Source organism: Aulonocara stuartgranti (assembly GCF_965226115.1).
Source record: "Aulonocara stuartgranti genome assembly, chromosome: 15".
Taxonomy (NCBI): Eukaryota; Metazoa; Chordata; class Actinopteri; order Cichliformes; family Cichlidae; genus Aulonocara; species Aulonocara stuartgranti.
In genome coordinates, this window is record NC_138951.1 from 34734327 (window position 1) to 34804187 (window position 69861).

At 41.8% G+C, this 69861-nt stretch overlaps 5 protein-coding genes and 1 long non-coding RNA gene across 11 annotated transcripts in view; 1 reads left to right on the forward strand and 5 right to left on the reverse strand.

Moving 5' to 3' along the window:
* LOC309689752 (interferon-induced protein 44-like) overlaps positions 1-2850 on the reverse strand; it is a 6225-nt gene extending 3375 nt beyond the window's left edge. Inside the window, exons 1-2 of the mRNA XM_082506388.1 lie at positions 2056-2850; positions 1-360 (exon numbers count right to left, since the gene is read on the reverse strand). The exon at positions 1-360 is cut by the window's left edge and continues 145 nt beyond it. Of these exons, the coding sequence (XP_082362514.1) occupies positions 1-327 (327 nt within the window). The 5' untranslated portion in view covers positions 328-360; positions 2056-2850. The remainder of the gene's footprint in view (positions 361-2055) is intronic.
* Positions 2851-5722: 2872 nt separating this feature from the next.
* LOC309689749 (interferon-induced protein 44-like) lies at positions 5723-10272 on the reverse strand. 2 transcript variants are annotated; one of them, XM_082506385.1, is made up of 8 exons: positions 10165-10272; positions 9081-9567; positions 8311-8359; positions 8025-8220; positions 7789-7941; positions 7518-7689; positions 6705-6805; positions 5723-6596 (listed from the first exon to the last, which is right to left on the reverse strand). In XM_082506385.1, exons 2-8 carry the CDS (start codon positions 9550-9552, stop codon positions 6402-6404), a joined length of 1338 nt encoding a protein of 445 aa, XP_082362511.1. In that variant the 5' UTR covers positions 9553-9567; positions 10165-10272; the 3' UTR covers positions 5723-6401. The 2 variants fall into 2 exon arrangements, with proteins under 2 accessions (XP_082362511.1, XP_082362510.1); XM_082506384.1 differs by having other exon boundaries at positions 5724-6596; positions 9081-9572.
* A 15687-nt stretch (positions 10273-25959) lies between these two features.
* LOC309689751 (interferon-induced protein 44-like) lies at positions 25960-31492 on the reverse strand. The gene is made up of 8 exons (XM_082506387.1): positions 31387-31492; positions 29188-29692; positions 28975-29023; positions 28508-28703; positions 28272-28424; positions 28000-28171; positions 26661-26761; positions 25960-26544 (listed from the first exon to the last, which is right to left on the reverse strand). The coding sequence occupies exons 2-8, from the start codon at positions 29657-29659 to the stop codon at positions 26362-26364; spliced, it is 1326 nt and encodes a 441-aa protein (XP_082362513.1). The 5' UTR covers positions 29660-29692; positions 31387-31492; the 3' UTR covers positions 25960-26361.
* Positions 31493-31616: 124 nt separating this feature from the next.
* On the forward strand, positions 31617-34726 carry LOC309689759. Its single transcript, XR_014271516.1, has 3 exons — positions 31617-31765; positions 33904-34047; positions 34517-34726. It is a non-coding gene; the product is annotated as an uncharacterized lncRNA (long non-coding RNA).
* A 1395-nt stretch (positions 34727-36121) lies between these two features.
* On the reverse strand, positions 36122-43730 carry LOC309689754 (interferon-induced protein 44-like). Of its 2 annotated transcripts, none has more exons than XM_082506394.1 (7): positions 43630-43730; positions 39050-39098; positions 38542-38737; positions 38306-38458; positions 38035-38206; positions 37224-37324; positions 36122-37115 (listed from the first exon to the last, which is right to left on the reverse strand). In XM_082506394.1, the coding sequence occupies exons 1-7, from the start codon at positions 43658-43660 to the stop codon at positions 36921-36923; spliced, it is 897 nt and encodes a 298-aa protein (XP_082362520.1). In that variant the 5' UTR covers positions 43661-43730; the 3' UTR covers positions 36122-36920. The 2 variants fall into 2 exon arrangements, with proteins under 2 accessions (XP_082362520.1, XP_082362519.1); XM_082506393.1 differs by lacking the exon at positions 43630-43730 and adding an exon at positions 39257-39474.
* Positions 43731-51434: 7704 nt separating this feature from the next.
* ifi44g (interferon induced protein 44g) lies at positions 51435-57339 on the reverse strand. 4 transcript variants are annotated; one of them, XM_082506391.1, is made up of 10 exons: positions 57321-57339; positions 56830-56925; positions 55755-55951; positions 54813-54875; positions 54524-54575; positions 54207-54402; positions 53867-54019; positions 52954-53128; positions 52255-52355; positions 51435-51952 (listed from the first exon to the last, which is right to left on the reverse strand). In XM_082506391.1, exons 2-10 carry the CDS (start codon positions 56856-56858, stop codon positions 51752-51754), a joined length of 1167 nt encoding a protein of 388 aa, XP_082362517.1. In that variant the 5' UTR covers positions 56859-56925; positions 57321-57339; the 3' UTR covers positions 51435-51751. The 4 variants fall into 4 exon arrangements, with proteins under 4 accessions (XP_082362517.1, XP_082362516.1, XP_082362515.1 ...); XM_082506390.1 differs by lacking the exons at positions 56830-56925; positions 57321-57339 and adding an exon at positions 56602-56821 and having other exon boundaries at positions 53867-54013; XM_082506389.1 differs by lacking the exons at positions 56830-56925; positions 57321-57339 and adding an exon at positions 56602-56819.
* Between the last annotated feature and the right edge of the window lie 12522 nt (positions 57340-69861).

Below are 69861 nucleotides of genomic sequence, written 5' to 3' on the forward strand. Positions count from 1 at the left end.
CCCAGAGTTAGCCATCATTCTCACTGCATATGTAGGATTAGTAACTGGATATTTGATGAGGTTTTCACCATTAAATGTAAAAAGAAAAGCCTGATCATCATTCACGTACTGTCCAGACTGACTAAAAGGTTGTTTGGTGTAGCCTCCAAACACAAAACCAGAGTTGTTGTAGCCCACAGACACAGTGGGAGAGCGATTGTCACATCTTTGGTGAAATGCTGCACCGGTGAAGCCGTGGATGCTGGCCTTGTACAGCAGCTTTAGTTTGAATCTTCTCAGCTGAGCGCAGATTGTTCTCTGCTGGCTTTGTGTTAGTCTGGGGTTCATAGTTCAAATCTTGTTATCTTTAATCCAAGAAGCCTATTTGAAACACACAAACAAATAATAAAAAACCATCATAAAGTGGTGAGCTAACATTTTTGGGGGTTTTGTAACTGTTCCTTTCAACGGCTCTGGTAGCAACTACAGCCATGGTGGAGAGTATGATTGACTGAAAATCTTTCTCTCATTTGATTTACTTTTACCGGAGCAAATTGAGATGTTTCATAGGTGTGATGCATCTGAGAAATATACTTTTTAAAAAATGACCAGTGGTGGAATTCCTATCCTATTCATAGTCTTTTTTTCTTTAGGTCACGAGCAGTTGTCTAAGCATTTCACTGCATATCGTACTGTGTATGACTGTGTATGTGACAAATAAAATTTGAATTTGATTTGAATTTGAATTCAACTCAGTTGTCTCAAATATTCCATTTCAGTACATTATTTTTTTCTATAAGACTTTATACCTCTATGATTGTCTCAGAGACAAATATTAATATATTTAACCTGTCTGGGCAACATCATGTAGTGATAGCTAAAAATAAACCAGAAAGATGTGATCATTTTGTATGTTTCACTTCAAATTAAGGCTAAAGTGAATCAATTATTGGGTGAGAAAAATAATTTTTCCAAAAATGGAAAACAATCAGAAGATTAAACAGGCTGATGTTACTGAGTGAACAATGGGCTGTGAGTTCAGTTAAATATCATAAATAATAAACAATAAACAAATTGTCATGATCACTGATAAATGGCCACGAGTAACATTCACAGAGAGTTGGGGAATGACCTCACGGCTCATTGTTAGTCAGTGGTGCCAGTGTCAATAGATGAAGTAGGCAAACTTGGACAGTCGCTTTGCAACAAAGTGGGTTTGGGATGAATTTCTTCCTCTTTGATTGGGTATTTGGAGTTTAAATTAAGCAGTTGAGAGAACCATGGGGAGGGCCCTGCATTATTTTAAGAAAATTCCGACACAGCTGTCACTGGGCCCCGCAGCCGAAAACACCGTTATTAAAAACGGTTGGAAAAGTGGCGAATTTTGGCCTGGATGGTTTGCTGTGCCGCTTTCGAAGAATGCAGCCAATGAATTGGGGAACAGCCAAAAAAAAAACTGTCAAAAGGATTAGACACACCCAGCTTATAAACTGTGCCAAACGTTCCACTAATATCATGAGTTTAACACAGATGTACTCGTTGCACTTTCTTAAGGTATCGCTTTGTACTTTTGGGGCTGGGGCGATCGTGGCTCAAGAGTTGGGCGTTCGCATTGTAATCGTGAAGGTTGCCGGTTCGAGCCCCGGCTTGGACAGTCTCGGTCGTTGTGTGCTTGGGCAAGACACTTCACTCGTTGCCTACTGGTGGTGGTCAGAGGGCCCGGTGGCGCCAGTGTCCGGCAGCCTCGCCTCTGTCAGTGCGCCCCAGGGTGGCTGTGGCTACAATGTAGCTTGCCATCACCAGTGTGTGAATGGATGGGTGGATGACTGGATATGTAAAGCGCTTTGGGGTCCTTAGGCACTAGTAAAGCGCTATATAAATACAGACCATTTTTGTTATATTTTTAAAAAGTGTATCCACAAGCTCAAATGAAAAGTCGGAGTAATAACCTACTGGGCATTGTGTTAAAGTCAGTTTAACACAATGCTTCCACACAACAACAAAAACCAGCGCATACATTATTTTTTTTTACAAAGTTCTGAAAATCATGCAGCTCTTTAATATTTTCAGTCTTACCTGCTGTGGTTAGAAACTGAGCGGGGATCGTGGTTGCGCAGATTACACGTGTGACAGCCGTCTGCGCGCTGTGCAAGTGAAACTGGATGTCCTGAACCCCTTACGTGCAGTGTTGCTAAAGCCTGTGCTTTGTGGCGCCTCTCCTTTCAGTTTAAAATATCTAAAAGTAACAATGGCAGAAACTACAACTTCAACTTCTCTGTGGGGTTAATGATTTATTTTCCTACATTCGGTCCTAGTCTGATCTAGAAAACTATGAGTATTAATTTCAGGAAAAACAACAACAAAATGTTACCACCAATACGTCAGCAGTACTCCGACGTAATGACAGGTTTAACCTGTTAAGCCTGTTCGCAATAGGCCTACCTATCTCCTCCCTCACTTACAAGTCAGCCTTTCCCTTAATATTATTCAGATAATAATGGAGATGGAAGAGAGAACACAAGATGATGCCACGTGTAACCTCAGCTCTCTATAAAGACAACCTGTGCATCTCAATGATGGCAGGTTTGAAACACATATGTGTGATTGTCTTAATCTACTGTAATTTTACCTAATTAACAAAACGGTGAGTGTAGTAAGTTTTAATGAATAACAATTTGACTGATAAAGATCATTCTTATAATAAAAAAAATAAATTTATTAAGAGTTTTAGCTTTATTAATTAAAGTTTTTGAGAAATAAAAGAGAGCATGCTGTTGTACAAGACTGATTACATTTCCTGTTTAAATTGCATTGAAACGCAAATATTGACTTGAGTCTTATTTTTAAAAACCAAAAAAAGATCATTTTGTAGGCACAAAATCCTCAAGGATGTTGTTACAATTGAGAAACGCATATAATAACAGACACAGTCAAATCCAGTCTTATACCACAGCTCTCTTGATACTACGCCTCATGCATTCTCGTGAACATACACAAGTAAATTCTTAAGATACATTACCTGCTTCAAACAACAGCAAAATTAAGAACATTTTTTCTGCACACTGAACTTTTAAAACAGAAACACTTCCGTATGGTCTGACTTTGAGCAGCAAAACATTTTGGTTTCACCAGCCTTAGTTGTTGTTGTTGTTGTTGTTTTTAATTGACTTATTGCATTATTCTTTCTCTTTTATATTTTATTGCATCATTGTTGTGCATTTCACTTATTTTAGTTGCATTTTACATTGTTTAGCAAATGTGCTACATAAATAAACTTGACCCTGTCTTCCCAGCCCAGGAAGGACACGCCCCTTTTGATGGTGATATTCAATAAATCCTTTGAACACAAGATGGAAATCAAATATCTCTATGCAGTTCATATTTTGTGGTTCTGCAGGAGCTGAGGAATCAGAGGAATCCTGACGAGAGATCCAGCCTGCATCTGTGGCAACAAGCGAAGTAGCTATTGGTTCATCTGTCTTGGTCGCTCAGCTCCACCCTGTGTGCAAACACTGTTATTGCAATGATAATCATTATATTGGTATGACGTTAGAGATACTAAAACTGCTGCAAGTTTCACAAACAGGACACAATTTATGCATGCTAAATATATAGCTACAACAGCAGCGTTTACCAATCAATGTTTTAAACTAATTAATGCTAAAAATGAAAGTCCATTAACCTTTTCCAGTGCACAATTTCTCCAGCCCTCTGAAAAAGGAATGGAACATACCGTCTCAGATGAGAACAGTACAAAACTTACTATAGGATCTTATAGTTGTAAAATAATAATTAATTAATAATAATGACATTAAAGTGTCAGTTTGTTTAGATAATCTTGTACATTTTTTTAAGAAAAGAAAAACAATTTAGAAAATGAATTCCATTGCTCGAGATGTTGAGCTAAGCAGGACACCGATGGGCAAAATCGACAACTTTCATGAGAATATTTAAAAATGAGATTTCCATAGCAGGTTAACAACAACTCACTGCGGTGCTTTGGCCAACAGGGCGCTGGTGGAAGCTGAGTTACTGTTGGCTGAAGACAGAGGAGGACAAGGAGAACGTGTGTGTGTGTGTGTGTGTGTGTGTGTGTGTGTGTGTGTGTGTGTGTGTGTGTGTCTGCAGGGGTTATCAAGCCATATGCCAAGAGTGAATGAGACATCGACTTACTGATCCACATCACGAGGATATGAGGATATAAGCAACAACATTGGAATGACTGGAGAGAAACGTAGTCGGATGGTAACAAAGAGAAGGTGGTCAGAAATGGGAACCATAAAGAGGCCGCTAGGAAAGTCGCAATCACCCAGTACCTGCAGAGGATCAGGCAAGTCCTCAGGAGTCAGCTGAATGGAAAGAACGCAATCCAGGATATCAAACACCTACACCCTGCTTGTGATCAGGTACCCTGCTGGATTAATAAGTTGGCCAAAGTAGGAGATAGAAGCCACTGACATCAAGACCAGGATGCTCCTGGAGCTGGAGGGTTTCACCCCAAGTCCAGCACCCTAAGACTGTACGCTAAGTGGAAGGACGGAAGGAAACCGGGGACTAGTGAGTGTCAGAACCATCATCAGAGGATAAAACAAAGAAAATCTGTGAGTACATAAGGAAGATGGCCACAACCAACCCCCTGCTTACTGAATACCTCAGGCAGCAGAAACCCAAGAAAGAAGAGGACCAAGAGGAGGAACCATCATGGAAGGAGAGGCCCCTGCACGGTATGTACCACCGGCAGATAGAGGAGGTGGCTGACATCCAGAAATCCTACCAGTGGCTGGACAAAGCTGGACTGCACAGAGGCACTAATCATGGCAGCACAGAAACAAGCTTAGCACAGTATACAGAAACATCTGTTCTGAGTATGGCCTGGAAGTCCTGAGGTCAAAATGGGAGACGCCCCTAGTTTCATTTAGCCTGAACCATACGTCATAGTTTTAACCATAAACCTGGAAATCATTACCCATCATCGTGGCCCATCTGAGTAAATCATTTACTGATAAGCTACAGCGTAGGTGCTGATAAGAAAACCATCCTTTGGACTGTGACCAATCCTATGTGTGCTTTCTGTGTGTGTTGCTATCGACTAACTGAACTGTCTGATACTGTCAGCTTTGCCCTAAGAGCCTACACTCTGCTCCCTTCTTGTGGTCTTCCTTCGGGCTCTTGATGATCTCTGCTCATGTTACTGAAGGTTTTCATCTTCCTATTTTCCTGTTTGTTTTTTCCTTGTTTTAAGTAGCAACTCCTAAAAATGTGCCAGAGCAGATTTTAAATCAACTCCACGGGCATTTCAGATTTTAACACAGGTGTTGATTGTTAAACTCTGGAAATAATAATAATACATTTTATTTGAGGGCGCCTTTCTAAAACCCAAGGTCACGTTACAAAGAGAAAAAGCTATAAATACATACCTTTTATTGATGCCACAAATGTTTGTGTTTGAGTGTTGTTGTGTGTTGTTGTGTTTGCACCATTTTGAGTACAATAAAGTTACATTTTGTTTATTTTGTATGCAGAAATTCAATTCCAAAAGCCAGATGCAACTTGCCCCAAAAATAATACTGCTATACTGAGTGTTTCTCTTGTGTGCATGTGTGCACCTTGCAGGCAAAAAATTACACAGGGTGCTGAAATATTTCATGTTAAACCAAAACATCATGTAGGAGTCGGGGTTGTTAAGGCAAGGCAAGTTTATTTATATAGCACAATTCAACAACAAGGTGATTCAGAGTGCTTTACAGAGACATTAAAAAATAAAAACAATAAAAAGCATGATTTAAAATTGATAAAAAAAAACAGTAGATAAAATCAGTAGTTAAAATGTAAGTTTTGAAATTTAAGTTTAAAGTGTGGATTTGGTGTTTTATTCAAATGCAGCTGAGAACAGGTGAGTCTTCAACCTGGATTTAAATAAACTGAGTGTTTCAGCTGATCTGAGGCTTTCTGGGAGTTTGTTCCGGATATATGAAGCATAAAAGCTGAATGCAGCTTCCCCGTGTCTGGTTCTGACACAGTAAACAGTAATTTAGTTTATTAAATCTATTAACTTGTGATGAAATATTCAGCTACATGGAAAAAAGGAGGTAATAAAAATGTTCAAAATAATTTATTATCTTGAGACTGATGACCTTTAATGTCATTATTTTCTGTTGCTGAGCTCAAATTAAGAACCAGTTCACCAAAATTTTGAAGGGAGAAACTGGATGTTCACAAAGTACAGATACTATATCTCCCAATACCCACAATATAAGAAGGCTTCTAATTTGTAGTTTAGCTTCTAATTTCTGCCTTTCAAGTAACCCAGTTAACACAGGGAACTAGTACTCAGTAGGATCACCTGCAGGTACATGATTGAATCATTTTAAAGGAAATGTCATCAGCTGCTCAGACTATTACATCATCTCCTCAGTCTTCTCCTAGTCTTTGGTTTGCATGTTGCTCATTCGGTCACTGAGCTCATCAAAGTAATTATCAACAAAGCGAAGCATCTGGATGACGGCGCTGAGCAACAGGATGTCACAATTCATGTCCAACTCCAGCTCCTCGCTGTAGTTCTTCAACGGAACAACACAGGACAACGGCACACCGAGCCGAGAGCCGACCTCCTGCATCTGTATGACAGAACACAGGGGAAAAAGTATTACTACCCTCATATAAAATGTTTATTAATAAAAAATAAATTTAAAAAAAGCAGTTTAAAAAAAGTAAAAAATGCTTACCACATCTTTAATGTAGCCACTCTTATAAATGTTTCTCACATCCTCTTTCACCAGTGGACAGGCTTCATCTACTTTAGTGAGGAGGACCAGCTGAGGAATACCTGGAAACAAAATGAGCAGGAAGATCACTTTGACATAATGATTTCTATTGGATTGTTATTGGAATATCCAAATTCTTTGAGTTGTTTAAGATATGAAATGAAGTTGAAAATTGCTGTCATGATTCCGGCTCACTTGTGCAGAGTTCTGTCGTGCTGTGAATTTTCCAAGTTTAGTTAATCATGTTTGTAGTTACACGTTCTCTGTTTAAATTCGTTTCCTTTCGTGTCCAGTCTGTCTTAGTCTCATCTGTGCATCCTCCCTAGAGTCCCCTGTATGTAGTCAGTCTTGTCTCCCTGTCTGTGTGTGAAATCTGCATCTTTGTATTCTGTACTTTCCATCTTATTGTGTCAGTCACTCTTCTTCTCTTACATTTAGTTACTTCCTGTCTCCTGACATACCCTTCCTCCTGTGTTATTTTCCTTTTTGATTACTTTGTACTTTTGCAATCAGTCTCAATAAAGGCTTGTTTTCCATTAAGCTCATTTCTGCCTGTCTACAGTCCATGCATGGCTGTTAAACTGGTCCACCTATAGCTTTTTTTTTTTTTTGTTAAAAAGGGAAAACATTTCCAATTTCAACACATAATATACTAATTTGCACAGATAAAAACTGATTTTCAGTGATTTTTACATTATTGCATTTTTGTCTTCATTTGTTTTACACATAAACTGTCTAATCCCCCAAAGATATGACAAAACCTCAGGCACTGACCGATTAGGTTGACCTTTCTGCGGATAGCATCCAGCTTCTCCTCCAGCCCTGTGGGCATGACGGAGACCTTGGAAGCATCAATAACATAGGCCACACAGTGGATCTTGTCCTTGAGTCCAGGAGATGTGCGATAGCTGTGGGCCTCAGGATGCAGAGGAGCTGAAGGGTTGAACTAAATGACACATTTGAGGAGAAACAGAGACACAGTTTGAGTCGACTGCTGACAAATAACTGTTTCATACATTCAGTGTCCCGTGATGTACTGTAGCACCTGATAACGGTCTGGCAGGTGACCTTTGAGGATGCTGCTCAGATCGTCTATGTCAAGCCCCGCCCCTTTGGTCTCCTCCAGTCCCATGGTATCACACAAGATTATTGGCAGAGGTTTCCCTTCACGTCCAGCTTTCACAGAGTAGGAGCGAAACTGTTTACAGTACAATGAGAATGAGTGACAGACCACTGAAATCAGTCACAATAAGTGGAAATCATCAGACGGCAGACACAGACCTGTGTGGTGAGGCTGGTGGAGGAGGAGCCAGAGATGGCCTGGCTGGTGACGTGGCCTCTGAATACAGAGTTGACAGAGTTAAAGAAGCTGGACTTTCCAGCTCCGACTGGTCCAATGAGCAAAACCCGAGGGTGGGTCACAGAGCTGACTGTGGGTTTGTAGCTTTTAATGCTCTCAATCAGCTCTGTCCTCTTCCTGTACAAAACAAGGAAATAAAGAACATTAGAAGTCATATTGACTGTGAATTTTGCAGATATGCCAGAATGGTGGTTCTATCAAACCGACCCAGATTCCCAGATTACAGTCCTCCATGGTCTCTCAAGTTCAGTTGTTCCTGTTAAAGAGAAAAAATAAATGATAAATATCAGATTGTAGGTGTTTTAGGTGCACTTTGTAGCACAGTTAATGTGCTAAATCTAATGTCATCAGGTTGAATCTTAGCTTGCTTTTTAGTAAATCATATATAAATTGATGTACAATAAATCACAATAAACTTCACACTCACGTAGTCAAGATTTGCGAGTCATTTTATTATATTTATCTATAGACTGTCACACCTAAAATGTATCACTGCTTGTCTGCAACAACTAAATGAAAATGTGATTATTCATGCTTATTCATGCTAGTTTTATGTCAGTTGTAACGGGACTCAAACCTTCAAAAAAGTTCACTTTTTGTATTGCCAGTTGACAAAATAGTTTCCCAAACGTCTTGTGGCTCATCAAGCTGTCAATTTTAAATGTGTATATTTATTTATTTATTTATTTGTGGATAATGTCTTTCACCGTGGTTCACTCTAGTCCCCAACTTTAGATGTCACTGACTTTGTTTCTCAAGTTTCTTTATTGTTTTGTGATGTTTTGCTTTTTGAGATCTTTTAGCTTACTTCATTTTTTCAGACATCTTTAAATTAAGAGATTTCATTATTCGGCAGGTCTGTTAGTAATCATGCTTGGGTGTTGGCATATTGTAGTATTTGTACTGTGATATATCAAATTTATCAACACTTATCTGCAACAGCTAAATGATTACATGATGCCTTATGTTACACTTACCCTCCACTTGGTAGACTTCACACTCAGTCAGGTTGAGATCATTGCCATGCATTTGAGCAGCGGGGAAGTTGTAATAATTTCCTGGATTGCTGTGCGTTACTGCTTGGCTTCCATTGACAAGAACCAAATCTTCTCCAAAATAAGGCCCAGAGTTAGCTGTCATTCTCACTGCACATGCAAAATTATTAACTGGATATTTGATGAGCTTTTTAGCATTAAATGTGAAAAGAAAAGCCTGATCATCATTCACGTACTGTCCAGACTGACTAAAAGGTTGTTTGGTGTAGCCTCCAAACACAAAACCAGAGTTGTTGTAGCCCACAGACACAGTGGGAGAGCGGTTGTTACATCTTTGGTGAAATGCTGCACCGGTGAAGCCGTGGATGCTGGCCTTGTACAGCAGCTGTAGTTTGACTCTCCCCAGCTGAGCGCAGATTGTTCTCTGCTGGCTTTGTGTTAGTCTGGGGTTCATTTTGGACTTGGACTTCTGAACTGAGTAAAGGACAGTGAATGAATTTGTGGAGCTCATTGAACCAAAACAGACACAAATGGTCAAAACTACATTGTTTTAAACCACACAAACTTAAAGCAACACTACAGCATGATTAGAATTTCCAAGTCATTTGGATTAGAATTATTCATGTTATTCTTTCTTATGCATTTCTTGCTGAAAACTTGGTGACAGGAAAGCCTGATTTAGTTTACTACAGATCGCTTTGTTATGTCCTTCATATTTTGTCTCTCTGTTTCTTTAAAATACTAAATATCCTCGAATAAGAGTAAGATGCACAGTACCACAGCATGATATGAAGCATGACTTTGTATTTCGCGGTAGACCACACCCAGCTTATAAACTGTGCCAAATAGTTCTCCTACTTGTTCATCAGTCATTTACCCCATTTTTACTGGTTGCAGGTACTTTTAGAATATTTTCATACATGTTACTTAAATAAATAAATCAGCGAACAATCATTACACTATTGTTCATTAATTAACTATCAATGAACTACATCACATGGCATTCATAATCTAATCAGAATCAAAATCTTATCAATATGCATCTCTTTAATAATTTCAGTTTTACCTCCTGTTATAGAGAGCTGAGGAAAAAAGAGAAGAAATCACAAATGCGTTGTTCAGATGTGACAAGCAGTTTCAGGCCGGCAGAAACGAAACCGAGTCTCAGACTGGAACACGCTGGATTTCAAAATAAAACACTGTGTCCGCTGGCTTTTCAGTTTAAAACACATATAAAACAAACCTAGGTGGCACACATCATAAATAATGTATACTTTTGCTTATGTTTTATGAGGGGTCATTGTTCTTCATACTAGTGATAGTATGAAGATAGAGTGATAGAGTGAAGTAAACCACATTAACATAATTAGATTGATTAAACAGCGACTTGCTCAGAAGGAGGTGAGTGTTAGAGCATTTGATCATTATTAATTAATTCAACAAGAATTCTCCCCAAAGAGTAAAAATCAACAATAAGAAAACTATAAGAGCGGAGAAGCCCAAATTGCTCCAGCTCCAAGTTAACCTTTGTGATGACTTTATTCAAAGCAGTAATGGAGATGGAAGAGAGAACGGTGCACTGGGTAATGCTGTGTAACACGAGGAAGGCCGTCTGTGCAGGGTGAGGATGACTGAAACACGCAAATTTCACTTTTATGCTGTGAAAGAAAAAACTTAAAGCACTGAATGAATGTCAAAACCTTTGATAACATATTTCTGAATCACATTTGTGTTGCATTCAGAATTATATTTTATCAATTTCATTAAGAAACAAGATTACTGTCATGGTCCTGGGCCATGTTGGCCCAGTGTTCTTAGTTTCCTCGTATGTTTATGTTTTATTCCATGCTTCCCCTGCCCATTATGTCTAAGTTCTCCCCGTGCTCTCTCTTCCCCCTGTGTGCCCTCTATGTATTTATGAGCCCTCGTCCCCTTTCGTGTTTATTCCATGTCTCCCCTGCCTGTTACGTTGGTGTTCTACTCGTGCTCTCTCTCCTCCTGTACTTCCTGTTTCACCTCTCCCGTCAGTGTTCAGTTCACCCCGCCCTGTCTCGTCATGATTATCAGTGTCACCTGTGTTCCCCGTGTGTTCCCACTTCCCTCGTTAACCCTCTGTGTATTTCTGTCTGCGTCTCCCTCTGTTCAGTGTGACGTCGTCCCTCATGTTGTGTGGATCTCCCTGTGTCTCTGCGTATGTTTGTTTACTTTTCCCAGTTTAGTTTTGTATTTCCTATGTTCTGCCACTCCAGCATTAAAGCTGTGATTTTGAGTTCATCTCCGTGTCTGTGAGTTTTGCGTTTGGGTCCTCCTCCTGCCTGCCACACAGCCGCGCCTTGACAGTACGACGTCACCAGACATGGACCCAGCAGGCTCCTCCCGGGAAAGCGATTTGGCCCGCATCTTCAGCCTGTGGGAGCGAGTTTCCCACGCCTCGGACATTAAAGCAATGTCCATTGGGATAAACGCCATCGAGGCAATTCTCAAGGGGAATCCCCATCTTCACGAGCTCTCAGGATTTTCGGGCCTACTGTCCAATCTGCAGAAAGCCAAGGAGACAGTACAAGTTCGCGAGCTCGTCATACCGCAACAGCGACCGCCACAATCAGGAAACGTTTCCACGCTGCTGCCACTGGACTCCTCTCCATCCACCCTCCACTCTGACTGTCACTCACCCGCTGCCTTTCTCGCAGCAATGTGGTCGGAGGATGAGGAGCCGGCCGTGATCTCTCCGTCGTTGCCGGTTTCCTCCATCACCGCACCTCCGGCTTCCCGAAGAAAACGGCATTCACGCCGCCGACGCGCCACCCCACAGCCGGACATTCGGCCTTCTAATTCACCTTCTGTGCTGCCAGAAGCTCAGTTAGCTCCCTCGCCGCCACCCGCAGCTCAGTTAGCTCCCTCGCCGCCACCCGCAGCTCAGTTAGCTCCCTCGCCGCCACCCGCAGCTCAGTTAGCTCCCTCGCCGCCACCCGCAGCTCAGTCTCCAGTGTCCCCAGTGCAGTCTCCGGTGTCCCCAGTGCAGCCTCCTTTAGCACAGTCACCCACTCAACCACCAGCACCACAACCGTCACTACCTCTAGTTCATTCCCCTGTGAAGTCATTAACTCCACCCTCACCACCACCGTTACTACAGACATCAGTTCAGTCCCCTGTGCAGTCATTTACTTCTCCACCGTTAGCAGCTCAGGTCCCCGTGTGTCCAGCAGCTCAGGTCCCCGTGTGTCCAGCAGCTCAGGTCCCCGTGTGTCCAGCAGCTCAGGTCCCCGTGTGTCCAGCAGCTCAGCTCGCACCTGAACCTTTGGCCCAGTTCCCCGTAGCAGTGCGGTTTTCTAGCCAGCTTAACATTGAGCCCGGGGTCCCAATCCTCTCTGGCTCAACTTCAGCTCCTGCTGGAAGCTCGGATGAGCTCATCCAGGACTCCGCGGCTCCCACGCCGCCATCTACCTCGTCCGCTGGGGGTTCCAGTGAGCCCGGCCAGCACCTCCCTGTCTCCGCTGGAGGGTCCGAGAGGCCCGTTCAGCCTCCTGTCTCCGCTGGAGGGTCCGAGAGGCCCGTTCAGCCTCCTGTCTCCGCTGGAGGGTCCGAGAGGCCCGTTCAGCCTCCTGTCTCCGCTGGAGGGTCCGAGGGGCCCGTTCAGCCTCCTGTCTTCGCTGGAGGGTCCGAGGGGCCCGTTCAGCCTCCTGTCTCCGCTGGAGGGTCCGAGGGGCCCGTTCAGCCTCACGCCGCATCAGCTGGAGGGCCCGAGGAGCCTGTCCAGCCGCCATCTGCGACCGCCTCGTCATCACCTGGCCCGGCTACATCCGCCTGTGCTTCTGCTACGCCTGGCCCGGCCTCAGCCTCTGCAACCTCGCCTGGCCCGGCCTCAGCCTCTGCAACCTCACCTGGCCCGGCCTCAGCCTCTGCAACCTCGCCTGGCCCGGCCTCAGCCTCTGCAACCTCGCCTGGCCCGGCCTCCGAGTCTTCGTCTGCCGCAGCCTCCTCTTCAGAGCCTTCGTCTGCCGCAGCCTCCTCTTCAGAGCCTTCGTCTGCCGCAGCCTCCTCTTCAGAGCCTTCGTCTGCCGCAGCCTCCTCTTCAGAGCCTTCGTCTGCCGCAGCCTCCTCATCAGCTGCCTCGTCTGGTCCAGCATCCTCATCAGCTGCCTCGTCTGGTCCAGCATCCTCATCAGCTGCCTCGTCTGGTCCAGCATCCTCATCAGCTGCCTCGTCTGGTCCAGCATCCTCATCAGCTGCCTCGTCTGGCCCTGCGCCCACCGGGCCATGGCCGGCACGCCTGGGACTGGAGGGCCGCCGCTGCCTTCCGCGCGGCCGGCCCCCTGAACTGCGCCGTCATCGCCTGAGTGGCCGCCGTCGCCTTCCGCACGGCCGGCCCCCGGACCGCCTTCGCCTGAGTGGCCGCCGTCGCCTTCCGCACGGCCGGCCCCCGGACCGCCTTCGCCTGAGTGGCCGCCGTCGCCTTCCGCACGGCCGGCCCCCGGACCGCCTTCGCCTGAGTGGCCGCCGTCGCCTTCCGCACGGTCGGCCCCCGGACCAGCGCTGTCATCGTCGCCGCCGCCTCCCGCGCGGTCGGCCTCCTGAACTGCTCCGTCGTCTCCTTCACCGCCGCCGTTGCCTTGCGCACGGCCGGCCTCCTGAACTGTTTCCGCGTCGCCGCCGTTGCCTTGCGCACGGCCGGCCTCCTGAACTGTTTCCGCGTCGCCGCCGTTGCCTTGCGCACGGCCGGCCTCCTGAACTGTTTCCGCGTCGCCGCCGTTGCCTTGCGCACGGTCGGCCTCCTGAACTGTTTCCGCGTCTCCGCCGTTGCCTTCCGCACGGTCGGCCCCCTGAACTGCTCTGTGTTTGGGTTGTTTTCTTGGGCTCCGGTGTTTGCTGTGCTCTTCTTTTGTTTTCTGTTCCGAGCCCTCCGTCCTGGGCCCCCGCCGCCCGCCCTGGGTTGTTTTCTGTTTGGTTTTGTTTTTCTGTGTTTGGGCTGTCTGGAGCCAGCCCTTGAGGGGGGGGTACTGTCATGGTCCTGGGCCATGTTGGCCCAGTGTTCTTAGTTTCCTCGTATGTTTATGTTTTATTCCATGCTTCCCCTGCCCATTATGTCTAAGTTCTCCCCGTGCTCTCTCTTCCCCCTGTGTGCCCTCTATGTATTTATGAGCCCTCGTCCCCTTTCGTGTTTATTCCATGTCTCCCCTGCCTGTTACGTTGGTGTTCTACTCGTGCTCTCTCTCCTCCTGTACTTCCTGTTTCACCTCTCCCGTCAGTGTTCAGTTCACCCCGCCCTGTCTCGTCATGATTATCAGTGTCACCTGTGTTCCCCGTGTGTTCCCACTTCCCTCGTTAACCCTCTGTGTATTTCTGTCTGCGTCTCCCTCTGTTCAGTGTGACGTCGTCCCTCATGTTGTGTGGATCTCCCTGTGTCTCTGCGTATGTTTGTTTACTTTTCCCAGTTTAGTTTTGTATTTCCTATGTTCTGCCACTCCAGCATTAAAGCTGTGATTTTGAGTTCATCTCCGTGTCTGTGAGTTTTGCGTTTGGGTCCTCCTCCTGCCTGCCACACAGCCGCGCCTTGACAATTACTTACTTTAGCTATGTGCAGCGTTTTGTTGTTGTTAAAGCTTTCACAGAAATGTTAAAATCACACAAACAAAAGTTTTAAAACAAACCCATTTTTTAAATGTTAACACTGAAACATAAGTGATTATCGATATGTGAATGTTGACTTTTTTCTTATTACAAGAAAATTGTAGGCCAAAACTTATAGTCAACACTACTAAGAAGCAGCTTAACCTGATCCAGGGCCAAATGTTTATTCTCTGCCAGGAAACAGTGTAAACAGTGAAAAGGAGCATTTACCTGCTATTAAGAAAGATGATGAATAAATAAAGTGCAGATTAGGCATTATTGGCTTTGCTTGTGTGTTCTGTTTTTTGAGCAATAAACACTGTGGTGGCAGATTTCTTTTTTCATGTATTGATCACATATTTAATCATATCACATTATAGTCAGTGTTGGTCAAGTTACTTGAAAAAAGTAATCAGTAACTAATTACTGATTACCTCCCCAAAAGAGTAATCCCGTTACTTTACTGATTACTTATTTTCAACAGTAATTAATTACTTAGTTACTTTTTAAAAACCCGATTTACAACCTGAAGAGGTGATAAAGCGATAGATCTTTCAGCCCAATTCTACTTTTTCTACATAATCCATCATACAAAATGTAATCAAATGGAAAAGTCTCTTTATTTTTAACTTGTTTTATCAGTTTTAATCTTTTAACTTTATGCATCAAGCAAAAATTTAATTATATGCAACATTCTCTGACTGGAATAAATTAGTTTAACATTTAAACCTATTTTCTACACATTCCAGCACATAAAATAAAATATTTTTTGTGTTTACACTCACTCTTTCAAATAGATGCAAGTAAAACACAGCAGAAAATAAATAAAGTCAAAGACTCAGCGGTCCTGTTGCTCTATTTTCACCTGTAAAGCAGGACTGCGGTAGGCGGAGGTTTACCCTGGTGCAGGTGTGCCGCGGTCAGTTGAAGAATCCGCGAGTTTCTCTGTGAATTTCCCATTACGTTGTAGCGCACTCGGTGCTTGCTTGGAAGTTTAGGGTTTTTTTTCGCTGTATAAAGAAGTTTTCTTCTCACGCACGATGGACGCTAATGTTTTTGTCACTTTTTATGGAATCAAACTCAAAGTAAGGTCAGTACTTCCACGCTTTAAACGCTGCACGCTCATACTCTCTCCCACAATCGATATGTGATCCATTGTTGATCTGCACACAGCTGTTGTCACGAAGGGCGCACTCGCTTACGTCACTGTCGTGACGTTTTTAGTAACGCAGTAACGCAGCGTTACTACGGGAAAGTAACGGTAATCTAATTACCATTTTGCAATAGTAATCCCTTACTTTACTCGTTACTTGAAAAAAGTAATCAGATTACAGTAACGCGTTACGCGTTACTGCCCATCTCTGGTTATAGTAATATCACTTTCTCACTTTACTATAGTAAGAGCACTCCTGCCACTAGTTTACATACATGGGGAATGTTAACACAGTGAGGCCATTATAATGGGAGACGTTAAACAGATAGTGGGACTCCTTCTGCTTATCAGGGATGTAAATCCTTAGGTGGAGGCCAAGCAGAAAACAAGGTCATAATTCTCTCTGTGAGGGAGAAGGTATAGAAACTGACTGTTTGGACTATTGGAGAGAGTCAGCTTTGCCATAAGAGCCTATCCTTTGCTCTTTCTTGTGGTCTTCATCTGTGCTCCTAATGATTTCTGCCCAACTCGTCAAATAATCTTATTTTTCAGCCTCATTAGACGAGTACTGTCCTCTTACTGGGGGTCAGTTGGTGTTTCAACTGGAGAAAATGCTTCAATGTTGTGAAACAAGAGAAAACAAAAGCTCACTGAACACTAGGGCTGCCACGATTAGTCGACTAGTCATGATTACGTCGACTATCAAAATTGTCGACGACTAATTTAATAGTCGACGTGTCGTTTGAAGTTTTGTAAGATCCCAAAAGATGCAGGAATAAGTAGTAGGATTTAAGTGTAATAACGGACTGAAACAGAAGATGGCAGCACTGCATGTACAAGGATGCCAGCTGCCATTAATCTGTTCAGTTTATCAAGACACCACATATTTTCAAAAGCGCTCCGGCGTTTTCGGAGACATCTGTTACCCACTAGCTCGATAGCAAGCCGGGGTTCAAGGCTCACTAGAGCCCATGAGAGCAGCGGACTCCTGGCAAATCATTTTCAAACCCACCGCCGTCTTTCGCTACTCAGGTTAAACATGATATTGTGGTGAGCTCAGACAAGGAGGAGACGGAGGTATTGTTTGGTCTTGCTTCCCGTGAGCTAGCCAGGGAGCACAGCCGTTTATTAACATTTGCAGAAGAACACTGCCGCTAGCTAACTGCTCAGCGCGGCAACAACAACAACACACAGGGCGCCCTCTGACCCCGGAAGGACACACCGTCGCAGCGAGAGGGCGTCACCCGTCACTATGGCAACATAGACAAACAGAACCCCGAACAGCCCTGACCCGCTACAATATATAAGTCACTTAGATAACTTAAAAATGTTTTTGTTTGTTTTTTTCAGTATTTTATTTGTTCCTGAGTAAATCGGCTGAGTTTATTAAACTCCGCCGAAACAATCTGCACATTTAATTAAAATTTAATAATTGTCTTTATTTTTAGTTAGCACATACCTTAAACACTTCAAGCTGTAAGCTAATGATAGTTATATAAGAGCAGATGCATGCTGGTGTAATAAGCTGTAGTTTTACGTACAATGGATGCATGATCTGATTAGTCGACTAATTGCAAAAATAATCAGTGACTAGTCGACTATCAAAATAATCGTTTGTGGCTAGGGATGGGTACCGGTGTCCGGTTCTGACATAAACGGTAGTAACCAGACCGAAAAGCAGCGCACATTTCGGTGCTTTATTTCGGTGCTTTTTTTTCCTGAGCTGTGATACACTTCTAGCCAATCATTTTACGTTTCCGAGGATAGTAGGCGGGTCCAGGTACGTACGTTCTTTTAGAGCAGAGCTACAGATTAAAAATGCCCAAAGCGAAGCGGTCAAAAATCTGGCTGTACTTCACAGCAAAATATGCAAACTCAGCAGCCTGCAACAAGTGTTTTAAGGTGATACTGTGATACTGTCAAAGGAGGTAACACCTCAAATCCGATGAAACACCTGGCGACGCATAGCGTTTTTTTTTAAAAGCCGAGAAATGCGGTGTATTTGATAGCTTGCTGCGAGACTTCACACCGAGCACATCTACTGCGGGTGTGGTGCCTGTTATTGGACCCGGATTTAGCAACATCCCCCAAAAACCCGAAGAGGAGAGTCCTGGCCCCTAGCCCTGCCAGTGTAGCAGAAATGATGAGGATGATGATGGCAGCAGCAGTCGTTCTTCTCTGCGTGAGTAGCTTAATGTTGTTCGTGTGTAATTTACATTGAGTAGGCTAACCACGTTATTACATTAATGCATGTAAGGTGAACTAGCAAACATCATCATAGTTACATGCGGCTGTCTTCTTGTTTGATGGCAGATACTCCTTTCACCTTGGCCAAAAAGGCTAAAATGACCAAAGAAAAAGTGGAAAACAGTTAAACATGAGAGGTTTTTGGACAAAGTTTGTGTTCTCCATTCTTTAAGCACCGGTTTGAGCACCGGCACTGTTTCAAAAGTACCGATTTGGCACCGGTATCGGATAAAACCTAAACGATACCCATCCCTATTTGTGGCAGCCCTACTGAACACCTGGACTTCTGTATTGTATCAGTCTTGCTGTTTGGTCTGTGAAAGTTTGTGACAAAGCTGGAGAAAGTTCCCTGTCAACTATGTGCATGACACTGATATTTTAAAGACCATTTCAAATGTGCTCATTTTGAAGTTACTTCGCAGCTCATTGACTAATGATAATGTGACTTCACACTCAATCAGGTTGAGGTCATTGCCACACATCTCTGCAGAGGGGAAGTTGTAATAATTTCCTGGATTGCTGTACACTACTGATGCCTTTGTGGACAAGAACCAGTGCTTATCCAAATTAAGGCCCACAGTTAGATATCATTCTCACTGCATTTCCAGGACCAGTAACTGGATTTTTAAGGAGCTATTTATCATTGAAGGTAAAAAGAAAAGCCTGATCATCATTCACGTATGGTTCAGACTGACTAAAAGGTTGTTTGGTGTAGCCTCCAAAAACAAAATCAGAGTTATTGTAGCTCACAGACACAGTGGGAGTATATTTGTGACATCTTTGGTAAGATACTGAAATACTGAACCACTGAAACCATGGATGCTGGCCTTGTACAGCAGCTGCCACTTGACTCTTACTAGCTTGGGATTCATAGTAGTAAGTGAAAAAACCTGCAGTCTGCTGAGACTGAAGAAGTCACCCAACTTTTGGGGATTTACTTACCTGGATGATTGAGCATGCATCAAAACATTTAACAGTGTTTCCTAAATACCCTCTCTTGTCTGATCATTTCCTGTTAACATTTAAATTTACATTGATTGATTACACAGCAGTGAGAAGTAGACTTCATCCCAGTAGATGTCTTTCTGAATGGACTGTAACTAAGTTAAAGGATAAAGTTCACCCACTGTTATCATCTTTAATGCCCTGTACCAACGCAGTGCAGAACAGCTACCTGAATCCCACTCCCACAGATGTTGATTATCTTGTTAATAATTTTTTTCCCCACTATATACGTCCATGGATACCGTAGCTCCTTTGAAAAGAAAGCCACAAATCAGAAGAACTTGACTCCCAGGTATAACTCTCAAATCTTAGAACAGATAACTCGTAAGCTAGAGAGGAAATGGCGGTACGGCAGATGTGTGGCCCTCCAAGTATGTTCCTTCTGCAAATATACCCCAAACCTGTAGGGCTGTCGTGGCTTCATGTATGGTTGTGGTGGTGTCCACGGTCCATACTCAGATTGTCTGTGAAAACATTAGCCCACATAGCAGACAGGTCTGGCCCAGATCTGGTATCAAGCCAGCACTGCTGGCTGACTTCTGGCATGATAAGACATATGTCATCCAGATATGGGCTTAATTAAGGTACACATTAGGCTGACATCTGGGGCCAGAGCTGAAACTGTTCTTGGCCAGCACAGGGGTGTCTGCAACTGGCCTTGTGATGGCCCATGTGTGGGTCACCTCTGGCAAACCAGATCTGGGCCACCAAAGGGCCATCATTCTTTGCGGTATGTGGGCCATGTGTAAGCACACTGTGTGGGTCAGATGCGGGTCAGATGCGGGCCATACCAATTTTGCTATGTGGGAGGAATCCACGACAGCCATACAGGACTGTTTTGACAACACGGTTTGGGGTATATTTGCAGAAAGAACAGACTTGGAGGGCCACACATCTGCCGTACTCTCATACATCAACTTCTGTACTGAGAGTGCAATAACAACAAAAACTCATAAAGTCTTCCTGAACCAGAAGCCATGGCTCAACAAAGAAGTGCAAGCCCTACTAAGAGCATGTGACAATGCCTTCAAATCAGGAGACCAACAAGCCTACAAAGAGACACGCCAATCTCTGCTAAAGGGCATAAACAAAGCCAAGTGCAAATACAAACAGTGCCTCAGGGGAACATTTTAGCACAAACAACTCCAGAAACATGTGGCAGGGGATCAAGAGACTCACAGGCTACAAACACAATTGCACACAAACAAACTCTCTGCACATCACCTTACCTGACACTCTAAATGAGTTCTCCGCCTTTGACCAACAAAACAGGGACATCAGCACCTGTTTCAGAGGGGGACAATGCCCCCATTCAGCTGGAACAGCATCAGGTCAGAACCACACTGCACAGAGTCCAAAGCAGCTGGTCCTAACAGAGTAGTAGGAAGAGTGCTTAAAGCATGTGCAGACCAATTAGCAGAGGTTTTCGCCTTTCATCTTCAACCTCTCACTGCTATAGTCTGTAGTACCATCCTGCTTTAAGTCAGCCTCCATCATTCGAGTGCCCAAGAAGAACACAGTGAGCTGCTTGAATGACTGTCATCCAATTCCTTTAATGCCCATAATCACCAATTGTATTTAGAAACTCATCATGTCACACATTAAGGCTGTCATTCCTGCAGACCTCAATCCATACCAGTTTGCATACAAGGCAAACAGGTCGACAGACGATGCCACAATAACAGCTCTTCACACAACCCTCACACATCTGGACAATAGTAACACTTATGTGAGAATGCTGTTTGTGGACTTAAGCCCCACCTTCAACACAGTTCAACCCCACAAACTGGTTAAAAAACTAAGCAACTTAGGACTCAGCAGCTCACTGTGCAACTGGATATTGGACTTCCTCAGTGATAGACCCCAGAACGTCAGGATGGGAGAGCACACCTCCTATTTTCTTTGTATTATCTGTATTATTGTATGTTCATAGGGTTGGTGTGTGTTGCCTTGGGCAAGCTATCCTGTGTATTCGTCAACATCTGGATGTCCAGTCTGTGCTTTGGGGATTCTAGATTGCACACAGGCTTTAGGCAGTGGAACATTCAGGTGAGGGAAGTGCTATTGCCCAGTTATGAGGTAGTTTAGGTGGGTGGGGAACAGTGATGGGAATAATGGCGTTACAAGTAACAGCGTTACTAACGGCGTTACGTTTTTCAGTAACGAGTAATCTAATTAATTACTATTTCTATCGTTACAACGCTGTTACCGTTACTAACAAGAAAATGCAGTCCGTTACTATTTTTTAACAAACAGACGGTTGAAGCTGTGTTCAGCTTACGGCATCTTATATCAGTTGCACAGAAGTAGCTCCAAGTAATCTGGGCGCTACAGCTTTATGCAGCTGCGCACGCTCCCGCGGACGGCAGTCACTTTCTGGCATACGATCACTTTTTGGCACAACACGTGTTGCTAAGGGGGCAAAACAATCGTATGAGCAGTGCTGGGACTAACGCGTTATTAAGTAACGTGTTACAGTAACTACGTTATTATTGTGGTAACGAGCATGGTAACTAGTTATTATGCCAAAACCAATCTAAATCCCAGGTGTTATTCGTTACTTCGTGTGGTGGCTATCGCGGAGCTTCCACAGATTCAGTAACATTAGCAAGTGGTGGAGGCCAGCAGGTGGATGAGGGAAAGGGGAGGCAAGAGGAGAGACCCGAAGCGGCCGCTGGTCCGAGTGTCAGGAGAACTGAACTTCAGGTAATAAGTTATGACCTTCAGTCTATCTGGGTCAGATATGAACCAAGTTTAGGTGGAGTTTATTTTCGTTGTGCTGACTTTTTTCCGTACTGCGTACTAGCTAGCATGACGGAGTTTCTATACAGCTGGGTGGGTGCTATGATGTTACTGATGTTGAACTTTATTTTGTTCATAGTTCATAAGGTTAATTATTAGAGTTGCCAACCGTGCCCTAAAAAACGGAATGTCCCATTTTCAGAGAAAATATTGTGCGTTTCGTATTGAGGTGAAAAGGAACGCGATTTGTCGCGCTAAACAACAGCAGCACGTTTAAGCTTGATCAGCTGTTGTTAGATTTTATTTAATATTAATTTCTAGTATCAGCTGATGTTTGCTGGAGCCACAGCTGTAAAAGCTGCTGGTCATGATATCAGTTTGGTTATCTGGTGAGAGGGAAACATGAAGATGAAACCAGGAGACGTCCTTACTGAATCATCAGAGCTGTGATGGAGAAACAGGTTTACCTTTTAGGTGACAGGAATGAGTTGAAGGGAAGTTATGAACTGTTTCTGAGAGACAAATAACACCAGGATCCTTTTTCTATGTAGCTGACAGCTGGTAACTGTGCAGGGGCGGGTCTAGCAAAGTGTTGCTGGGGGGCCAGGTAGGGCATTAACAGGGAAAGGTGGGCACAAAGAAATACTTTTCTTTCTTATTCTCATTTAAAATGTTTTGCTTTTAAAAAATAATTACCAGAGTCTTACAACAAACGATTGATAGATTGATACATATATACCATCAAAACAGTGTACATCACTGTCACAACAGCGTTTGTTTTCATTCAAAGGCTTTATGATTTTTCCTATAATGGCGGGCCGGTCTCTAGTCAAAATGCCCGGGACAATTTTCTGTCCCAGTCCAGCTCTGTATGCAGCTCATCTGCAGTCTGGTGTTACCTACATCTTCCTATTCAGAAGGCAGAATTTCCGACTTCTGAGTACAATCGAAAGCACCACGACTGCAGTTTTTGTGTTGGATGTAAAAAGCACACATGTCGCTGTGATGTAGGCTAGAATCATGGCGGCGGTCAACAAGAGAATTCTGAGTAAAACCAAAGTTACTTTCCCTAGTAACTAGTTACTTTGAAAGTAACGAGTAACTTGAAGTAACTGAGTTACTTTTGATAGAAGTAACTAGTAATGTAACTAAGTTACTAATTTAAAGTAACTTACCCAACACTGCGTATGAGTGCTGCTGTTTGACTGAGTAAGAATAAAGTAGTCATGGTAAGTGAATCACACGACCACATCAAGATGACAAAGTTACAAGGTGATATATACCAGTTTTTAAATTGTGTTGAAAAATGGAAAAATGCACCATGTTGACCAATCAAAAAATTATATGGCAACATGACATTTGGTTGTTTAGGAAGAGGAGGAAGTTTCAGGAGTGACGGCGAGAGAGAGCGAGAGCGAGTTTTGAGATGTGAGAGATTTGTGACCTATAGCGTGTTTGGAGTGTGTAGTTAATGTCTTGTCTTGTGTAGTGTTGTGGATAGTTTTGTGCTGTCTGTCAGAACAATGAGGTGGCTGCTGTCTCCAGGTAGAAAACAGGAGTGATACACCTGCTGTCAGACCTGCAGGTATCAGGCTGTGATGTTCTCCTTTATAGTGGACAGAAATTATGTTTTTGGAGTGGCACAAATAATTTGTGTGGCATTTTATTGAATGCAGAACACCTGATTGTTATGTAAATAGTTTGAAATGGTTATTTTAAGAAAAATCAAGGTAAAAGGTAAATGGCTGCAAATAACTTTGTTTCCAAAACGTGTGCATACGGTTTTAAAATTGAAAATGTATATTTGCATTTAAAGTTATGAAATATGATTCATTAAACATGTTTGTGGTTGTTACAGTAAAAAATATAACTTTTTCTACTCTGATTTTATGTTTTTTTTGTCTGATTTTAGATCAATTGTGTTAATACAGTATGTCAAAATGTAACTGTAAATTCAGACATGTGAGGTTGTGCTGAAAAAGATGATACCAAACAAGGCAAATAAACAGTTTTTAAAGGTGAAATGTGGAGGAAACATCAAAAGTAGTTAAAATGGCCAATTATACCCTGGACCCCAGAGGGTTAAACTTTTTTTTTTTTTTAAAGCAACGCAATAGTTACTTTTCAAGTAATTAATTATTTTTTGAATCTTGTAACTCAGTTACTAACTCAGGTATTTTTTTTTTGAAGAAGTAACTAGTAACTAGTTACTTTTTCAAAGTAACTTTCCCAACACTGGCAGGGAAGCGTCTCAGATTCAGGAAAGCCTATCTTGTCCTTTTTGTCTGTTGTTGACTGTGTGACTGGTGTTGAGGCTGTAAGGTATGGAGCCCAGAATTCATATATTCAGTGTCTTGCTGATGAAATGCATTACCTGATAAAAGTCTGGCAGGTGACCTTTGGGAATGATGGTGAGGTCATCAATGTCAATTCCCACCTCTTTGCTCTCCTCTAGTCCCATGGTATAAAAGAATTATGGGCAGAGGTTTCCCTTCATGCGTACCTTTCACTAAGTAAGAGCAAAATTATTGGCTACACCCCAAAACGTGGATCACTGAAATGAATCACAGTGACTGGAAATCATTAGACAACAGACACAAACCTGTGCGGTAAGGCTGGGGTGGTGGAACCAAAAATGGCCTGATTGTTGATGTGACCTCCGAATACACAGCTGACAGAGTTAAAGAACTCATTGGACCAGCTCCAACTAGTTTTCCACACAGCTATGTTCTGTCTCTGCTCTAACGTTCAAATAAAGTCAGTAATTGAAAAAGGGTTACTTGTTTATGCTTGATTTTGTCCTCTCCTTCATGCTCATCCTAATTCATGAATATTGCTCCTTTTTGGCTCTGCAGGAGCTCCAGTGTCAGCAGGAAGTCTTGATGAACAACATCTTGGCCCAGCAAGAGTTTAGGGTCTTCAAAGAGCGCTGCCTCCTTTCCTTTCAGCTCCATATGCCAGACCCTGTCCTCCCCAATCAATGGTATTGCCTAGATGATTATCCCAGTCCCCCTCTTTCCATAGTAGGATGCACACTAGAGCTAAGCAACACAGCTGAAGCAAGTAGAAAAAAAAATGCAATATTCCTTTTCCAGCAGGTGGCAGAATGGAGCTTACTGACTTCCAGGACTGCAAAACTGATGGAAGAACCAAGTGAGGGGATTTGGCCATCTGTCTGAATGAGTGAAGAAAATAATAATAATAATAACTGCCTGCTTCACATGTTGCCATTGCAGCAAAATAGTCATTTTATCTATGTAATATTAACATTAATCCTCTCCTCTGACACTGTATAATTTTCTTACAGTGTCAGCATTTCAGTTATTAAATATAAAACTGAATACAGAGAGAGACCCCCAGACAAGCAGTAAAGGGCTGGTAGAATATCTCAAAAGAGGAATGAGCATTTGGTAATAAAAATAAAAAGATTCTAGTCTTCAGACAGTCATTGACTGATTTCATCCAAGTGTTAAAAACAATCCCCATGTTTAAAATAATCCTGACTAGTCCAATTAATTTTGTGCCTCTGAAAATGGGAATTTTTGTGTGTATAAAAACGGCTCTAATTCATAAGCTGTTAATGTAATAGTTTGTGTAAAAATGCTTAAATAAAGCTGAAAGTCTGCACTCCAATCACATCTTAATTGCTTGAAAATCCACTGTGTTGGTGTAGAACTGCAAATTTATGAAAGACGTATAATTATCAAAATGCATAACTGTAATTATTTTATAAAGCCAACATCCTGAATTTTTTTATGTTTTCTTTTTAAAATTCTACTTTTACCAATCATTTAATTGTCACATTTACATGAAGGCATCCAGTCTAATATAAATATAGTAGGCATGATAACAACTGAAAAATGATTAATTGAAGGAAAAACCCATTACTCATTAGTGTATCATTACTACAGAGTTTGATGTGAGGGTAAAGTGTCTGAAATGACAGATTACTAAAGCTTTGTTATGATTATGCAAATGAGGACCCAAATACAGGACAATGGAGGCAGAATGTTCAGAAAGAGCCGAGCCTTTGTTGTGGCTGATTCAAAACTCCAAAATAGACTAAATTCAAAAAGGTATAAAGCAGCAATCCAAACAGAAACAGAATCAACTTTCCTGGATTTACTGAATGACTGAGCGTGGACCAAGACAGGAGGGTAATAAGACACATTCATTATGAGACACACAAAAAGGTAATCAAGGCAGTCATACAGAGAGCAAGCAAAACTCAAAGATGATCAGAATAAAACTGTAAACGTGGTGATGTCACTCAAAACTCACAATCCAGTATGATAACAAGGAACTCAAAAGTCACAATAATGAAGAAGAATCAATAAATCAGAAACAACACCAAATCCCAGGGCCATTAGAAACTTCAACTGTTTGCACTGATGATGAATAAACGAAGTTGTTTTTTTTTTTTTTGCTGTAAACGAACCATTTTCAGGCATAATTCATCAGCTACTCGGGTTGGTACAGCTGCTTCTTAACTTCATTCCGCTCTGTGGTTTACATGCTGCTCATTCGGTCACTGAGCTCATCAAAGTAATCATCAACAAAGCGAAACATCTGAATGACAGCGCTGAGCAACAGGATGTCACAATTCATATCCAACTCCAACTCCTCGCTGTAGTTCTTCACCGGAACAACACAGGACAACGGCACACCGAGCCGAGAGCCGACCTCCTGAACCTGTATGACACAACACAGGAAAACTACTATTATTATTATTATTATTATTATTATTATTATTATTATTATTATTATTATTAACCACAATAGCAGTAAAAAAAATAAAAAGCACGTACAACGTCCTTAATGTAGCCACTCTTATAAACATTTCTCACATCCTCTTTCACCAGTGGGCAGGCTTCATCTACTTTAGTGAGGAGGACCAGCTGAGGAATACCTGGAAACAAACCAGAAAGATGACTGGTAAAATACCTTAGGTTTTTATAATGAGGTTTCAGTATCTGAAGATCATGTATCTGGAATAATCACAGCACTGTGCAAGAGTCTTGAGTCACTCACTATTTTTTCATATTTATCTTTTTTAAGTGGTTCTGAGCAATAGTTCTCTAGTCTTTATGAAGATCTTTAAAAGTTTTTCCATTAAATAATTTCCACATATTCTTTGTCCAGTTATTGTAACTGATCATGTTCCAAAATATTGCTGCTACCTCTGTCCCTGGCTTTATAATGAATTGCATCATGATGAAATTAAGATGAATAGTGTTGAAGAGGAAATTGTTCTGTAGTGTGACCAGTTTTACTGAAATCATTGACATCATGATCTATGTCATACAGAGATCATGATATTGTGTGATGTTATGGAACGGGCATCTTCACAGGTGTTTATGTAGGTTTTGGATAAACACATGGTAACATTCAGATGAGATTTGAGGACCTGCTTCCTTCAAATCACATCAGCATGAATCACAAAAAACACGGTTTAAGTCCAGCTGCTAAACTAGCCTGCTAGCAATTTTATATTTTTTGTTTATTGAATAAAAAAAGAATTTGACAAATTTCAACATTTGAGATGTTTCTTTGCATTGATAAATACAGGTTTTGAATGATTTGCATTCATTCATCTTAACAGGCTGATAATTAGGTAAGTATTGTTTGGGGAGCATTGGCTTTTTCTCTCCTTTAAATCCTGACCTATCTGGCAGCTTTTGCAATCATAATAATGATCTGAATGCAGTGTTGTGCTTCACATTTTGCTTTTTCAAGATCAGATCTCTAAATTATCTAAATGCTCCTCTTGTTCAGGCGTTTATTTTATCTGTTTATTTATTCATATCTATTTGTGTTATTTCAGTTATTACATAATATGTCGTATACAGTGTGACAATGTCTAAAGCAGGACAGACAGGGAAAAAAGGGAGGGGGGTGTGTGATAAAAGGATGCACGATGTATCGCCAAGTGCCGCGCCTGTAAGAAAACAAACATGCTGCACCTGGAACACAAAACTTCAAAAATACACAGGTGAATAAATCAACATTGTGTGTGTGTGTGTGTGTGTGTCTGTGAGTTTGTGTAAGAGAGAGTGTGAGTGTGGATGTGTCTTTCTCTTTGTCACAGTGGGAAGTGGGAAGCCGCAATAACGCTATCAGGAACCTTGTTGACTCAACTCTACTGACCCATTAAGTTGACCTTTCTGCGGATAGCATCCAGCTTCTCCTCCAGCCCTGTGGGCATGATGGAGACCTTGGAAGCATCAATAACATAGGCCACACAGTGGATCTTGTCCTTGAGTCCAGGAGATGTGCGATAGCCGTGGGCCTCAGGATGCAGAGGAGCTGAAGGGTTGAACTAAATGACACAGTTGAGGAGAAACAGAGACACAGTTTGAGTCGACTGCTGACAAATCAGTGTTTCATACATTCAGTGTCCCGCTGATATAATGTAGCACCTGATAACGTTCTGGCAGGTGACCTTTGAGGATGCTGCTCAGATCGTCTATGTCAAGCCCCGCCCCTTTGGTCTCCTCCAGTCCCATGGTATCACACAAGATTATTGGCAGAGGTTTCCCTTCACGCCCAGCTTTCACAGAGTAGGAGCGAAACTGTTTACAGTACAATGAGAATGAGTGACAGACCACTGAAATCAGTCACAATAAGTGGAAATCATCAGACAGCAGACACAGACCTGTGTGGTGAGGCTGGTGGAGGAGGAGCCTGCTATAGCTTGGTTGGTGACGTGGCCTCTGAATACAGAGCTGACAGAGTTAAAGAAGCTGGACTTTCCAGCTCCAACTGGTCCAATGAGCAAAACCCGAGGCTGGGTCACAGAGCTGACTGTGGGTTTGTAGCTTTTAATGTACTCAATCAGCTCTGTCCTCTTCCTGTACAAAACAAGGAAATAAAGAACTTTTCCCATTTTAGAAGAAGTCGTAGTAGTAAAATCATTTTTCCTAATATTACTTCTTTGACAGAAGCAGCTGCAGTTACACATATTCCATATTTTGCATGGATTCTGTCAAAATCTAAAATATTTAGTATACCATATCATGCTAAGTATTCAATAGTATACTTTACATTTAATGTAGAAAGGATATTGTGCACAACCGAGGAATGTTAATAGATCAAGCAGGATGGTTTCTTCCTTAAACTTACTCAGATTCCCAGATTACAGTCCTCCATGCCCTTTCAAGTTCAGTGGTTCCTGTTAAAGAAACCAGTAAGTTTATTTGTGATTTTAAATTGGTGCCCAAATCCAAAAATATTAATGTAGTACAGTTTTAGTGAACTACTAGTTCTGTTATTATATAAGAAATTTATCAACTGCAACATCTAAAAAAAACAACATGATTTTTTTTTACAACTTACCCTCCACTTCGTAGACTTCACACTCAGTCATTTTGAGATCATTGCCATGCATTTGTGCAGCAGGGAAGTTGTAATAATTTCCTGGATTGCTGTGCGTTACTGCTTGGCTTCCATTGACAAGAACCAGTGTTTCTCCAAAATAAGGCCCAGAGTTAGCCATCATTCTCACTGCATATGTAGGATTAGTAACTGGATATTTGATGAGGTTTTCACCATTAAATGTAAAAAGAAAAGCCTGATCATCATTCACGTACTGTCCAGACTGACTAAAAGGTTGTTTGGTGTAGCCTCCAAACACAAAACCAGAGTTGTTGTAGCCCACAGACACAGTGGGAGAGCGATTGTCACATCTTTGGTGAAATGCTGCACCGGTGAAGCCGTGGATGCTGGCCTTGTACAGCAGCTTTAGTTTGAATCTTCTCAGCTGAGCGCAGATTGTTCTCTGCTGGCTTTGTGTTAGTCTGGGGTTCATAGTTCAAATCTTGTTATCTTTAATCCAAGAAGCCTATTTGAAACACACAAACAAATAATAAAAAACCATCATAAAGTGGTGAGCTAACATTTTTGGGGGTTTTGTAACTGTTCCTTTCAACGGCTCTGGTAGCAACTACAGCCATGGTGGAGAGTATGATTGACTGAAAATCTTTCTCTCATTTGATTTACTTTTACCGGAGCAAATTGAGATGTTTCATAGGTGTGATGCATCTGAGAAATATACTTTTTAAAAAATGACCAGTGGTGGAATTCCTATCCTATTCATAGTCTTTTTTTCTTTAGGTCACGAGCAGTTGTCTAAGCATTTCACTGCATATCGTACTGTGTATGACTGTGTATGTGACAAATAAAATTTGAATTTGATTTGAATTTGAATTCAACTCAGTTGTCTCAAATATTCCATTTCAGTACATTATTTTTTTCTATAAGACTTTATACCTCTATGATTGTCTCAGAGACAAATATTAATATATTTAACCTGTCTGGGCAACATCATGTAGTGATAGCTAAAAATAAACCAGAAAGATGTGATCATTTTGTATGTTTCACTTCAAATTAAGGCTAAAGTGAATCAATTATTGGGTGAGAAAAATAATTTTTCCAAAAATGGAAAACAATCAGAAGATTAAACAGGCTGATGTTACTGAGTGAACAATGGGCTGTGAGTTCAGTTAAATATCATAAATAATAAACAATAAACAAATTGTCATGATCACTGATAAATGGCCACGAGTAACATTCACAGAGAGTTGGGGAATGACCTCACGGCTCATTGTTAGTCAGTGGTGCCAGTGTCAATAGATGAAGTAGGCAAACTTGGACAGTCGCTTTGCAACAAAGTGGGTTTGGGATGAATTTCTTCCTCTTTGATTGGGTATTTGGAGTTTAAATTAAGCAGTTGAGAGAACCATGGGGAGGGCCCTGCATTATTTTAAGAAAATTCCGACACAGCTGTCACTGGGCCCCGCAGCCGAAAACACCGTTATTAAAAACGGTTGGAAAAGTGGCGAATTTTGGCCTGGATGGTTTGCTGTGCCGCTTTCGAAGAATGCAGCCAATGAATTGGGGAACAGCCAAAAAAAAACTGTCAAAAGGATTAGACACACCCAGCTTATAAACTGTGCCAAACGTTCCACTAATATCATGAGTTTAACACAGATGTACTCGTTGCACTTTCTTAAGGTATCGCTTTGTACTTTTGGGGCTGGGGCGATCGTGGCTCAAGAGTTGGGCGTTCGCATTGTAATCGTGAAGGTTGCCGGTTCGAGCCCCGGCTTGGACAGTCTCGGTCGTTGTGTGCTTGGGCAAGACACTTCACTCGTTGCCTACTGGTGGTGGTCAGAGGGCCCGGTGGCGCCAGTGTCCGGCAGCCTCGCCTCTGTCAGTGCGCCCCAGGGTGGCTGTGGCTACAATGTAGCTTGCCATCACCAGTGTGTGAATGGATGGGTGGATGACTGGATATGTAAAGCGCTTTGGGGTCCTTAGGCACTAGTAAAGCGCTATATAAATACAGACCATTTTTGTTATATTTTTAAAAAGTGTATCCACAAGCTCAAATGAAAAGTCGGAGTAATAACCTACTGGGCATTGTGTTAAAGTCAGTTTAACACAATGCTTCCACACAACAACAAAAACCAGCGCATACATTATTTTTTTTTACAAAGTTCTGAAAATCATGCAGCTCTTTAATATTTTCAGTCTTACCTGCTGTGGTTAGAAACTGAGCGGGGATCGTGGTTGCGCAGATTACACGTGTGACAGCCGTCTGCGCGCTGTGCAAGTGAAACTGGATGTCCTGTAGTGATGGGTCGTTCGCGAACGAAATGGCTCTTAGAGCCGACTCTTTGACGTGAACGACCCGAGCCGGCTCCTTATCGCGAGCCGTCACGTGGGTTGTATTTTTTTTTCTTCTCTCTCTCTCTCTCTCGCACTTTTTTTCCGCTTCACTCTGCACGCCAGCCTTGTGCTTTACGCTGGGCAGAGGGGGGAGGGGCAGTAGTTACACTCAGTAGCACAGGAACAGAGCCAGAGGGAGAGAGAGAGAGAGAAAGAGAGCCAGGGACAACAACGTCACATTAGAAAGGTATAGTAATCATCCACAGCTATTTTCGGTTGCAGGTGATAAAGGATTCAGAAAGTTTATTCATGCAGGTCCATATGACAGAGAATGTGCATGTTCTTTTTGTTTTCATATTATAATTTATATTTAATTGTGTTGTGGCTTGCAGTGTTTTGTGTTGTTTTCACTTTAAATTTGTAAAAGGAAAAAGCTGAAAATGTGAATAGTTGATTTTTGTATTATATGATTTATTTATTGCATTTTATGTGGAGTGAATAAATAAAAGTATATTTACGGTGGCCCCTAGAGACAAAGCACATACAAACTTCAAAAATCAAGTACGAACTCCGAAACACGTACAAACTCCGAAACACGTACAAACTCCAAAACACGTAAAAACTCCAAAACACGTACAAAACACAACAGAAGTGCTCCAGGATGCTAGGCGCAGTGTTGAGCTTTTGTTACCTAGTGGCTACACAAGCCAGCAAGTACCAACGACCGGATTTGGTGTGTGGTAGTAACAGGTAAATGAACTTTTTTTTTTTTAATTATTTGAATATATATGAGTGCCTGTGTATAAATACACAAACAATGCACACATGTGCTTTCAGTTGTGTAATTTAAGTGATCTAGTAGCTCTGCTTTGGAAGTTCAGTTCATGCTAGAAATGTGTTTTGGAGTTTGTACGTGCTTTGTCTCTAGGGGCCACTGCATATATTTATATATAAACATATATAAATAAAACCACTTTTTTTTACGTTAGTAATTCCTTTTGTGCATAATTTTATATTATTGTTAATAATAAATTAATTAAAGCAACAAAACAACCCGAAGAGCCGGTTCGGAGCCGAAAGAGCCGGCTCTTTTTAGTGAGCCGAACCGAAAGAGCCGGGTCTCTAAAAAGAGCCGGAAATCCCATCACTAATGTCCTGAACCCCTTACGTGCAGTGTTGCTAAAGCCTGTGCTTTGTGGCGCCTCTCCTTTCAGTTTAAAATATCTAAAAGTAACAATGGCAGAAACTACAACTTCAACTTCTCTGTGGGGTTAATGATTTATTTTCCTACATTCGGTCCTAGTCTGATCTAGAAAACTATGAGTATTAATTTCAGGAAAAACAACAACAAAATGTTACCACCAATACGTCAGCAGTACTCCGACGTAATGACAGGTTTAACCTGTTAAGCCTGTTCGCAATAGGCCTACCTATCTCCTCCCTCACTTACAAGTCAGCCTTTCCCTTAATATTATTCAGATAATAATGGAGATGGAAGAGAGAACACAAGATGATGCCACGTGTAACCTCAGCTCTCTATAAAGACAACCTGTGCATCTCAATGATGGCAGGTTTGAAACACATATGTGTGATTGTCTTAATCTACTGTAATTTTACCTAATTAACAAAACGGTGAGTGTAGTAAGTTTTAATGAATAACAATTTGACTGATAAAGATCATTCTTATAATAAAAAAAATAAATTTATTAAGAGTTTTAGCTTTATTAATTAAAGTTTTTGAGAAATAAAAGAGAGCATGCTGTTGTACAAGACTGATTACATTTCCTGTTTAAATTGCATTGAAACGCAAATATTGACTTGAGTCTTATTTTTAAAAACCAAAAAAAGATCATTTTGTAGGCACAAAATCCTCAAGGATGTTGTTACAATTCAGAAACGCATATAATAACAGACACAGTCAAATCCAGTCTTATACCACAGCTCTCTTGATACTACGCCTCATGCATTCTCGTGAACATACACAAGTAAATTCTTAAGATACATTACCTGCTTCAAACAACAGCAAAATTAAGAACATTTTTTCTGCACACTGAACTTTTAAAACAGAAACACTTCCGTATGGTCTGACTTTGAGCAGCAAAACATTTTGGTTTCACCAGCCTTAGTTGTTGTTGTTTTTGTTGTTTTTAATTGACTTATTGCATTATTCTTTCTCTTTTATATTTTATTGCATCATTGTTGTGCATTTCACTTATTTTAGTTGCATTTTACATTGTTTAGCAAATGTGCTACATAAATAAACTTGACCCTGTCTTCCCAGCCCAGGAAGGACACGCCCCTTTTGATGGTGATATTCAATAAATCCTTTGAACACAAGATGGAAATCAAATATCTCTATGCAGTTCATATTTTGTGGTTCTGCAGGAGCTGAGGAATCAGAGGAATCCTGACGAGAGATCCAGCCTGCATCTGTGGCAACAAGCGAAGTAGCTATTGGTTCATCTGTCTTGGTCGCTCAGCTCCACCCTGTGTGCAAACACTGTTATTGCAATGATAATCATTATATTGGTATGACGTTAGAGATACTAAAACTGCTGCAAGTTTCACAAACAGGACACAATTTATGCATGCTAAATATATAGCTACAACAGCAGCGTTTACCAATCAATGTTTTAAACTAATTAATGCTAAAAATGAAAGTCCATTAACCTTTTCCAGTGCACAATTTCTCCAGCCCTCTGAAAAAGGAATGGAACATACCGTCTCAGATGAGAACAGTACAAAACTTACTATAGGATCTTATAGTTGTAAAATAATAATTAATTAATAATAATGACATTAAAGTGTCAGTTTGTTTAGATAATCTTGTACATTTTTTTAAGAGAAGAAAAACAATTTAGAAAATGAATTCCATTGCTCGAGATGTTGAGCTAAGCAGGACACCGATGGGCAAAATCGACAACTTTCATGAGAATATTTAAAAATGAGATTTCCATAGCAGGTTAACAACAACTCACTGCGGTGCTTTGGCCAACAGGGCGCTGGTGGAAGCTGAGTTACTGTTGGCTGAAGACAGAGGAGGACAAGGAGAACGTGTGTGTGTGTGTGTGTGTGTGTGTGTGTCTGCAGGGGTTATCAAGCCATATGCCAAGAGTGAATGAGACATCGACTTACTGATCCACATCACGAGGATATGAGGATATAAGCAACAACATTGGAATGACTGGAGAGAAAGGTAGTCGGATGGTAACAAAGAGAAGGTGGTCAGAAATGGGAACCATAAAGAGGCCGCTAGGAAAGTCGCAATCACCCAATACCTGCAGAGGATCAGGCAAGTCCTCAGGAGTCAGCTGAATGGAAAGAACGCAATCCAGGATATCAAACACCTACACCCTGCTTGTGATCAGGTACCCTGCTGGATTAATAAGTTGGCCAAAGTAGGAGATAGAAGCCACTGACATCAAGACCAGGATGCTCCTGGAGCTGGAGGGTTTCACCCCAAGTCCAGCACCCTAAGACTGTACGCTAAGTGGAAGGACGGAAGGAAACCGGGGACTAGTGAGTGTCAGAACCATCATCAGAGGATAAAACAAAGAAAATCTGTGAGTACATAAGGAAGATGGCCACAACCAACCCCCTGCTTACTGAATACCTCAGGCAGCAGAAACCCAAGAAAGAAGAGGACCAAGAGGAGGAACCATCATGGAAGGAGAGGCCCCTGCACGGTATGTACCACCGGCAGATAGAGGAGGTGGCTGACATCCAGAAATCCTACCAGTGGCTGGACAAAGCTGGACTGCACAGAGGCACTAATCATGGCAGCACAGAAACAAGCTTAGCACAGTATACAGAAACATCTGTTCTGAGTATGGCCTGGAAGTCCTGAGGTCAAAATGGGAGACGCCCCTAGTTTCATTTAGCCTGAACCATACGTCATAGTTTTAACCATAAACCTGGAAATCATTACCCATCATCGTGGCCCATCTGAGTAAATCATTTACTGATAAGCTACAGTGTAGGTGCTGATAAGAAAACCATCCTTTGGACTGTGACCAATCCTATGTGTGCTTTCTGTGTGTGTTGCTATCGACTAACTGAACTGTCTGATACTGTCAGCTTTGCCCTAAGAGCCTACACTCTGCTCCCTTCTTGTGGTCTTCCTTCGGGCTCTTGATGATCTCTGCTCATGTTACTGAAGGTTTTCATCTTCCTATTTTCCTGTTTGTTTTTTCCTTGTTTTAAGTAGCAACTCCTAAAAATGTGCCAGAGCAGATTTTAAATCAACTCCACGGGCATTTCAGATTTTAACACAGGTGTTGATTGTTAAACTCTGGAAATAATAATAATACATTTTATTTGAGGGCGCCTTTCTAAAACCCAAGGTCACGTTACAAAGAGAAAAAGCTATAAATACATACCTTTTATTGATGCCACAAATGTTTGTGTTTGAGTGTTGTTGTGTGTTGTTGTGTTTGCACCATTTTGAGTACAATAAAGTTACATTTTGTTTATTTTGTATGCAGAAATTCAATTCCAAAAGCCAGATGCAACTTGCCCCAAAAATAGTACTGCTATACTGAGTGTTTCTCTTGTGTGCATGTGTGCACCTTGCAGGCAAAAAATTACACAGGGTGCTGAAATATTTCATGTTAAACCAAAACATCATGTAGGAGTCGGGGTTGTTAAGGTAAGGCAAGTTTATTTATATAGCACAATTCAACAACAAGGTGATTCAGAGTGCTTTACAGAGACATTAAAAAATAAAAACAATAAAAAGCATGATTTAAAATTGATAAAAAAAAACAGTAGATAAAATCAGAACAGTAGATAAAATCAGTAGTTAAAATGTAAGTTTTGAAATTTAAGTTTAAAGTGTGGATTTGGTGTTTTATTCAAATGCAGCTGAGAACAGGTGAGTCTTCAACCTGGATTTAAATAAACTGAGTGTTTCAGCTGATCTGAGGCTTTCTGGGAGTTTGTTCCGGATATATGAAGCATAAAAGCTGAATGCAGCTTCCCCGTGTCTGGTTCTGACACAGTAAACAGTAATTTAGTTTATTAAATCTATTAACTTGTGATGAAATATTCAGCTACATGGAAAAAAGGAGGTAATAAAAATGTTCAAAATAATTTATTATCTTGAGACTGATGACCTTTAATGTCATTATTTTCTGTTGCTGAGCTCAAATTAAGAACCAGTTCACCAAAATTTTGAAGGGAGAAACTGGATGTTCACAAAGTACAGATACTATATCTCCCAATACCCACAATATAAGAAGGCTTCTAATTTGTAGTTTAGCTTCTAATTTCTGCCTTTCAAGTAACCCAGTTAACACAGGGAACTAGTACTCAGTAGGATCACCTGCAGGTACATGATTGAATCATTTTAAAGGAAATGTCATCAGCTGCTCAGACTATTACATCATCTCCTCAGTCTTCTCCTAGTCTTTGGTTTGCATGTTGCTCATTCGGTCACTGAGCTCATCAAAGTAATTATCAACAAAGCGAAGCATCTGGATGACGGCGCTGAGCAACAGGATGTCACAATTCATGTCCAACTCCAGCTCCTCGCTGTAGTTCTTCAACGGAACAACACAGGACAACGGCACACCGAGCCGAGAGCCGACCTCCTGCATCTGTATGACAGAACACAGGGGAAAAAGTATTACTACCCTCATATAAAATGTTTATTAATAAAAAATAAATTTAAAAAAAGCAGTTTAAAAAAAGTAAAAAATGCTTACCACATCTTTAATGTAGCCACTCTTATAAATGTTTCTCACATCCTCTTTCACCAGTGGACAGGCTTCATCTACTTTAGTGAGGAGGACCAGCTGAGGAATACCTGGAAACAAAATGAGCAGGAAGATCACTTTGACATAATGATTTCTATTGGATTGTTATTGGAATATCCAAATTCTTTGAGTTGTTTAAGATATGAAATGAAGTTGAAAATTGCTGTCATGATTCCGGCTCACTTGTGCAGAGTTCTGTCGTGCTGTGAATTTTCCAAGTTTAGTTAATCATGTTTGTAGTTACATGTTCTCTGTTTAAATTCGTTTCCTTTCGTGTCCAGTCTGTCTTAGTCTCATCTGTGCATCCTCCCTAGAGTCCCCTGTATGTAGTCAGTCTTGTCTCCCTGTCTGTGTGTGAAATCTGCATCTTTGTATTCTGTACTTTCCATCTTATTGTGCCAGTCACTCTTCTTCTCTTACATTTAGTTACTTCCTGTCTCCTGACATACCCTTCCTCCTGTGTTATTTTCCTTTTTGATTACTTTGTACTTTTGCAATCAGTCTCAATAAAGGCTTGTTTTCCATTAAGCTCATTTCTGCCTGTCTACAGTCCATGCATGGCTGTTAAACTGGTCCACCTATAGCTTTTTTTTTTTTGTTAAAAAGGGAAAACATTTCCAATTTCAACACATAATATACTAATTTGCACAGATAAAAACTGATTTTCAGTGATTTTTACATTATTGCATTTTTGTCTTCATTTGTTTTACACATAAACTGTCTAATCCCCCAAAGATATGACAAAACCTCAGGCACTGACCGATTAGGTTGACCTTTCTGCGGATAGCATCCAGCTTCTCCTCCAGCCCTGTGGGCATGACGGAGACCTTGGAAGCATCAATAACATAGGCCACACAGTGGATCTTGTCCTTGAGTCCAGGAGATGTGCGATAGCTGTGGGCCTCAGGATGCAGAGGAGCTGAAGGGTTGAACTAAATGACACATTTGAGGAGAAACAGAGACACAGTTTGAGTCGACTGCTGACAAATCAGTGTTTCATACATTCAGTGTCCCGTGATGTACTGTAGCACCTGATAACGGTCTGGCAGGTGACCTTTGAGGATGCTGCTCAGATCGTCTATGTCAAGCCCCGCCCCTTTGGTCTCCTCCAGTCCCATGGTATCACACAAGATTATTGGCAGAGGTTTCCCTTCACGTCCAGCTTTCACAGAGTAGGAGCGAAACTGTTTACAGTACAATGAGAATGAGTGACAGACCACTGAAATCAGTCACAATAAGTGGAAATCATCAGACAGCAGACACAGACCTGTGTGGTGAGGCTGGTGGAGGAGGAGCCAGAGATGGCCTGGCTGGTGACGTGGTCTCTGAATACAGAGTTGACAGAGTTAAAGAAGCTGGACTTTCCAGCTCCAACTGGTCCAATGAGCAAAACCCGAGGCTGTGTCACAGAGCTGACTGTGGGTTTGTAGCTTTTAATGCTCTCAATCAGCTCCGTCCTCTTCCTGTACAAAACAAGGAGATGAATAATGGTAACATTTTAAATGTGAAGAAATTTTGAATATAACAGTAATTTTTAGTGTAAAGCCAAAACAAAACATGGTAACATGGTAAACAGTATTGCATAGTATTTTGCAGGAATGCCACCTTAAATACTTTGTAGAGTATGACATTCAAATATAGCTTGTTTGTCATAAAGTGTGGATAATGTAACTGCATTCAGTTCAAAAATAGATTATTGCTTTTCCCCCGATCAAACTCTTTAAAATATGTTGTGCATAAAGCATCAGACTGGATGTTGGCTCCATCAGACTTACTTAGATTCCCAGGTTACAGTCCTCCATGGCCTCTCAAGTTCAGTGCTTTCTTAAAGATAAAAGTGAAATGATACAGTAATGTTATTGAATTTAGTAAAGACATTAAATTCAACTCTCTAGATCTGCAGATACATACTGGGCTAATCCCAAGCCTTCATTTTGCTTTGAGTCATTTAGACATGGACTTGCTGTTTTTCCCCTGCTAACCTAAATATGCTTGAGCTTCATGGCATGAGCTGATGACTGGCATTCTCTTTCAGGATTTTCTGGTAGGGAGCTGAACTTGTGGTTCCATCAATTATGAAAACAGTATAATTGATGGATTATACTGTTTACGGTCTTGAAGTAAAAGCAGCAAAAGCATTCCTACACCATCACAATGCCACCACCATGTTTGTGTTAGGTGACGGCTGTGTGCAGACAGGAATGGGACCCAAGATGCAGACTCCAGAGAGAAACTTAAACCAAAACAGCTTTAATGCTGAACTCAAACATAACATAACTGGAAAAAAGTCAAAATAAACTAACACCAGTGGCTGGGCAAAACACACAGCAAAATAAACAGTAGATCGCGACACGGACACAGAGAAACACAGGGCTTAAATACACAGAGGGAGCAATCAGGAAATGAGTAACAGGAGGGAAACACAGCTGGGGCAAATCAGGCCTAAGACAAGGGGAAGCAAAACCAGACACATTAACATCAGACATGGACTTTCAAAGTAAAACAGGAAACATAACACAGACTCACGGGCAGGCACTATAACAAAGGGAACAGACGTGGGACCAGGGCAGACACAGACACTGACTGGATGTGGGGATACAGCAGAAAGGGGAGACAGCAACATGGAACACAGACAGAAAACCAGAACACTAAAACTCTAACCAAACCCCACCCAGAGAACCTAAACTAAGAATAATCCTAAAACCCATAAAGCAAAGCTAGAATATAATGAAATAACAAAATCAAAGAACCAACGCTTGGCCAACGCTTGAAGGATAAAATATATAACAAATATATTTTTTATATATTTTTATATATAAAAAAATATATATTTTATATATATATATATATATATATATATATATATATATATATAAACACCCAGCACGCCCCTGCGGGCGGTTTATCCTTCAAGCTCGGGTCCTCTACCAGAGGCCTGGGAGCTTGAGGGTCCTGCGGAGTATCTTAGCTGTTCCCAGGACTGCGCTCTTCTGGACAGAGATCTCCGATGTTATTCCTGGGATCTGCTGGAGCCACTCGCCTAGCTTGGGAGTCACCGCACCTAGTGCTCCGATTACCACGGGGACCACCGTTACCTTCACCCTCCACATCCTCTCGAGCTCTTCTCTGAGCCCTTGGTATTTCTCCAGCTTCTCGTGTTCCTTCTTCCTGATATTGCTGTCATTCGGAACTGCTACATCGATCACTACGGCCGTCTTCTTCTGTTTGTCTACCACCACTATGTCCGGTTGGTTAGCCACCACCATTTTGTCCGTCTGTATCTGGAAGTCCCACAGGATCTTAGCTCGGTCATTCTCCACCACCCTTGGGGGCATCTCCCATTTTGACCTCGGGACTTCCAGGTTATACTCGGCACAGATGTTCCTGTACACTATGCCGGCCACTTGGTTATGGCGTTCCATGTATGCCTTGCCTGCTAGCATCTTGCACCCTGCTGTTATGTGCTGGATTGTCTCTGGGGCATCTTTACACAGCCTGCACCTGGGGTCTTGCCTGGTGTGATAGACCCCAGCCTCTATGGATCTTGTGCTCAGAGCTTGTTCTTGTGCTGCCATGATTAGTGCCTCTGTGCTGTCTTTCAGTCCAGCTTTGTCCAGCCACTGGTAGGATTTCTGGATATCAGCCACCTCCTCTATCTGCCGGTGGTACATACCGTGCAGGGGCCTGTCCTTCCATGATGGTTCCTCGTTTCCCTCCTCTTTCTTGGGTTTCTGCTGCCTGAGGTATTCACTGAGCACTCGGTCAGTTGGGGCCATCTTCCCAATGTATTCTTGGATGTTCCTTGTCTCATCCTGGACTGTGGTGCTGACACTCACCAGTCCCCGGCCCCCTTCCTTCCGCTTAGCGTACAGCCTCAGGGTGTTGGACTTGGGGTGAAACCCTCCATGCATGGTAAGGAGCTTTCTTGTCTTTATGTCAGTGGCTTCTATCTCCTCCTTTGGCCAGCCTATTACCCCAGCAGGGTACCTGATCACGGGCAGGGCGTACGTGTTGATGGCCCGGATCTTGTTCTTACCATTCAGCTGACTCCTCAGGACTTGCCTGACCCTCTGCAGGTACTTGGTGGTTGCAGCCTTTCTAGCGGCCTCTTCATGGTTCCCATTTGCCTGCGGGATCCCCAGGTACTTGTAACTGTCCTCTATGTTTGCAATGTTGCCTTCTGGTAGTTCAATCCCCTCAGTTCTGACTACCTTCCCTCTCTTTGATACCATCCGACTACACTTCTCCAGTCCGAACGACATTCCAATGTCATTGCTGTATAGCCTGGTAGTGTGGATCAGTGAATCGATGTCTCGTTCACTCTTGGCATACAGCTTGATGTCATCCATGTACAGGAGGTGGCTGACAACTGCTCCGTTCCGTAGTCGGTATCCGTAGCCAGTCTTGTTAATGATCTCACTGAGGGGGTTCAGGCCTATGCAGAACAGCAGTGGGGACAGAGCATCTCCTTGGTAGATCCCGCACTTGATGGTGACTTGTGCTATGGGCTTGGAGTTGGCCTCTAGTGTTGTACGCCACATCCCCATTGAGTTCCTGATGAAGGCTCTTAGGGTCCCATTGATCTTGTACAATTCTAGGCATTCCAGTATCCAGCTGTGGGGCATTGAGTCATAGGCCTTCTTGTAATCAATCCAGGCAGTGCACAGGTTGGTCAGTCTGGTCGTGCAGTCTCGGCTGATTGTTCTGTACTGGTACCAGTAGCTGGTGTTTTGCGCCTCTGGTATTCTTGCCAATTCCTTTCTGTGTCCCGCTCATGTATTGACCCATGTGCCTGTTCATCTTAGCCGATATGATGCCTGACAGGAGCTTCCATGTAGTACTGAGGCAGGTTATTGGTCGGTAGTTGGAGGGGACCGGTCCCTTCTTGGGGTCCTTGGGGATCAGGACCGTCCGGCCTTCAGTTAGCCATTCCGGGTGTCTCTCGTTAACTAGCAGCTGGTTCATTTGTGCTGCCAGACGCTCGTGGAGTGCAGTCAGCTTCTTCAGCCAGTAGGCGTGAACCATGTCGGGCCCTGGTGCTGTCCAATTCTTCATACTGGAGACCCTTTCTTGGATATCTGCCACTGTGATGGTTACTGGACCCTGTTCAGGGAGGTCGCTGTGGTCTGCCCTCAGATCCTCTAGCCACTGAGCATTGCCGTTATGGGTTGCATCCTTCTCCCATATGCTCTTCCAGTATTGCTCCGTCTCCAGCCTTGGTGGTGCTGTTCTCTTATTGTTCCCTTGCCACTGAGAGTACACCTTTGCTGGTTCTGTGGAGAACAGCTGGTTTATTCTCCTGCCTTCTATCTCTCTGGTGTACCTCCTCAAGCGGCTGGCCAAGGCTGTGAGTCTTTGCTTGGCAGTTTCCAAGGCCTCAGGTATGGACAGCTTGCTGTATTTCTTATGCACCTTCTTTGTCGCACCTTTCTGCAACTCCGTTAGTTGGCTAACCTCCCTCCGTGCTACTTTGATCTTGCCCTCTAGCCTCCTTCTCCATGGAGGGTACTGCCCCTTGTGGCTGTTCAACTTGTAGCCAAGCATCTCACTGATCACTGCTGCCGTATTGTAGATCAGCTTGTTAGTGTCGGTAATCGTGGTTGTAGGTATTGCCCGTAGTGCTGCATTAACATCATCTAGCAGACCTTCTGAGGGTACTTCACGTAGTAGGATGAGGTCCCTCATCCTATTCATGTAGCCCCTTCCGCCGGGGTTACTTGCGTAGTAGCATTCCAACAACGCCCTGTTTTCGTCTCTTGCCCACCGATGCCTTCTTGTTCCAGTAGCCCACTTTTCGTCAGGGTGCCCTGGTTCCTCAACACCTGACGCAGACCTTGTTGATCCGGGCGACGTCCGAGCCGGCATGCCTTCATATTTATTTGTCTCGCTCATGTCTGCGGTAGGCTCGCTTAGCATAGGGGGTCTAGCCTTAGGACCCTTACTGGATACAGACGCCCCAGGCAGGAATCGAACTTGCGATCCTCTGTTCCAAAGGCGTGTAGTCTAACCACTACGCTATCCAGCTGCATATATATATATATATATATATATTTTTTTTTTTTTTTTGTGGATAATGGCTCCCACCGTGGTTCACTCAAGTCCCCAACTTTAGATGTCACTGACTTTGTTTCTCAAGTTTCTTTATTGTTTTGTGATGTTTTTTTTTTTTGAGATCTTTTAGCTTACTTCATTTTTTCAGACATCTTTAAATTAAGAGATTTCATTATTTGGCAGGTCTGTTAGTAATCATGCTTGGGTGTTGGCATATTGTAGTATTTGTACTGTGATATATCAAATTTATCAACACTTATCTGCAACAGCTAAATGATTACATGATGCCTTATGTTACACTTACCCTCCACTTCGTAGACTTCACACTCAGTCATGTTGAGATCATTGCCATGCACATCTTTGGTGAAATGCTGCACCGGTGAAGCCGTGGATGCTGGCCTTGTACAGCAGCTGTAGTTTGACTCTTCTCAGCTGAGCGCAGATTGTTCTCTGCTGGCTTTGTGTTAGCATGGGGTTCATTTTGGACTCTTGGTTGTTTGAGCGTAGTAAAGAAAGTGACTGAATCTGTGGAATCAATCACAAAAAGACAAACACAATCTACATGAACCCCAAAATCAGTTTTAATGGCTCAGCATAGGGAAAGGATTACAATTTACAATAATTTCTATTGAGACCTCCAGTAGATATTCTTAGTGTACAGGCTGTGATCAGCTGACCTGCTGTTCCCTGCGGATTTACACACCTGAATTCAACCAGATGTGAGCAGATGTTTCATGAGCTCTCCTGGGTGATTTCCATCAATTAGATGGATGCACCGGTCCAACACACTGTTGTTTACTTTAAACCCATCACAGTACAGAAATATAGAAATATATAGCAAACTAACCTGCATACCTTGCACTAACCTGCAGAGGATTTTCATGTAACCTTTAAATAACACAGTCTACCTCAGTTTGTCTCTTTCTATTCTTTCCCTGTGACGTACAGCAGCTGCACCTTTACCTAGCAAAACACGAAGAGACTATTTGGTGTTTGAAGGCTCAGTGACAGAAAATAATAAGCAAAACTAAGGAGCCTTATTTGAAAATGGAAGGAGCAGAGAGTCCAGATATTTGTTTAAAAATGTAGGGAGTAAAATTAAAAGGTTGTCAGAAAAAAACTCCTCAAGTAAAATTCTACTTAAGTAGCTACATTTAAAAACAATATACATCATTATTTTCCTTTTTTATTGCCTTCAGATGTTTGTTTCTAGAAAGAACCAAATCTAAATGTATGTTGCTACTTTGGTCTCAACAGAAAAAAATGAGTTAACATAACGATGTCATAAGTTTCATTTCCAGACAGACTGGCATAAGGATGAGCACGTTTTGTTCTCCCACTTCATCAGGAATCCTTTAACACATTTGCAGTGGTTGCTTTTAGAATAATGCGTACATTTCACTCAAGGCTGGACTGGGACAAAAAATCGGCCCGGGCATTTTGACTAGAGACCGGCCCACCAGGATAAAGATTGACAATGTGACGTCATTCAGGTGTAAAACCGCAAAGGATTCTGGGAACTTGTGGCAAGAGGTACTAGCGCACGCAGGCTTTCAATTGAACTCAGTTACACAGCGATAAAAATAAACCCAAAAAATGGCAAGAAGCTGTTGTATTATTAACTTCAATAGCCGGTCGCATGACAGCCACGGGAAGCCGACGGGTAAAGAGATCGTTTTTTTTTTAATCGGATTACGTTGTTGAAGAGAAATTTTTTAAGCCATGTTTCCGAAGTAAGAGCCGACGGATGGTCTGGATATACCAAATATAACGTCCCAGAACACTCCAGCTCACAGGTTAGTCTGCTCCAAGCATTCCCACAAAGGTCAGAGTTTTGTAGTAGTTAATACGTCATTTTCATAACATAATTGGTGATATAGGTTACAAGCAAGTCTGGCGCTGAACAGAAATTGTCGCGCTATGCTTCTTTGTTTATTGTGCATAAATAGTAAATTGTCCTGACACAATATTGCGTTTCGCTTCTGTTATTACCATGGTACACTGACAAAAACATATACTTTTATTCACAGGATAAAACAGTTGTTTTGTATCACTAATTGCCCAGTACGATTACAGCATACAATATTATTGTCACTGCTACATTTCTGTAATGCTACCAGAAATTATTTCCACTACTAATTAATTGAGCTCAAAGGTCCTATTAATAAACGGTTAACGAATGTGTATTTATGACGACGATTTGTGAGACTGGTAAATTTACCTTTGTTCGTACGATGGTCTTTCGTTCTACACAGTGCATTTCAAGGTCCTGTACCCATCCGTCGGTAAACTGTACCTGGGCTTCTTGCAGTGACCTGAAGTTACTAAACTTCATGAGTGTATGCACTCACTCCAAGAACCGTATAATTATAAATATGAGCGTGGTGAAAGTTGGGCAGCACGCTGACGTCTTTTGTCCCTCTGTGTGCTCGTAAGGGTCTGACCCTTTCACTCCTTTGATTTTTTCCTCGTATCTTTTCTTTGTCTTTTCGTCGAGTCTGTCTTTGTACGGACCGTCATTCTTCCATTCTTCTCCTTTTGTTTTGTACATTCCTTTGTTGTGCGGCAAAGAAAAAACAAGAAGGTATTGGAACCGGAGAATGAACGTTTTGCGGTGCTGCAAATGCTTGCATTTGATGCGGTACTTGGATTGTTTTGCCACGAGTTCCCGGCATGCAATGTGCGAAAATCACGTGATTGCTAAACAAGGGGGAGGGTGCATCCGGCCTCCTCGGCTGTAATTGGTCCAGCCCAGAGTCGATCATGACCAATTGGCCAATCCAACACCTTTCATTATATATACCCTAAAAAAAAAACTAAAAAAAAACAACCCATCGGCCCATAAAAACAAAAAATCGCCAGCGGCCCACCGGGCAAATGCCCGGTATGCCCAATGGCCAGTCCAGCTATGATTTCACTATATAAATAGAATTGAATTTGTGACTTTAGCGGTGGCTACTACTCTACTCCTACTCTACGCAACTACATCGGTATAGTTACTATCCCGAAAGGAAAACTTTAGTTAATAAAAATCTTACAGGCACAATTTTAAGTTAAATTCATTAAGCTCTTTAACATTTCTGCTTTTACCTCCTGTTCCAGACGGACGAGGGAGCAGGGATCGCGGACCTTGCTGTAAACACACGGAGGACTACAGACAGGTGTGCCAAGGTAGTTATTCCAGGTGTTGTGCCAAACACAAGCAGTTAGTGAGGCTGTGGACAGCTACAGGTACCTTGGTGTTCATCTGAACAATAGACTGGACTGGACTCATAACTCAGACGCCCTCTACAGGAAAGGGCAGAGCAGGTTGTACCTGCTGCGGAGACTCAGGTCGTTTGGAGTGGAGGGCCCACTCCTGAAGAAATTCTATGACTCTGTTGTGGCTTCTGCTATCTTTTATGGCGTGGTCTGCTGGGGCGGCAGCATCTCTGCTGGGGACAGGAAGAGACTGAACAGGGTGATCCGAAGGGCCAGCTCTGTTCTAGGATGCCCTCTGGACCCAGTGGAGGTGGTGAGTGACAGGAGAACGGCGGCTAAGCTGTCATCCCTGTTGGACAACATCTCCCACCCCATGCAGCAGACTGTGACAGCACTGAGCAGCTCCTTCAGTGGGAGACTGCGGCACCCACGGTGTGGGACGGAGAGATTTCGCAGGTCTTTCCTCCCCACTGCTGTCAGACTCCATAATAAAGACTTTAACTGATCAAGCACACACATCCATACATATGCAATAATACTAAGTGCAATAATCCTTTCTGTCATCGTTGTATTTTTACTCAGTTGTATATAGTATTTGTATTTGTATTCTATTTTTATCTTATTGTATATTTATTTTATTTTATTCTACTGTATATAGTATTTTATTTTATTCTATTCTGTACAGTTGTGTACTGTATTTATTCTTATTGTATTCTAATTTTTGCCTCATAACTTTTGCACTGTCCACTTCCTGCTGTGACAAAACAAATTTCCCACGTGTGGGACTAATAAAGGTTATCTTATCTTATCTTATCTTATCTTATCTTAGTTACCCGTGCGTCGGGAGCGCGCACTGGGCACGGACCGCAGACGAGGACGTTCAATTCAATTCAAGTCAATTTTATTTATATAGCGCCAAATCACAACATAAGTCGCCTCAAGGCGCTTCATAGATACAGAGAAAAACCCAACAATCATATGACCCCCTATGAGCAAGCACTTTGGCAACAGTGGGAAGGAAAAACTCCCTTTTAACAGGAGGAAACCTCCGGCAGAACCAGGCTCAGGGAGGGGCGGCCATCTGCTGCGACCGGTTGGGGTGAGAGAAGGAAGACAGGATAAAGACATGCTGTGGAAGAGAGACAGAGGTTAATAACAGATATGATTCAATGCAGAGAGGTCTATTAATGCATAGTGAGTGAGAAAGGTGACTGGAAAGGAAAAACTCAATGCATCATGGGAATCCCCCGGCAGCCTATGTCTATTGCAGCATAACTAAGGGAGGATTCAGGGTCACCTGGCCCAGCCCTAACTATATGCTTTAGCAAAAAGGAAAGTTTTAAACCTAATCTTAAAAGTAGAGATAGTGTCTGTCTCCTGAATCCGTTTAGCCTGATAACAGTACAATCACGTCTGTGTGTCATAAAAACTTTAACACTCAGCACGTTCTCAACAAGTGAACTGATCTGATAGAATCTGTTCTGCCCATATAGGGGAAGGCTGTAGGCCGACTTTGTGCAAGACTGGGGCAGAAAGACTTAAAAAGACTATGATCAATCGCAGTAATTAATTATAATCTAATATAATCTTAAATATACAGTAAATATACAATAAAGTTATTATTGTATTTTAGCTACAGAAGTATTTTAGAAGAATAAAACACACAATTGTTTTCATTGGTGCTCTTAGAAAGGTGCATTTTTGTACCCAGCCATAGCTGGACTGGCCATTGGGCATACCGGGCATTTGCCCGGTGGGCCGCTGGCGATTTTTTGTTTTTATGGGCCGATGGGTTGTTTTTTTTTAGTTTTTTTTTTAGGGTATATATAATGAAAGGTGTTGGATTGGCCAATTGGTCATGATCGACTCTGGGCTGGACCAATTACAGCCGAGGAGGCCGGATGCACCCTCCCCCTTGTTTAGCAATCACGTGATTTTCGCACATTGCATGCCGGGAACTCGTGGCAAAACAATCCAAGTACCGCATCAAATGCAAGCATTTGCAGCACCGCAAAACGTTCATTCTCCGGTTCCAATACCTTCTTGTTTTTTCTTTGCCGCACAACAAAGGAATGTACAAAACAAAAGGAGAAGAATGGAAGAATGACGGTCCGTACAAAGACAGACTCGACGAAAAGACAAAGAAAAGATACGAGGAAAAAATCAAAGGAGTGAAAGGGTCAGACCCTTACGAGCACACAGAGGGACAAAAGACGTCAGCGTGCTGCCCAACTTTCACCACGCTCATATTTATAATTATACGGTTCTTGGAGTGAGTGCATACACTCATGAAGTTTAGTAACTTCAGGTCACTGCAAGAAGCCCAGGTACAGTTTACCGACGGATGGGTGCAGGACCTTGAAATGCACTGTGTAGAACGAAAGACCATCGTACGAACAAAGGTAAATTTACCAGTCTCACAAATCGTCGTCATAAATACACATTCGTTAACCGTTTATTAATAGGACCTTTGAGCTCAATTAATTAGTAGTGGAAATAATTTCTGGTAGCATTACAGAAATGTAGCAGTGACAATAATATTGTATGCTGTAATCGTACTGGGCAATTAGTGATACAAAACAACTGTTTTATCCTGTGAATAAAAGTATATGTTTTTGTCAGTGTACCATGGTAATAACAGAAGCGAAACGCAATATTGTGTCAGGACAATTTACTATTTATGCACAATAAACAAAGGAGCATAGCGCGACAATTTCTGTTCAGCGCCAGACTTGCTTGTAACCTATATCACCAATTATGTTATGAAAATGACGTATTAACTACTACAAAACTCTGACCTTTGTGGGAATGCTTGGAGCAGACTAACCTGTGAGCTGGAGTGTTCTGGGACGTTATATTTGGTATATCCAGACCATCCGTCGGCTCTTACTTCGGAAACATGGCTTAAAAAATTTCTCTTCAACGACGTAATCCGATTAAAAAAAAAAAACGATCTCTTTACCCGTCGGCTTCCCGTGGCTGTCATGCGACCGGCTATTGAAGTTAATAATACAACAGCTTCTTGCCATTTTTTGGGTTTATTTTTATCGCTGTGTAACTGAGTTCAATTGAAAGCCTGCGTGCGCTAGTACCTCTTGCCACAAGTTCCCAGAATCCTTTGCGGTTTTACACCTGAATGACGTCACATTGTCAATCTTTATCCTGGTGGGCCGGTCTCTAGTCAAAATGCCCGGGCCGATTTTTTGTCCCAGTCCAGCCTTGTACCCAGCAGAAACAACTTTGGTGGAACAATCAGAGAATAGTATTTCTAGGACGTCTGAAAACGAACACGAAGGCGTTTACTTGTTGAGGATGTGGTATATTGAGTGTCAAAGTTTATATGGATCCTTTTATCAGACAAAACGTCCCATCCCGTCGATACCACGTCTATGGAAGCCCGTTTCCACCACACAAAAAAAGGATCCATAACTCGAAATTCCAAGTTATTTTCTCGAAATTTTGAGAAAAGTAACTCGAAATTTCGAGTTATGTTTCTCCAAATTTTGAGTTACGTTTCTCAAAATTTGGAGTTCGTAAGTCGAACTTTCGAGTTAATAAGTCGAAATTTCAAGAAAATATCCTGAAATTTTGAGTTATGGATACTTGTGTTTTTTTCAGTGGCGGAAAAGGGCTTCCATACACGTGAGAATGATAAATGTACAATTTTCTGTTGTAACCTGCAAACTGAACAGCAATGTAACGACCCTTTCTCACAAAAGAAAACGTTTGGGTCCGTGTTCCCTGCCCAATGCGCGCTCCCGGAGCGCAAGGACACAAATTCCAATTTTGGCACCACTTTCGAAAGAAATGAAACTGAAAGTGTCCTACTAGAAAAGCTCCTAGAATAAAACCTGTCTGATGTTTTTATTTCATTTCCTTTCAGTTCAAGACAAATACAACACAAGTCGTTAGTTAAACTCATAGACCTCCTCTGAACTTTTTCATTAATTTTTTATCTTCTTGGCACCCGTGCGTCATGATCCGAGTGAGAATGTTAAACTTTATCACTGTTTCCGTTTGATATCTGCACTTGGATCCACTTCCACGTAAGCTCCTGTTGCACGGTGCTCCAAGCAAACCGTGTTCACTTCTGAACATTTATATTCATAATAACATGAACAGGAGGAAATGAACGTTAGAGACATTTGACCTTAATTGCTTCTCCCAAAATAATAAGGATCACTTTAAGAGTGTGAGATGATAAACAAACTGATCCGTGCATCGTCACATGCTGCAGTTTTCCAGCTTCTTCTCAAGAATGACCCATCTTACTGGTTCTTCAGCTATTAAATTAAAAAGACGGTTCATTAAAAAATATATGCAATTTAAACTAGCACACATAATAATAGTAATAAGGATAAACTAAGGAGCTTGGAAAGAAAAGCTTATAGACTTCTTTAAGTTGCTTGAAGACGTTTCACCTCTCATCTGAGAAGCTTCTTCAGTTCTAGGGTCAAATAGTGGAGAGTCCTACATTTAAGCCCTGTACAAGTATCTTCCCGAGAGGGACAAAAGCTCATTGTGAAACCTAGCCCCACCCTATCATGTGCTTTCATGCAACTTAAAGAAGTCCAGATGCTTTTCTTTCCAAGCTCCTTAGACTACGATGACATGGATGACTGAGAACTTTCACAGACATAATAATGATAAAGGAACTCTGCACAGCATTAATGAATGACACAGCAGTAAGGGAAATCAGTCCAGTTTCCAAGCCTGTTCAAAATGCAAAGACAAATCTTCCACTTTAACCTTTCTGATGGAGGAGAGAAGGGTGTACACTGGGCGATAGCACATGTGTAACCTTAAGTCTCTAGAGAGGGTGTGAACCACATTTTATTTTTAATTTAATAATGAAATGGCGAAAAAGTTTCATTTTTTTTCCTGTGAAAGGGAAAAAACTACAAAACATTGGTGAATGTAAAACATTTTAATAAAGAAGCCCAAAGACTGGTTAAAAAATATATCTGTCTCACAAACAGAACGTAAAGCGTACAGTCAGTTTTTATTAATTAGAAACAAAACAAGACTGTTTAAAGTTCCTATGTATAGCATTTTGATGTCCTTTACACATTTTGGGTTTTTTTATGTCAAAAACAACAGAAACACAAATTTTTGTAACAAATGAAAACTCTCTTCTCTAACACATTGAAACAGGAACAGCCGGGTTCCTAATCTAATGGCCATGATGCTATGGGTATGATGCTCCTAATCTAAATGCTCAGAAATCAGAGATCCAGGGCTGTCTTGAGCTCTTTGTTCTGTGGTGCATTGTCCTGGAAATACATGTCAGCATACTGCAGGATGTGATCAACAGCACTGAGAAGCAGCACATCTGTGTTTACATCCAGGTCCAGTTCTGACGAGTAGTTTTTCACTGGAACGATGTAGGAGGTGGACATGCCCAACAGAGCGGCGGCTTTACCCATCTGCAAACACACAGACACATGTACACCTCCAGCGTTTAGTTTCTTCAGCTGATTAAGAACAACACCAAACACAATCAGCATCTCCTTAAGATGATCATCTCAGTGTGATCTGTGAGGAAAGTTGTTCTAACGTCACACTGACTCTAAACTCTTGTTGTTTATATTCAGACAATCAAACAAAGTCAAATCTTTTCAAGTTTTACATTTACATTGCTGTTTGCAGGATTTATCCTATTCTGATTTGTGGAGCAGTTACAGTATATGAACATTTCTTGAACTGTATTTGGTTTGTTTTAACTTACCACATCCTGAATTGTGCGGCTCTCATAAACACCAGTGACATCTTTGGCTGTTTGCAAACAAACTTGGTCCACGTGGGTGAGCAGCGCCACCTGGTGAACACCTAAAGAACAGAAACACACTGTTGTGATGAAGACTTGCAAAGACAATGCGAATCCTTTAAAGATTGTGCTCAGTTCATTTGTTCTATAGATAAACATTTGCTCAGCTTTCTTTGTTGTCCTTCTGACCTGATGCAGCGTTCACCATCGTCCTTATACTTTTTCACTAACTCATCTACATAAGGTGTTTTAAAGCGTTGCGGTGTTTTATCTCAAAACAACATCTGTAATCTCCACATTTCGACTTTTTCTTGAAATCCAGGCTTTATTCTGAAAATGATCAATAACAATCTGCTCTTAATGTAGCTCTAATACTCTGTCATACTGGACCCTATTTAAAAAAAACACACAAAAAAAAAAGAAGAAGAAAAAAAATCACACAATCTAAAATGATTTCTTCTGTTATTATATGTTCACATAAAACCTGAAACCCATTTAGTTTTAGCCTAATTCATACAAAGAAAAAAATCACTAACAATGTAGAAAAAAAGAGTATTAGGAACATTATTAAAGAGCAGCTGCACTGAGGCAAAAGTCAGCTAACTCAAGCAACACAACCTTTAACGTCAGGCTCTGTGTAAACATGTGTCTGTGGCTCACCCAGGTCACTGATGTGCTTTCTGAGCTGTTTAAATGTGGTGCTCAGGCCTTTGGGGTAAGTTGTGATTTTTGAGGCGTCCACCACAAAGGCAACACAGTGGACTTTGTCTTTAAGGCTCGGCCTCTTCACATAGCCCACAGTTTCTGAGGCGGAGACTGGCTGGTCTGGGCTAAACTGGAAGAGAGAAAGTATTTTAAGTTATTAAAAAAGAAAAAGTATTAAAAAGAACTATGCTGTGTGCCTTCATGTACACAATTCTACATGTTGGCACAAACCATAAGGTACAGCTATGGGTGATGGCGATCCCAGTTGTTTTACTAGTCAGAGAAGTTGGGAAACTGATTTGTTTTGTTGTTTCTTTTACATCACAGGACTATATGACCAGTCAGCTGATCATCACTGTTCTTTAGTTTACCCTGATGGGAACAAATATCGGGCATTAAAAAGGGGTTTGGAGCTGCTGTTGACTTTCTGGGTGATTTGACGTTGCTCCTGCTCCTCATTTCCTCTGGTTGCTCCAGCTTTCTCCCACTTAACCTAGCATGCATTTCTAAAGCCAAGCCTAAATTAGCTGTGGGCATTAGCTCTGTGATGGATTAATGACATGTCCTGGGTGAAACCTGGCTCTTTCCCACTCTCAGCATGACAGGATAAAGGAGTTATTGCTGATTCATAGGGAACAAAAAGTGCACAGCTTCACTGACAAGGACCACAACCTCAAACACGGTTAAATAAAGTTTGATAGTAGATGAATGAAAGCTGGATGGGGTGAGCGATGAACTAGGCCTGAGACCACAGTTGGAGTTAGGCCTCACTGAACATCTGAGGCCAATGAGGCAGGGTGACAAACTGAGAATGAGTGAGGCAGGGTGGGGCACTGAAACGAGAACAAACAGGGCAAGGCATGCTTACCTTGTGTCCTTCAGGAACATGGCCTTTAACGACTGACAGGATGTCATGAAGAGTCAGTCCGGTCATCCCGTCTTCACTCATACCCATGGTATCACACAGCACCAGCCCAGTATGATCCTCACCCTTCTTACCCCGAATGTTGAAGGACTGCAGCTGGCACACACAAAAAGGAAGTTAATAGGACAGAAACCTAAAGTTTAGTTTCATTGACATGGATGAAGAGAGGCCTTGTGGATGCTTTCCCTTTTTGAAACGCTTAAATAATCTCATGAAACTAAATGAGGATCTCTGTGTTTATTTTTCCACTTATTTAAAATACATGCAGATGCTCCTCGTGTACCTTTTTGGTAAAACCGGATGAGAAGGAGCCCACCATGGCCCGGTTGGTGACTCTTCCGTTAAACACAGACTGGACTGAACTGATGAAGCTCGACTTTCCAGAACTGACCGGGCCCAGGAGGAGAACCCGGGCCTGAGGCACCTCCTCACAGCTCCGTCTGTAGGAGGTGATTGTCTCCATCAAGCTTGTCTTTCGCCTGGGTTCAGTGATACATTCAGTGACTCATTGTGTTTGAAAGTTTAAAAATGCACTTACTTGACATCTACTAGTTCCTGCTAGTTGAACAGGAGCTCATTGAACAGCACAACTGTACTCACTCTTCTGTCCAGTCCATGTTTCTCCATGGAGATTCCAACTTCAGTTGACCTCCTGAAAAAAATGTAAGAATTGCGGTTTGACAAAATAGCCAGTATTTGTTGTATTTATATAAAGTTCTAACATTCATCGAGGCTAGGGTTAAAAGCAGTGGCATTCAGTGACTTCAGCAAAGACCCCCCCCCCCCCCCCCCCAAAAAAAATAAAAATTTTAAAAAATAAAAATAAAAAAATAATACCAAAAAAACACTTTCCTCCTGTCTTTGAAAATTCGACTAGTATCAAACATACCATTCTGACAGCTTTTTCCTGAACTCTTCCTGGGTGTCCTCCCCTTTGGCCACTCCTTCCTGGCTAAAGAATTGTAAAATTATATTACTACTATAGTTGTCATCTAACTAAACTTAGTTTTACTATTTGCTGACAATGGTAGAGGATTTTTTTCAGACCCATTACTTTAGCAAAAGTAACAATAAAACACAAAGAAAACACTTCACTACACATAAAACTGTATTACTAATAACTCACAAAAAATAAGCAAAAATAATTATTCTACAGAAAAATGTAGTTGTTGTCCTTGTCTTTTTTAAAAGAAAGGAAAAAACACATTATAACCAGCTCAGAAACACAGGCCTACATCTTAATTTTAAAAAGTGTAACAAATATATTTAATATATAAAAATCACCCAGAACCAGAAATTTAGCAAAAGGGCAAGAGACGGGCTACACCCTGACAGGTCGCCAGTCTGTCACGGGACTAATACCCCATTCAGATTTCAGCAGCTCTGTAATCAAGCATTCTGCTTCCAGAGATAATAAACAATTGTGACCACAAGATGGCAGTAATGCAAAGAATAAATGGCAACAGGCATTACAGAAGCTTCATGTCAGAATGATGTTTAAGATGAAAGAAAAACACCCTTTTCTTTGTTATGTTGTAACTGATGTCTGTTTGTAGATTTCACCAGATAAGCACTGCTTGTCTTTCTTGCCCTGATTGAATGCCACTGATTAAAATGACTTTGTAACCAAAAAAGGAAAGAACAAAATGTCCAACTTTATTACCAGAATCACTATTAATCCCTGAGGAAATCATGGATCTCCAAAGCTATTTGCACTTTGTGTACAGACAGCTTCACAGTAGCGTGGTGAAACACAGGACTTGAGATGTTAAAGGTTTCTCATACTTATTTGGGTCTTTGACAAAAGAACTTTGTGTAAAAGGAGGCTCACCCAAGAATGTGAACTGAGGTCTTGGTTCCCTTGTCTCTGAACTACCTGTGACTTCGCTGTTATCATCTCTGGTGAGAGTTGTTGTGCCGAAAGCAGGTTGGACTGAAGTAGTTGGAGCTGCTGTGAGTGGTGTCAATCCATTAGAACTTGAGGGTTTGGTTGTAAGTACTGGAGATCCAATGCTAAAGCCACCAAAGCTAATAAGAAAAACAAAAGTACACATTAGAGGAAGACCCCTTAACTAATTTAAAGAACAGCATGAAACTTGAGGTTTTTTAGTAAAATGGCCTGGTAAATGGCCTGTATTTATATAGCACTTTACTAGTCCCTAAGGACCCCAAAGCGCTTTACATATCCAGTCATCCACCCATTCACACACACATTCACACACTGGCGATGGCAAGCTACATCGTAGCCACAGCCACCCTGGGGCGCACTGACAGAGGCGAGGCTGCCGGACACTGGCGCCACCGGACCCTCTGACCACCACCAGTAGGCAACGGGTGAAGTGTCTGACATGTTACACTTAAAACACAATATCAGCAACCTCAAAACATGAGTCTGAAAAGCAGAAACGAAATAAAACGTTGTGATAGAGCCAGGTTCAGGTGTGTGAGTCACAAGTTAATCTGGCTGTAGGCTATGGCACTTGGCCACAGGTGGCGCTAGTTGGCTCCATTTGAGTGCACAAAAAGATAAAGTGCACGCTTTAGGTGCGGAGGGAATTGCTCAGAGTAATAAAACGTATATAAAACGAATATAATGAAGACTAGACTCTCTGGATCGTTGACTCTTGCTGTCTTGTGAACATTTGTTTGTTTGTTTTCGGCAAACCAGGTAAGTTTACCTGGTTTTGACATAACACCAGGTAAACTTTGAAGTTTTAAATTTTTTTTGTTGAATTTCTAACATTTGTTTGTGCAGCCAGGTCTTTTCCTTTCCTGTTATTTGACGGTATATCACACTGACTGCTATGGGCCACAGTGACAGCACTACAGCTGTCACTCATCTTTGCAAGAGTGAATCTTGTCATATTAACTATCAAACTTTGTAATACTAAAAGTTGCGAACTTACCTGTTTTTTTCTTTAACAGACGAGAACATAACTCCTGTGTGTAGATGTTACCAGCAGCTGCAGCTCAGGACACACCGCAAATGAAAGAGCCACTTCCTTTTCCGTAGAAAAGAAAACGAAACTTAAACTGTCACGCAAACACCAGTAATGCGAATCTGAGTGTTACACGCTCGTAGGCGGGGTTTGTTGCGTTGTGGAGTTGGATTGGTACTAATGAAGTTAAAGCTGCAGAAACAGATGCGCAAGACACAGCAAACAATTGCAAACAAATCGCAAGAAGCAAGAAAAGAAGTAGCTAGCTGGCCAAATCTGCCTAGCAACCTAGCTACATTTTCCAAGGCTAAAACAGGCTGTTGTTCGTGCATCATCATAATAAAAAGGATCAAACCAACATCAACAAACTTCAAGTGACCTAATTTAGATAACAGCAAACACAATAATCTATTTATTATACTGTTTAAATGAATAAATAAAACACTTAAAATGCTTACCACTTGCTCCAGAAGCGAGTTTTACATAAACAAGAGCACTTTTGTTCTATTTCCCCCACCTTGCAAATCTATGACATCAACAAAACATGATTGGTCCACTGACCAACAGCAAACACATTGTTGTGCACTCTCTCAGTCTGGTACTTTTACTGGCACAGACACACACACACACTGTAAGTGCAAAAATAATATCACATAGCAACAATCAGTAATATATTGAAGCTTTTGAGCAACGTGGACAGTAACTGCAGTCAGAGCTTTGGAAACTTTTAGACCTACATGTATTTAATCTCATGCTACAAACTCACACCGTCTTCTTCATCTACGTTTGCCAAAGTAATGTAAAGACAACAGTAAGCTGGTAAGCAGCAAAAGAGAGAAACTAACTACAGGTTGTTTCCAGTGGACTTATATATAGCCTACCATAAACGCATAGTATAATATGACTGCATACTTTCAATATATAAGCGGTAATAGTCTTTAAGTCCTTTACAAAAACTATTAGGACTGTTATCACTAATTGGTAAAATTACAAAATGCTGGAATATTGTAGGCTTATAGTTTGTTTTATTTATTATTTATATACAAATCTACATGGCCCTGTGTAAAGTGATCCCCCATATAGCATAAATTAAATGTGGCTTTTGAGTTCAATTTCTTGCACACTTGGGTTCTGCGGGAGGACAATGATCCAAAACGCACCAGCAAGTCCAGCTCTGAATGGCTTTAAAAAAAAAGTCTTCATTCAGGTCAGGACTTTGACTAAGTCCTGAGCTGAATCTGACTGAGATGCTGTGTCACGAACTTAAAAAGGCGATTCCTGCTCGAAACCCTCCAATGTGGCTGAATTACAACAATTCTGCATAAACGAGTCACAAGGCCATGTAGGTTTGGATTTTGTTTCCCCTTAATAATAAACACCTTCATTTATAAACTGCATTTTGTGTTTATTTGTGCCATCTTTGTTTAATATTTAAGTTTGTTTGATGATCTGAAACATTTAAGTGTGACAAACATACAAAAACAAAGGAAATCAGGCAAACACTTTTTCACATCACTGTAGACACACAACACTATTTTTGCTCTTTCTGTCACACACACACACACACACACACACACACACACACACACACACTGTCAGAGACATATGTTAGATTAACTGGTGATTCTTAATTGGCCAGAGATGTGAGTATGGATGTCACTGGTTGTCTGTTTGTGTTAGTGCTGCAATAATAGACTAGTGACCTGACCAGGGTGTGTTTCGGCTCATGACATCTAGATTAGGCTCCTGCACCTCCAGCATGGAAGGATAGATTCATTATGTGTTGCAAACCCAAAATGTCCACACGCACTTGATTTGCGTGTTTAGCTGATTTGGCTTTCTAGCCACTGGGCGGAAAAATGAACTTGGGACATCATGTCATCATAATTGGCTGTTTTGCCCTTTTAAAGCACAGCATACCCTCAGCTGATCAGACCCAGGTGTGTCCCGTGGTTAATCTTTGGTGGTCAGCTGTTAGCTCAGGTAGTGTTCTTTCTTTTAAGCCACAGCCAGTGACTGCTTTGCTCGATGGTCTTTGACCTCCCAAGGACCTGTCAATTCAACAATGAGGACAGATTGCTGAGAATTCGGCCACAGGATTAGGTCTGGTGTCAGGTTGGAGTTGGCAGTCTAAAAAGGGAAGGTAAGTTTTCTCTCCAGGCCAACAAGCATTCTTTAGACCCTAGCCATGTCCAGCAGGCCTGATCCTAGATGTTGGTCCATAGTTATGTAGACCAGCGGTCCCCAACCTTTTTTGCGCCACGGACTGGTTTATGCCCAACAATATTTTCACGGACCGGCCTTGAAGGTGTCGCGGATAAATACAACAAAATAAAACTAGTACCGGTACCGAAAAAAAGATTTATTCATAACACACGTGAAAAGACCCAGGAAAACTGAGTTAACGATAAAAACGATAACAAAATAACGCTGAAAACCGATAAAAACCCTGAAAACCATACATTTCACACCTGAGCCTCAACTCTCGCGGCCCGGTACCAAACGACTCAAGGACCGCTACTGGTCTGAGTCCCGGGGGTTGGGGACTGCTGATGTAGACTAACCAGCTAGTGTAATGCTGTTCAGACTTGCTCATTAGCTCTGTGTTGTTATTCCTTGTATCTACTACAGTAGCTTTGCATGATTTAGAGTTCAAAATAATAATTATTTACATTACACTTGACCTTGGTGAAAGCTCCTCACCCACTGACTGAAATGAGCCTTTTAGCTCCCTGCTCTCTCCTCTTCAACAAACTTGCCTCTATTTCATTTGCCCACATAAACAGAAGCTTTGAACAGAAGTTGGGTTTTTGTGGTCACAGCCAGAGCTGTGTGCCTGAAATGACCCAGTTAATGATATTTGCTCATGCTGAGATCATACAGAGAAAAATGCCTTTGAGCAGTTTGAAACCTGAAGTCTGGCTCACAGGGATTACTTAGATATATGTTGATCTTGTTATTTCAAACTTAGTATAATATGAGAATCCACCACTGTGATGGTGTGTATGACAGAAAATAAGAAAGTGTTTCCTTCCCTCTCCTGCATCTGATTACTTACCCATCGGATGCAGCAGAGGGCGCTCTCGTCTTGTGTTTAAAGCTGTGGCTGTTCACCTGCTACTTGTCAGCAGGGGTCAATCTACAGCCACATTTCCTTGTTATGTCCCCCAAGTGGAGTATCCCATAGCCTGATATTCAAAATGCCCTCCTGCTCTTAAGGACAATGTGTTCTGAGCCACAATCATTGTCATCGCTCATTAGCCTTCAATTTAAAGTAAACATTTATCAGCAGCTGATGGCAGTGCTTTGGACATGAAACCGTTCACAGATGTGTCTGCACATGTAGGTCTGTTTCTTTGGCTTGTTTGCTTTCAATGTTAGAACATTTTAACATCAGAGCTCAAATGATGGGAAACCCTTAATCACTGTAATTAGCTAGGTATATATTAATACACAGTATATCCTGTGTGATTAGTGGTATTAATGTTTGTCTACACTTGATTACTATTATACTACAGTCTTTGGGCACAATGTTATAACAGTGCCAACAAATCAAAGTATTTGGGAATTATTTTTCACTGGCTTTGCCCACTTATATAAGATATTGTAGCAGTAAGAAATAAGCATTGTTAATGAAGTTTTACAATATTTGGGGGCATTTAAATTGATAAATTGTATTACTCAGTTGCATCAGTGCTGGCTATTATTTTAGAAATCTGCATACAATCAATCAGACCTTTATAGAAAGAATACGATTTGTATTATCTCAGTGATTTGTGAACATATTGATCAACACATAGTATAAAAACATAGAAAAAGAAACAAAAAGTCACAGTTTGTTCAGTTTTCACATTGTTGCAGGCTTTAGTTAACTTTAATTTTGTATATATTGGTTAAAATTGATTAATAATAATAATAATCACATTTTCTCTCTTTTGTCTGTCAAACCTGAATCTGACCAATTTTGCTTACTCAGCACACGTCTGAGCTAAATGGTCATTTTCTGGTCAGTCACCTCTGCTCCTTCTAGTCTTTATCTAGACTGTTCTGACTGGCAGCCTGTAACCAACCAGGTGTAATAACAGGCCACGACAACACACGGCTACCTTTACGGCATTTTGACGATGATAAGTTTTTGTTGTGTCAGCAAAAATAACAGACCCTTAGTTCACTGTCTGGAGCCTGGTTGTGGGCGGAGCTTGTGAAGTTGCGCCGATTAGATCAGAAGACTGAAACTTATCGCAGTTGGAGACGTCTGACACACCACTTAATTATAGAGTTGAAGATGCTTAGTTATCTGAGGACAACACCCAAATAAAAAGTATATCCTGTCACAGTCTTCAGGTCATGACTGAGTGTCATTAAAAGTAAGTCCACCTGTTGATGATTTGACAGGAAACACCATCTACAGGCTGTATTTTGGTCATGGAGGTCACTGCCCTGCAGAAACTGGTTTACCTCAAAGCTTTGATTAAAAACAACCTGGTGAGTTCACCTTCCAGAAACCATCAACTGGTTTGATATTTTTATAAATTCAAGTAATGTACACTTAAATAACCTCTGGGGATGCCTCGGATCATTTAAACTATGGAGGTAATATGTGGTTTAATTAAGATGACCAACCAGCCAGTTATTGTGTAATCATTTTCAGACGTTTGACAGTTTTGTCTTTTTTCATGTAAAAATTACAAATAATGAAAGCACGAAGATAAAGAAAGCAGAAACCTTTAAACAAAAATGATGGTGCCCAATGTTGTGAAAGTCAGATAGAAAATCTGAGGTGAAGCTCTTCTTTTAACTCCTTTTTAAATTGAAAATACTTCAAAAGCTTGAAATGCTGTCATTCTTTCCTAATTGGTTTTATTTGAAATCAATATCCAGAATTGGCTTAAACCTATAGTTGCCTCTGCAGTTCACTGGCAAGGTGCATGTAGAAGATCACAAAAATGTCACATTAGAAGTAAATCACAACATCTACACACCCACAATCACTACACTAGTAAAATGCTGGAGTTTAAGATCGAGTTTCATAGAGTTACTAATCATTACACACAGAAAACATTTTTATTGGATCTCAAGTAAAACATTAAAGTTAAAAACATCTCTCACTGAGTGGACGTGATCTCAGTGTCTGCAGTAATTGTTGTGACCCGGCTGCAGGCCTGAGGCCTTTAGTAAGTGTAATAAGTAATGAACTCTATAAGTGCATTTCAGAGGTAATCGAAATTTAAACCTGCTGAGAAATGCTGCAGATAAACATAAACATGTTTCAACAAAACCATTATTATTCCAGTCTGCAGTCATTCATAATTGGCAGCTCTTTTCTGTTCTGCCTTTCCACCTGCATGCATGGAAAGCCTGGTGTGGAGGTGGTCTGCAGAGCAGGTCGAAGCATCAACAGAAACCGTAGGCAGGCTCAAACAAGCTGATGAGACTTTCAGATTTTTTTATTTGCCACTACGATGCAAAGATATATGTCAGCAGACCTATCGGCTGTTGTGGATTGGCACCCAGATCATGTGTTATGATCCACAGAGACTGTGGCTGAGCACACTGTCATGTAGGATTGTATTTAAGATAAAAAAGATGTGGTGTGTGGTGACGCTTCCTGTCGTCAGGATGTTTGCAGCGAGAGTTGGTTAGAGACCTCTTTTTCTTTGATTACACTCTATGTGGCTGAATGAATGTAAGCTAGTAGCGATCAGTCGATGGATAACAACTTCTTCTCATCAGCTGGGACTGTGAGTTCAGGCAGTTTAGACAGCTCTGACTCAGCAGCCCCCAGATGATATCTGTGGATTGGAGAGCTGCAGGTGGGAGGAGGAGGAGGGGGAGCAGTCTAAACAGGGAGCTATGCTAACTATGTAGTCGTGTGACACAGCAGTCTCTTTTAAAGGCTACAACCCCCACTCACTGCACCTTAATCCTTACACAACTACATGACACACTTATAATCAAGTTCTCACTCTGTCCTCTGAGAGCCAGCTAGTAGACCCAATAACCTAATGTGCAGCGAGGACTGAAATGAAAGCGCTGCAGGGATCTGGATGAAACAGGCTGGAGCTGAGCAGACGGATGGGAGAATAACAACTTGAAAAGTGGCTTTGATTTAGAAATGCTCCCTTACATACTGTGGCAGGCAAACAGCTTGAAATGAAAAGTACAAGGTCATGGTGTGGTAGAAGATTAGATTAATAGCCAAAGTTCAAAATCTGTATCCCTTTAAAACAGAAAAGATTTTTGGTCTATTAGACAGTGTTTTTAATTGAAAATGGTGTCAGCCTAGTCAGTTTGATTTTCAGAGCTAAAAAGATGGACAACATGGCCCTCAAAAACCATTTTTTTAAGCTACGTTTTCCTGCTGGGATGGAGATAAACACAGACCAGTATTTTTAATGATTAGCTCTGTTATTTATTTATTTAATATCCTTCAATGCTGATTCATTTTCCGGCTGCGTTCTACATATCCAGTGTTGGGGATGAGAACGGTGTGCTTGGGTTTCGACAGGTACAAGTTGGACAGCACATGGACACAAAGCCAGGTTACATAACCTGTTTATCCATTTCACTCTTTATACCCCAAAGGTCACCTGTACTGAGCCTTACTGAACTTTATGTGACTCATAGCTCATTTTGAGGGCATAATAATAGCTGCTAATCACAGACATGAAGTATTGCGAAACAAAGTTTCCCAAATGCTAAGAACAAAACAACCGAAAGGGAAAGTGCCCTCAGGGGGCATCTGCAGGTATCAGCACGACTTGTTTGCTGTTCTGTCTAGAGGGAGCTGATCTTACACCTGCATCCACGCACACACACACCCACACATATACCTGCAAGCAGGGAGAACGAGGGACAGCAACACCAAAAAAACCATATAATATAATACAAGTCCAGGACCCTGAGAGATACTTAACTGAAGCTTAATAGGTTTTTACTGGTTTAACAATAAAATGATGATAAATAAAGTTTGCCAGCTGGTAAATTACTGGTTTGTAAGCCAGTCTGATCATTATCCACAAAATGAATGTGACGCTGTAACTAGTGTTTATAACAGTCTGTAAATGGTTAATAAATACTGTTTAGTGCATCTGTAAACATCATTTCGATTGCTTTAATGAAGGTGAAACTGATGTTTGTTATGCCCGGTGGCTGATGTTTGCTTGCAGAGACTTTATATTTATTTTTTCAATGATAAATGGTTAGCAATATATGACATTCCTATTCTTGGGGGATGCCTAGAGCCTCCCCCTATCCCTTTGAAATGGACAAGTGGTTAGGAAAATAAATGGATGGGTGATTAGTAAATCATATTAAATGCAGTTGTTGTGACGCAATCAATTTTAAAGGGGGATTTTCTATTTGCTTTGCTTGGACTTGTTTTTCCTGACAGCCAGTGTGAGTGCTTGACTCTCTGGCTGTTCACACACACAATTACTCATCTGCTAAGATCTCTTTTAAAGTGACGTGTTGCATGTTTTGGTTTCTTTTCTTTTTTTAGAAAATGCAGCTCAACTGCACTTATTCCAGTCAGAGTAGCAGTTTTCCCGGTCTCCTTACAGGTGACTGTAAGTGCTTTCTTTAGCTCGTTGGACAGTGTCTGGGTGGTGTTGGTTTCTCTCTCTGCTGCCTGTGACTCACTCTGAAAGCCCATTGTGTTTTATTGCAAACACTAGCGCCACAGCGGACACATCCTTTTTGAAAATCCTATCATGGTTAGACAAATAGTCCGAATCGCAGACTGTCACAACAAAGAAGGTCAGCGTTTGTCTTGTGGCTGCACTCTGCCAGAGGCTGAAGCAATGAAACTATCTCTGTTACAGGTTTTTCTTTCTGTTGGTGAAGATAGTACCAAATGCAAAAAATAAAATAACTTTTAAAAAATGGACTAATTTTGAGCTAAAGTTGCTTTTTCATTTGCATATATTCTTTTTTCTCTTTATACAGAGAAGTGGATAAAAGTATTTTTGTGAAATCTTATACCAAATGTGGTAAAAGGTTTCAAAGCTCGGCCTATCTTAAAGACTGTCATAGGACTTCCATGGTAAATGTTTGATGACCTGGAAGTCTTGGAAAGATGCTTTAATCACAGCTAAAAGCAGCTCTGGTCTCATATATACAGTCCGATTAACACAGGGCTGCACACTTCACTTACCTCATATGCAAACCGCCTCACCTTCATCTGAATCAGCTTTCAGATTTTCTGTTCCTGTGACCTGAAGTTCTCAGTCTGTGGTAAACAGAGCATGAATCATGCTTCTCAGCTGTTAGCATTTCAGTGAAAGATAAAACCTTGGTTGTGGTGTTATGTTTAAAGATAAAACTTTGTGTAGTCTCTGTCGCCACATTTTTAACCACTAATTTCATTGCTTACATTTCCCGTGAGTGCAAAGACATGACAAGTCCCCTCTCTGGTGAAGGTATTTTGCTTACGGTTCATTCACTCAGATGCTTAACTTTCATCATGCAGCACGTTACATGTGGATGGTTTGACACTGAAAGCCTGTTTTCACATCCATCTACTGAAGATTTGAAGTTTCCGGGCTCACCCTGAATCCAGTTTAATCCATGAAAATGTAAGTTGATTTTGGGGCAGCACTGTTGCCTCACAGCAAGAAGGTCCTGAGTAGGGATGGGTATCGTTTAGGTTTTATCCGATACCGGTGCCAAACCGGTACTTTTGAAACGGTGCCGGTGCTTAAACGGTGCTCGAACCGGTGCTTAAAGAATGGAGAACACAAACTTTGTCCAAAAACCTCTCATGTTCAGCTGGGTTTTTTTGTAAAAAGATAACAATGTTAGCCTTTTCTGCAGCTATGTGGCATATATGGCATCACTCTTGGCTGGAAGCAGTGCTTAAACAATGGAAAAAACACAAACTTAAACCCTCTATTGTTTAACTGTTTCCCACTTTTTCTTTGGTCATTTTAGCCTTTTTGGCCAGGGTGAAGGGAGTATCTGCCATCAAACAAGAAGACAGCCGCATGTAGCTATGATGATGTTTGCTAGTTCACCTTACATGCATTAATGTAATAACGTGGTTAGCCTACTCAACGTAAATTACACACGAACAACATGAAGCTACTCATGCAGAGAAGAACGGCTGCTGCTGCATCATCATCCTCATCATTTCTGCTACACTGGCAGGGCTGGGGGCCAGGACTCTATTCTTCGGGTTTTGGGGGGATGTTGCTCCGGGTCAGATAACAGGCAACCCACCCGACGTGCACGGTGTGAGGTCTCGCAGCAAGCTATCATACGGCGCATTTCTCGGCTTTTAAAAAAAACGCTATGCGTGCCAGGTGTTTCATGAGATTCGAGGTGTTACCTCCTTTGACAGTATCACAGTATCAGCTTAAAGCACTTGTTGCAGGCTGCTGAGTTTGCATATTTTGCTGTGAAGTACAGCCAGACTTTTGACCGCTTCGCCTTGGACATTTTTAATCTGTAGCTCTGCTCTAACAGAACGTACGTACCTGGCCCCGCCTACTATCCTCGGAAACGTAAAATGATTGGCTAGAAGTGTATCACAGCTCAGGAAAAAAAAGCACCGAAATAAAGCACCGAAATGTGCGCTGCTTTTCGGTCTGGTTACTACCGTTTATGTCAGAACCGGTGCCATCATGGCACCGGACACCGGTACCCATCCCTAGTCCTGAGTTTACATCCACCATCAGGCCGGGGTCTTTCTGTGTGGAGTTTGCATGTCCTTCCTATGTTTGTGTGGGTTCTCTCTTCCTCCAACAGTCCAAAGACGTGCAGATAGTGGGGATAGCTTAATTGGAAACTCTAAATTGCCCATAGGTGTGAACGTGAGCGTGAATGGTTGTCTGTGTCTATGTGTTAGCCCTGCAACAGACTGGCAACCTGTCCATGGTGCCTCTCGTCCCATGATAGGCTCCAGCCCCCCGCGACCCTGAAAAGGATAAGCGGCAGAGGATGGATGTAAGATGATTTTGTGACAAGCTAACAGCTAACAGCTCATCAAAAAGAAGAATGGATTTTACGGAGTGGGTCTTGCTAAAAGCTGTTATTTTGGTTCGAAAAGTTGCTGCAGTTTAAAATATTTAAGCTGATTAACTGAACTTTTAAACCATTTAATTATTACTGTTAGCTTTCTAGTGTCAAAGTGCTATTTGTGATTAAAAAGGCATCATATTCAGTCAGTCTTATTTATGATCGAAACCAGAGTCTCTCCAGTTCTTGAATTCAGAGAAAATGGAAAGCATCAACATACCTTTTACAATAACAGGATGACTTCGTACTCTAGTAAGTGGCAGAGGTCAATGAGATTATTAAATGCCATGTTTGCCAGTCTGCACAGCAAATCTGGCTGCTAGCTTACACAGGCTGTAAACAGACCTTACTTAGCAAGTTGAGCTATCTGATGTCTCCCCGTCGCCAGAGCTGCTTGTCTGTGCACGAGACTTTGACACCGGATCCAACAAATAATATTCACAAGCAGCTTAAACTGGAATCAGTTTATTTTTGGACATCTCAGTAGTCGCATATGGAAGGAACCAAAAATAACTGGACAGGAAAACACTGCTCTTTCCATTACACCATCTGCTGAGGAGGTTTTCTTTCCAGCTTTTTTGGTGTCCTTATTTGTGTCTGTACTGTGGCTCACTAAATCAACTGCTCATCAACTGGAACAGTAATAGAAAAGATTTCAGTGAAATTTAAGGCCAAAAGTCAGAAGCGATATGTGACAAATTAAGTACACACCATCAGCCAATAGAGATACTTTTAGTAGAAATAAGCATGTAATCAGAATCAGAATCAGAATACTTTATTGATCCCTGGGGGAAATTATTTTTTGTTACAGTGCTCCATTTTAAACCAACATTAAGACAAGACAGACAATACGCTAACTAAGAATAGTACAATATATACATATATATACATACATACATACATAAGTCACTTATAAATAAATAGTTGGAAAAGAAACATGTGTAGCTGTAGCAGCAAACAGTGTGTTAAGTGGATGCGTTGTACAGGGAGATGGCCACAGGCAGGAATGATTTCCTGTGTCGTTCAGTGGTACATCACTTTATTGGTGTCTTCCATTGTTGTGGAGAAATTTTGGCCCACCGTTTTGCTTTTAAGACCAGGTTTTATGTTGGCATTTATTGGTTCAAGGTTCAAGGTTCTTTATTTGTCACATGCATAGTTATACAAGTATAACACACAGTGAAATGTAGCCTGACGCACTCCTCGACATGTGCAAAAAAATTGGGGGGAGGGGGTGTAGAGGAAGAACATTAATATATATATATATGTATATATACATATACATACATAGGGTGCAAGATACTAGCAGGCAAGGCATACATGGAACGCCATAACCAAGTGGCCGGCATAGTGTACAGGAACATCTGTGCCGAGTATAACCTGGAAGTCCCGAGGTCAAAATGGGAGATGCCCCCAAGGGTGGTGGAGAATGACCGAGCTAAGGTCCTGTGGGACTTCCAGATACAGACGGACAAAATGGTGGTGGCTAACCAACAGGACATAGTGGTGGTAGACAAACAGAAGAAGACGGCCGTAGTGATCGATGTAGCGGTTCCGAATGACAGCAATATCAGGAAGAAGGAACACGAGAAGCTGGAGAAATACCAAGGGCTCAGAGAAGAGCTCGAGAGGATGTGGAGGGTGAAGGTAACGGTGGTCCCCGTGGTAATCGGAGCACTAGGTGCGGTGACTCCCAAGCTAGGCGAGTGGCTCCAGCAGATCCCGGGAATAACATCGGAGATCTCTGTCCAGAAGAGCGCAGTCCTGGGAACAGCTAAGATACTGCGCAGGACCCTCAAGCTCCCAGGCCTCTGGTAGAGGACCCGAGCTTGAAGGATAAACCGCCCGCAGGGGCGTGCTGGGTGTTTGTTTTTTTTTGTTTTTTTTCATACATACATACATTGGGTGAATGCGCAGTAGTAGCAAGATGGCGAATCAAGCAAATCAAGATGGCGCGGCCACGTCCAGACGCCTTCCTGACCACTCCGCTCCGACTATTGGATAGTGGATCAGTGAAAGTTTGGAGAGATGAAAGAGCAAAGTGCTGCAGATCAGACTCAAACACAGGCCACTACACTCTAGCCGTGTGGCATGTGGTCGCCTATTCACCCACTGAGCTAAAGTGCTGCCCCCGGCCCATTCTTCTTTAGAACGTTGCTTCACTTCATTGTGGTGTGTGTGTTTAATCACAGCTCTCTTGCAGGTCCTGGTACAGTATTTCAATCAAATTGCAGTCTGGACTTTGGCCGGGCCTTTACAGGCATCTTGATTCTTTTCTTTTCCACCCATTTTGCTGAAGATTTGCTGTGGGCCAAGCTTTAGCTGTCAAACCTCACAAAAGAAGACTCCCCTCTCCCCTTTGGTTTTGTCTGTTCAAAGGACATTGTTCCATAAGTCTCGTGGTTTATTCAGATATAACTCTGCAAACCTACGCTGTGATGCCATGGTCTTTTTAGAGAGAAGAGGCTTTCTCTGGGGAACCGTTACAAATAATCTTTTTCTAATTGTAATTGACATCAGCGATTTTATTTTCATTTTGCTAAGAGACATATTTTTTTTTATTATTATTGTTCTTATGTTTTGTATAAACCTTTTTCAGTATGACTATAACTATGCATGCACATCTATGGCATGAGATCCGTCCACTGGCTTTTCAGCTCAGTTCTGTGAGCCGTTGCTTTGTGTCATATCTCACTGGTGGCAGTCTTTAATCCTTTTGGCCAGCAGCCTGACGAAGAGAACATTGTTCAGTGTCTCAGTATTTACATCTCCAGTGTTGTCTGGGTGAACAAACCCTTGCAGCTCAGTGGAGTTTTGCTGAGGAATGTCAGCAGCTGGCATTAAAACTCAGATCCAGCTTCCATTTTCTTGACCCTGACCGCTATTTTCTGTTTAGCCTCAAATATATTTTTTGTCTCATATGACAGTCTAAAGATGTTGTTGATACCTCGGTGTGATTTAATTTATTCACAGTGCAGTCCT

What these genes read in the sequence shown, in the direction of transcription:
- LOC309689749 (XM_082506385.1), bottom strand. Translation starts at nt 9,552, where the DNA reads ATGAACCCCAGACTAACACAAAGCCAGCAGAGAACAATCTGCGCTCAG. An exon ending in TGAAGTCTACCAAGTGGAGG is followed by an intron (nt 8,360 to 9,080) that starts GTAAGTGTAACA and finishes TCTCTTTAACAG; the next exon opens with GAACAACTGAACTTGAGAGA. An exon ending in GTGGCTACATTAAAGATGTG is followed by an intron (nt 6,597 to 6,704) that starts GTAAGCATTTTT and finishes TCTGTCATACAG; the next exon opens with ATGCAGGAGGTCGGCTCTCG.
- LOC309689751 (XM_082506387.1), bottom strand. Translation starts at nt 29,659, where the DNA reads ATGAACCCCAGACTAACACAAAGCCAGCAGAGAACAATCTGCGCTCAG. An exon ending in CAGAAAGGTCAACTTAATGG is followed by an intron (nt 26,762 to 27,999) that starts GTCAGTAGAGTT and finishes GTTTGTTTCCAG; the next exon opens with GTATTCCTCAGCTGGTCCTC. An exon ending in GTGGCTACATTAAGGACGTT is followed by an intron (nt 26,545 to 26,660) that starts GTACGTGCTTTT and finishes TGTGTCATACAG; the next exon opens with GTTCAGGAGGTCGGCTCTCG.
- LOC309689754 (XM_082506393.1), bottom strand. Translation starts at nt 39,299, where the DNA reads ATGCCAGTCATCAGCTCATGCCATGAAGCTCAAGCATATTTAG. An exon ending in ACTGTAACCTGGGAATCTAA is followed by an intron (nt 38,738 to 39,049) that starts GTAAGTCTGATG and finishes TGTTTTGTACAG; the next exon opens with GAAGAGGACGGAGCTGATTG. An exon ending in CAGAAAGGTCAACCTAATCG is followed by an intron (nt 37,325 to 38,034) that starts GTCAGTGCCTGA and finishes TTTTGTTTCCAG; the next exon opens with GTATTCCTCAGCTGGTCCTC.
- ifi44g (XM_082506389.1), bottom strand. Translation starts at nt 56,666, where the DNA reads ATGTTAGAAATTCAACAAAAAAAATTTAAAACTTCAAAGTTTACCTGG. An exon ending in AGGAAAAAGCTGTCAGAATG is followed by an intron (nt 54,576 to 54,812) that starts GTATGTTTGATA and finishes CATTTTTTTCAG; the next exon opens with GAGGTCAACTGAAGTTGGAA. An exon ending in AAAGCACATCAGTGACCTGG is followed by an intron (nt 52,356 to 52,953) that starts GTGAGCCACAGA and finishes TCTGTTCTTTAG; the next exon opens with GTGTTCACCAGGTGGCGCTG.